This window comes from Rhododendron vialii, chromosome 2a (assembly GCF_030253575.1).
Source record: "Rhododendron vialii isolate Sample 1 chromosome 2a, ASM3025357v1".
Classification (NCBI taxonomy): Eukaryota; Viridiplantae; Streptophyta; class Magnoliopsida; order Ericales; family Ericaceae; genus Rhododendron; species Rhododendron vialii.
In genome coordinates this window covers 8,119,139-8,191,227 of record NC_080558.1, presented here as the reverse complement: position 1 = coordinate 8,191,227, position 72,089 = coordinate 8,119,139, and the positions used below count along the sequence as shown (strand labels likewise).

At 37.3% G+C, this 72,089-nt stretch overlaps 4 protein-coding genes and 1 long non-coding RNA gene across 5 annotated transcripts; 2 read left to right on the top strand and 3 right to left on the bottom strand.

Moving 5' to 3' along the window:
- The first annotated feature begins 25,228 nt into the window (after nt 1-25,228).
- On the top strand, nt 25,229-26,375 carry LOC131317060 (MDIS1-interacting receptor like kinase 2-like). The gene is made up of 4 exons (XM_058346640.1): nt 25,229-25,540; nt 25,599-25,673; nt 25,756-26,192; nt 26,309-26,375. The coding sequence occupies exons 1-4, from the start codon at nt 25,229-25,231 to the stop codon at nt 26,373-26,375; spliced, it is 891 nt and encodes a 296-aa protein (XP_058202623.1).
- A 3,005-nt stretch (nt 26,376-29,380) lies between these two features.
- Nucleotides 29,381-33,292, bottom strand: LOC131317059 (uncharacterized). The gene is made up of 4 exons (XM_058346639.1): nt 33,228-33,292; nt 31,087-31,218; nt 30,526-30,734; nt 29,381-29,737 (listed from the first exon to the last, which is right to left on the bottom strand). Exons 1-4 carry the CDS (start codon nt 33,290-33,292, stop codon nt 29,619-29,621), a joined length of 525 nt encoding a protein of 174 aa, XP_058202622.1. The 3' UTR covers nt 29,381-29,618.
- A 31,922-nt stretch (nt 33,293-65,214) lies between these two features.
- On the bottom strand, nt 65,215-65,784 carry LOC131318135 (uncharacterized). The gene is made up of 2 exons (XR_009197507.1): nt 65,688-65,784; nt 65,215-65,573 (listed from the first exon to the last, which is right to left on the bottom strand). It is a non-coding gene; the product is annotated as an uncharacterized LOC131318135 (long non-coding RNA).
- A 1,104-nt stretch (nt 65,785-66,888) lies between these two features.
- LOC131318104 (protein ALP1-like) lies at nt 66,889-68,912 on the top strand. Its single transcript, XM_058347918.1, has one exon. It carries the CDS (start codon nt 67,436-67,438, stop codon nt 68,732-68,734), a length of 1,299 nt encoding a protein of 432 aa, XP_058203901.1. The 5' UTR covers nt 66,889-67,435; the 3' UTR covers nt 68,735-68,912.
- Nucleotides 68,877-70,305, bottom strand: LOC131318107 (uncharacterized). The gene is made up of 2 exons (XM_058347924.1): nt 69,777-70,305; nt 68,877-69,659 (listed from the first exon to the last, which is right to left on the bottom strand). Exons 1-2 carry the CDS (start codon nt 70,152-70,154, stop codon nt 68,991-68,993), a joined length of 1,047 nt encoding a protein of 348 aa, XP_058203907.1. The 5' UTR covers nt 70,155-70,305; the 3' UTR covers nt 68,877-68,990.
- Nucleotides 70,306-72,089: the final 1,784 nt, after the last annotated feature.

Genomic DNA, 72,089 nt, shown 5'->3' with positions numbered 1-72,089 from the left:
TCACACATTTGAACCGCACCACTAAAGACGAGTCATTGGCGAACGGCGTTGAAAACAAATTTAAAGTACCTTAATTTGTTTGTTTTCTTTAATTCTCTATTTTCTATATGATGGCGGTTGTCTTACGCGTTGAAAACAAAAAGTAGTTACTCCATTTGTCCCATTTTTTACGTTCTTTTTCGGGGTCTCGACTTAATAACGAGACATAATTATTTCATATTTGAATTAAAAAGGTGTTGATTTCAATTTTACCCTTCAATCTTTTTGGGAGTAAAATTGATGCGGAATTATGCATTTTTGACATCAGTCAATCGGGGGTTGATAAAACAAGACAAATCATCTCGCTCTCAACCCTATATCTCTCTTCCTCTCTCTCAACCCTAGCCGCCACAACTTCTCGATCTTCTCCCTTCCCCTTCCCCCGTGGGTTCCATACCCATGTGTTGCGGCGGGAGGGGGAGGCCATGGTGCTACCGACTCCCTTTCTTTGTTTCTTTTTTTTTCCTTCTGTCTTTCCAGATATACGACTTGTCGTCTGATCTGTGAGAGTTTTGTCTCTCGTTCTACGAGAGTTATTAGTTTCGTCTTTGGACGAATTTTGTCTTCAAATCGGATTCTCTCAATCGAGGTTGTTTCACAATAATATCTGTCTTTCAGCGTTTTATCCCTACACGATATCTTTGGCGAGGCAATCCGTGGCAGCTTGGCAGATCTGTAGTTCTTGGGAGTTCATTGGTGTGTTCATACTTGGGTGGAGTGCATCTGATCGTCTGGGTATTTGGTGTCTTTTGTCCTTAACTTTGCACTTTTTCTCGTTTGAGACTCCTAATTAGATGTTAGACAGTTTAAAAATGTCACTATTGCGTCAGGCCATGTCTGGGTTAGAATGAAAGACCTCGATTGCGTTGTGATTTACTTGTTTTCTATTTGTTAGACGATTAGTTTGGGTTTGTCCAAATTCTTTGTAATGATCTCCGTTTTGTAAGTGCCGCTGATCGTTTATCAATACAATCTTCTCACTTTTGTTAGACGATTAGTTTGGCTTTGTATAATCGTTTAAAGCAAGGCAAAAGTTTTGGTACAGCAAAATATGGTACCTGAGAGTAGAAAATGGGGACGGAATGAGTTTCCCGTCCCGCTTTATTTTAAACCTTTTTTTTTCAAAAAAAAGATAATTTTAAACTTAAATATAATGAAAATAAAAATAAATTTTTTTTGTACTGTTTAAAAGATCTCAATAAGATCTATCAAAAAAGATCCATATTAGTAGGAAAATTATTTGTATAAACACATGATTTTTAAGCTTAAAATTACCTTCATTTTCTAAAATTTCCTTTTCTTCAAAACTGGAGCAGGCTAATCAAAGTATTGAAATCAACACCTCAAATCATTTGTTTTTCTCCATTTTTTCACAAGTACTCTTGGCTCTTGCCTCCAAATATTTTTAATATTAGTTTTATCAGTCATTTTATTTTCTGTTTTATCAGCCCCAGAGATCATTACACTACAAACTTGAGTAGAAAAATGATTGGGTGAATTAATGTGCATTCAATTATAATTGTGGTCATGTTATGAGTTCATGAGGTCTAATATATATCTGAGTAAACATTTACACCTATGGGCGTGCAGGACATGATCTATTTTTTATCTCTCTGTATTCGGCTCAATGAATCGAACCATTCGGAGGACCAACCTCGCTGTTTAATTGCTAGTTTAGGAGCTCAATTAAAATCGGAGCAAAACTTCGTATATTAATAGTAGGCAGATTGTCAAACATGGTTATTCACTTTTATAGGGCAGTTGGTCCAAGAATGTTACAAGTAATTACAACCCCATAAAGCTAGAAACAACAAACGACAAAAGTACAATTGAAGTTATTTATACAAGATTTCACTACAATTTTTTTTGGTAAGTAGGATTTCACTACAATTTCATTAGATAATTTAAATTTTTTCCAATTATTGCTTGAAAAATATAGAAAAGAAAAAATAGCAGCCCACAACTATATATAAGATTCAAACCCAAACATTAATACTCCTGATGAGGAGCCTCTTATTCCGGAAGAGATGAAATTAATTTTGTAACAAACCGAATTTATTACAAATTGTCGCACCTTTTATTACAAATTACTGTTCCGTTTATTACAGACGTAATTAAAATATTACGTTACTGAATAAAGTGGAAAAGTGCATTTTTTATTACAAAATTTCAAATATAAAGTGCTTGGCTGACTCGGCTCCGTGTTCAGCTGCTACAAAAATGTCTTCGGAATACTCCATATCCTCGCATGCACCTGGCATTGAATATAACACAATACCATGAGTTTGTGAAAACCCAGTAGAATAACACAAAACTACCCTCACCCCAATGTATGCATGATATCCATAACTATAGAAGCACACATAATTAGAAATAACAACGGAACAAGTAATTAAACACGTAGAGTCTTATTAACGTGATTGACTCTACGATGTTCCCGTACACCATGCTCCCGTTCACTGTGTTCCCGATCACCATGTTCCCGTACTCTATGCTCCCAACCTGTTTACATCCTAAAATATACCACATAATAAGAAAATTACACGTGGCACCAAACAGTGTATTATTCAATTAGGACATGTTTCAATTAGGCCTGAGGTGTAGAGGATCAGAAGGTTTAATGACGATGTTATACGATATCGTTTTGGTTAGAAACGGCCACATTTGGACGTCGAATAAAGGTAATTAAGATGATAATTGGGCTTAGCCATTGATTAATTCTTAAAACCATCAAACGGTATCATTAACTCCTCGTTTTATGAAGGAAATCAAATGTGGCTACAGTTAATCATCTGGATAGCCAATTTTGTAGCACTAAACCACGTTGCGTGAAAACAGGAACCCCATCACCCAGAAAACAACCATGAACAACATCAACAAACCAGGAACCCCATCACCCAGAAAACAACCATGAACAACATCAACAAACGTGGGAGAAGAAGAATTCTGAGGAGACCAATTCAAGTAACCATTTGAAGGTCCCTCTCAACCGTTTTTTGGAGGGAACAAGGAGCAGTTCGAACCAAGACGTGGGCATCAGTTGGGAACGTGGAGGATCAGGATCGAAGGCAGACTCGTTGTCTATAAATAGAAGAAGCAAGTGAAGAGAGAAGCCCCCGACGAAAAATTCATCATTTGACAACTCATACAAAATTATTGCTCCGAGATCTATCGTAGTTTAGGACTTAGATAAGATTAGTTTTTTTTTTTTTTTCGAAACACAGTCAATTCATGTCATAACAATGCCCGAAGGCAATATAGATTTCATCAAAAAATACAAGAATGAGTCAAAACTATCTAGACTTTGACACAGGCACCCCCTGCAAAGCAAGACCGGCGAACTCGCCAGATGAGAACCAATCAAGGCCTAGATTGTAGAGAATCCAAACGGACCGGACCCCAACTCAAACCCGATAAGCGCATATGAAATCTGGACGGCGAGAGCTGTTCACCGAAACAAAGGTCATAGCAGACCCCTCACCGACAACAACACCTGGACAAACCACAACACACCAACAACCCCAAACACGGATTTAGGGAACCCACCTCTTCCTCACCAGATTTAGGGAACCCAAACTGGTACCAAACCGGACTGATTTGGGGGAAACCCAAATCAGCCGGTAGAATCCGAGCCAAACGGCCAGAAAAAGAAAGACAAAGAAAGAAAAAAAAAACAAAATAACTAAACCTCAACGCCGCCCCCACCTCGCCGTTATTCGCAGCCCACCACCGACGCCCACTGAATCGTCAGACCCGCCACCAGATCTTGAGGTCGAGGAGGAGCCCGGACCAAACCAGACTCACAAGCCGCCGGCCGGAGTCAGGAATCGAACTCAGCAACACTCGAACCAAAACCAAAAACGGAGGAAATCTGAAAACAAACCCAGAGAAAGGAGTGGGGGAGAAAAGATGGAGAGGAGGGGAAGGGGGGAGGTGGAGCTCGGGGGGAGGGGAGAGAGGAAGCGGCGGCCCCCTCCCCCGGAAAGACCAGATCTAGAAAAAAGAGGGGGGTTTCTCTGGGAAAGGTAGAGAGAGATAATTAGGTAGGACGAGACGATTAGATTAGTTTAGTAATTTGTAAGTTGAAGGCTTATTTGCATGTAAGACTACTTTCGATTAAATTCAAGTTATCTTATTTCTTTTGGTCTTTTTTCTTACAAAAGAGTAGTCGATTATAGATTCACTTTTGATTAAATTCAGTGTGCTTATATTTCTATATTATTCTTGTCGAAATCTTAAAAGTATTTGTGTATAAACTTACCTTTGATTAAATTCAGGTTTGTTTATGTTCAATTATCTTTTTTAATTGAAGAACGTCAATCCATTTTGGTTGGTACCTTAAGGAAAAATCCTCGTAGTTAAGGAAAGCGAACGGATAACACAGTTGCTTGACTTAAATTAGTCGTTTTCAATCAATCTGAAAAGAATAATTTCTTTTCTGAAGTTAGTTCTTTTCTGGTAAGCCCGTACACAATTATTTGCCATTAAATTGAGTTAATTTAGTCCAAATACAACCACCACCTTCGGCATGGCTTAAGACATAACACGACTCAGGACAAGATTTGGTTCACGACACAGCACGGCTGACGACAAGGCCATCTCACGGCATCAACCCATCCCCGAGTTCTACCCGCTGCGGGTTAATCCATCAAATTACATCTCAACCATATTTCCAGATTTACCGCAGTACTCATAAGTCCATCTCCATACTTGATCTCAACATTTCTACTCATACTTTTAATATATTCTATTAAGGAATAACAACCACAATAATAGTTTTGCGCCAAACTTTTGTAGGTTATTGATTCGTCTCGATGAGAGGAATCGGAAAGTAATTTTTTTTTTACTTTTACCCAAATATTTTGAGAAATAACCATTTTTTAGCAATAAAATGTCATTTTTTTACTAAAAAGTTGTTATTGTTCAAAATACTTGGATAAAAGTAAAATATAATTACTTTTTTGATTCCTCTGATCAAGATGAATCAATGACCCACAAAAAATTGGACAAAACTAACAAACGCAAAAAAAATTCAAATAAAAACAAAACTCTCAAATTTAAGTTAAGTTCAAGAGAACGGGGCTAATATTTAGCTAAGCATGCCCATCCTAAAATTGCCAGGTTTCAAACATCTACGAGTCTAACGAAAAGACATGACAATTCTTATCCAGAACCTATATATAAGCTTTGACAGAGTGATAGCTTAGCTTGCTTAGGAACAACTTTTTATGTTTTAAGCCATGCCCGAATCTGACTCTAGACGAGGCAAACATGCTAAAGAAATCAAGAAGTGCAATCTGCCACAGTTCACTAAAACTAATATTCCCAATGATCCCAACGGTTGGAATTGAACCGTTCAAGTGTCCCGACGTAGCTAACTTGTTAACCTATTGTTCTGTCAAATTTAGGAGTGATCTAATGGTCCGATCGTTCTCTACGCGCTTCCATAGTTTCTGCCAGAGTGCAGCAAAAAGGTTTCACAGCTGTTATGTTTAGTTTGAGCAGTTTTGGTATTTCAGCTATAGCTTTTTATGTGAATCAGTTATGCAAAATCGAAGAGAATTCGAAGACCTACAACTTCGCTGAAGGACGTTTTTCCTAATTCGGCCTCGACTTGGTCCAAACCAAAATACTTTAACAGTGTCAGCCGCGAAGGACAGTGAGTTTTTGCTCGCTTTTGGTGCCGAGAGAAGCCTGTGGTTATCGTCATGTGCAGATATTTCCCTTATGGTTCAAAACTTGCCACATAACCTACCTGTGGTTTTAAAAATGTGCAGATAGACCTCTTGCCGTCATGTTTTCCATTCAAATTAATGGAGGTGTATCTCACACGCCTCTAGAATGTAATCTGAATCGTTCATAATGTATTAAATAAAGAATAGAGTATCTTTGTAAAAAATCTTCTCTATCAGACATCAATAACCCAGTGACCTAATTTTTAGCAACTTTAAATTTGAAATTTTAATTTCATAACAAAATCGATTCGACCATGAGCTTTTCATTTTTTGATTGACTTGAATTTTGGCATAGATGTAATACTCGTCAAGATTTATAATATCAACGGTTTAGATTCAATTTTTTGTATATAAGATGGTGTGGTTAGATTTAAAAAAGAAGAATAAGCAATGGACATAATGAGGGTATATCGGTCTTTTAATGTTGTGTCTGTTAATATGGATGAAAAATATGACGGCAGGGGGTCTATCTGTACATCTTCAAAACCACAGGTATGTTATGTGTTTAGTTTTAAAAATGAAATATCCGCACGTGACGATATCCACGGAAAGTAAAAGTGGATTTTGCCCTTCAATTTAGCCTTTTCATGATCAGTCCGTACACTAAACATATCAGGGCGTGGCGTCATCTACGACCCTTACTAGCGAAGTCATGCATCGGGCCAAGAATTTATAGAATCACACATACAAGATAGTTAGGCGTGTTTTTCCGAAGTTCAACCTTAGTTCACGCAGATTAAGCGCTAGGATGATTGATCCGAACTGTTGAGTACGACGGGAATTCGTCTGTTGCTCTAAGGTCAGAATTGCGTGAAATGGGTGCAAGCCTTCAGGGTTGATCCTCTTGATCGGAGAGAGCAAGAGAGTGCTTGAGAGGGAGAGCAGGAGAGAATTATTTTGTAAGATAGAGAGACGTGAGGGATAAATGAATCTAGTCGGGCATGTATAGAAAGTGAGAGAAAGACAAAGGAAACAAAAGAATTGAATAGCTGCTAAAGTGGTTGGCAGAAGTAGCCGGGAGAACTATGACCGACGATTAATTTTTCAGTGCAGGGTTGGTACTACGTCACCCGGTTGACGTGATGTTCAAGAGGGAACATCCGAGCAGTTTAAAAGTATATTGGATGACTCAGATTGATACACTTTTTCTCCTCTTTTTCTCTCTCTAAATTCAAGCCATCTAAAATCGAAATAGATGACCCAAATGCACCGAGCGGACATCTCTTGATACCCGCTCGGCACCGAAAAATTTCTGATGACCGATGGTGCAAAATCAGTCTTGTTTGGGTCGCGCTATCTGGATTTCATTCTTAGAAAAATACCCAAAATTCACCATATGCTCGAAATAATATATCGACCGCCATGGTGTAAAAATTATTATCAAATGATGTATTTTAAAAATAAACTAACGCAGATATATTTATGCATGAACATATTATAATTTTGCGGGTCCTTACAAAATTCATGGGTTATGGCCCCACGGATCATCGCGTCTGTGCAACCTCTCTATCGGTGACGTCTTTGTTGAACAAGACAATAATGGCATTTCTTTAGCAAATAAGTAAAAAAAAAAAACTTTTTCTATATATTGAACCATAAAATTCTTTTTTCAGAAACTACCAAATAAGAAAAAAAGACTAATAAAATTTGACATTGTGTTTCGTTTCCTTATCTTCAGTGACGTATATTTTTTTTAATCTTCAAAATATGGTCCATGTTTCGGTTATTATTTCAGTTTCTTTTTGGTAGAGATAAACCGAACAAGTACATAAAAAGCACAAAAAATGTCACATTCCAGAGGGGACAAAAATATCACTATTTTGGCTGAAATTACCGAGAATCGTTCTCAAAATTGCTACAATACAGATCTCTTATTTGGAAGTGTACGGTATGCAATTCTTGAATTGATTGCCTTACATTCATAATTAACCTTTGTATAAAAATACATAACATACGTAGGAAATTCATCATGTTTGTACAAAAGATTCACAACAGTTGTGAATCTTTTGTACAAACATGATGAATTTCCTATGTTCAATAAAATTTTCTTCGCCGTTCAAAAAAAGATTCACAACATCAAGACAAAATCTCATGCAAAAATTTATGAAGTCAAGGTCATTTTCTCGAATTTATACTCGATCGAATATTATGTTTTTGTAAACAAATAATTAGTTGCAAATTCAAGAATAAGGTTACGAATTTGTATAGAAGTATCATAAAATTCTATCCATTGAAGGGTGGATATCTTATACACTCATATAAACGTATAAAGAGTTGGTATTCTAGCATTTTCGGATCAAGTAAATAAACAGATATAAGAGGGGGAAACTCACGAGGGACAAGGGTTTCCAAAATCTGGAGCAATTCCCTGGCAGTCTCTTGAAAAGCCAAGAGGAGGGTACAGATCAAAAGGACTTTAACCACAAAAAGCATTTTTAAAGCCACTTTTCCTCCAGCATAAGGACAGGGGATATATAAGGCTCATGTCTTTTTGTAGCACCAATAATACTACGAAGACTTGGGCCACAAGAAAACTTCAAAGGCAGGGTCCTCTCCCCTTCTCTCTCTAAAAACTATTCCTCTCCCCTTATCTCTCTAACTTTCGAAATTTAGGGTTTCCTCTGGGCGGGGAGGCACCACCACCATGCCTCATCCTCCCCTCCCTCTTTCTTCCTTTATCAAAAATGATCGGCATGGTAACGAGATGGCTGGAGGCGGCGGTGCTGGGGTTATGGCTCTCGACATCTGGGGTTCCTCCGATCGTTTATGGGTGCTGATTTGGTGATAACTTGGCGGTCAATTTTGGGGATATGGGACGGCGACAAGGGCGATGTCGGTAAGGTTTTCTGCTTCCTTTGTCTCTTTCCGTCTCCCTCCTTTTTTTTCCGACCCCCTATCACACTGTACCTTGTTCCTTCTTTCCTCGCCTCCTTCTCCTCCATTCCTCCCCTTATCTCATTCTACCAATTCCTCCTTTTGTTTCCCCCTTCCGGTTTTCTGTTGGGTTTACAGGGCTTTTGCCTAACGGCTTGGAGGTCTACGGTGGTGTTTGGTTGGATGGCATGGCTCCCGCCATGATCGTTGTTGGGCAGTTGCAGTTTTTGCTTAACTGCTAAGGTGAGATTCTGAGACAATGGGTGGTGGCCGTCGTTTTGCTTCCTCCTGAGGGTATGTCTGTGGTGGCGTGGTGGTGCTTGGAGGCTGTGATCAAGATGTTGGTTCTGGCAGTTGCTGTCTGATCCTGGTGGTTGGGGTTGGCCGGCGGGATGGAATTGAAGGTGCTCTATTTCGGGGTGTTTAGGTTTAGAGTTTTTTTGGGGCTTGCCTTTTTGCTGGGCCTAGCTCACTTTTGTGGGTTAGATTTCTTTATGTGCTTAATTGTAAGATTTGGGCTTGTAGGCCATCTAATGTTTTGGGCTCTATTTGTATTATTTGGGCTTTGTAGGCCTTTAGGTGTTGAGGGTTTTGTCCATAAGGTGTGTTTGGGCTTTGTCCTATCAAGATCTATTTTTCAACCATTGCCTTAATAAATGTTACTTTTGCTGATAAAAAAAAAGAAAGAAAGAAAACTTCAAAGAATTTGGTGTCTAGGGCTACCACAAGTGGCCGGTCTTTTTAGGCAAGGGCCATAGTGGAAGTGGTCAAATGGTATAACAAGAGCAGACTGAATGGGAGATGTTAAAGAAGATACATCCCAGGCAGCAAATTAATGTTAAAGAAAACACATATTGGGCCACAAGAAGAATTTTACGTCCGTTCTTACATTGTATCTCACAAGTCATGGTGGGACCATCTAAATAGTTTTGTTGGCACCGCATTCACTTGTGAGAAATGATGTAAGAATCCTATATATGCATCGCAAATGCGAAATAACTTCATCGAACTGTTGAAAATCTCGTATAATTTTGGCTTTTCTTTACTTGGTGAAGCATTAATGAGAAGGATTTGGCTTCTTTGCAATTTGAGATTGGACTGAAAAGCATTTTTACCAGGTGAAAGTCTAATCTTGTCACTAAGAGTTTATTAATTTTTACCAAATTGTGCGTATATAACAAATTTGAATCCAACAAATTTGAATCCACGATCGTGAAAATGACGGTCAAGATGCGACTTCTCCCTGCAATCTTGGTTGGACTGCAGCGTGAAGGGAAGTTGGGTCAGAAACTTCATACTCCTATGTTATAGGAATACCTTTGAAATCAACGTACACTTCAAACATGTGTTTCTGTCCATTTTTGACAAGTGATCTTGCCTCAATAGTTTTGATATTTGTGCCTTAAAATAGAGTATTTTTTACAAGGCAATCACGCTAAGTTAAAGGACTTTGAATAATAACCACTGCACCAAGTGTTCATGGTTGAAAATTCTCTAGATTCATTGCAGAATAAAATGTATTTGTTTTTCAAGGACAAAGAAAAAGTAGTAGATTCGTTAAAGGACTGGAAAGAAAACAGGGTTTGGTTAAGTGGGCATGAAAAAAAAAATTCCAAAAAACCAAGAAGAGAAAGTGTGAGTTTGCCGGGCGATTTCCGTCAGTTCATCGGAGCTTTGGTCGCAGTGAATTTACAGTCTATGTTGACAATCTACCCAACAGCTACGGGACGCCATGGTTCAGGTTGGTCTTTTCTCAATACGTCTTCATTGATGAAACGTACTTACCAAACAGGAGGAGCAAGAGAATGGGGAACAGATTTGGCTTTGTAAGATATAGAAATCGGAGAGACGCTAAGTTGGCGGTCATGGCTAACGGGCTGCTGTTCGGTAGCCGAAGTATTGTTGTGGAAATGGCAAGATACGATAGTGGCTTCAAGCAGGGCGATACTACGCGATTTGGTCCAGGATCTCAGAACCATGAGATTTCTAGGGTTCCGAATGCTAAAATACCCCATATTCAGGATGATTTCAGAGCACCAAGAGGTAAGCCAAAGTCTATTCCAGTACCTCAATATCATTTTCACACTGAATCAAGCCAGATCCCCAATATGGGGAATCCTAAGGAGCTAGAGAGAAAGGTTACACTTAATTTTCAACCTACTGCTTCTGGTTGGTTGATGACAAGTGCAGTTGCCAAGCTAAAAGAAATTACTACTATGGAAATTGTACAACAAGCTCTTGAAGATCTCGATTTTCAAAATGTTTCAGCCAAATCGTTGGGAGGTATGGATTTAATTATTACTTTCCAATCCAAAGAAGATAGACAAGCTGCATTAAGAAATCCAAAGATCCAGGGATGGTTCAAATCTTTTAAACCATGGAATGGTGAACCAAGTACGAAATCTAGATTGGTGTGGCTTAAATGTAGGGGTATTCCACTTAACGTTTGGAGCTTGTCCAATTTTAAACGTATTGGGGAGATATGGGGTGATTTTATTACACTTGATCAGGAGACGTTGAAAGAGGAATCTTACAATGTGGGGAGAATGATGATCGCATCTGAGTGTTTAAATCGTATTGACGAATGGATTAATATTACAGTAAGAGGGAGGAATTATAGCGCAAGGATTTGGGAAGAGGATTGTGATGATCCTTTCAACGAAAAACACATTTGCGATTGGATCATTAACCACATCTCCATCCCGGTGACAAATCCTAAGTCCAGAGAGGATGTCACCGGTTGGGATGGTGATTTGGCAGAGAAAAGAGCTCTGGACAAACCAAGTCTTGCTGAGTTGGAAGCAAAGTCACCAGACAAAGCATTTACAGAAGGGAACTTGACAGCTACTTTGCTGCTAGAGGATGGAAACTCAAGAATAGTGCATGTTCCTAGGGAGGATGTTATTGTTGCAAATGCAACAGCTCAAGAAGAATAGTCTATAGTGGGGGAGTCTCTGGCTAATAACAATCAACCAATAGGAAATGAGGAACAACAAGCTGACCTGGAGGAGATCCCAGTGAAACAAACCGAAGTTATGCATAACCAATGTGTTATCTCAAACCCTGATGTCCAAATAGTGTTACAAAATGTCACCAATGAGGCGGCTGCTGGTGACAGACTATCTTCATCTTCGGGGGTTGAGAAATCAGCCATGGGAAGTGGAAAGGTCAGGGGAAGCGTGGGGGAAAGAAATGTAAATAATTTTTTTCAAAATATCAGTTTGGCCCTTCTAACTATTATTGAACTACATAGAAAATATGCAGTTTCCAAGGGCAAAGCTGAGTAATTTGGTAAATGATCAAGTTAGTTGGGTAGCTAACTCTGTCAGTGAAAAGCTAACATCAACTGAAACTTCACAGGAGGAATATGATGAGAATGAACCTCTCCTTGATCATAATGAAGACAATCACATTGAGGAGGAGCCTATTCTTGCTCCCATAAAAGCAGCCATAAACGGGGTTAAGGGAAAGAAGAAGAGGAAGACTATTGATGACATCCTTGGCTTCACAAAGGTCAACTCTGCTAACAACAAGGGAAGGAAAAATAAACAGAAGTGTGGGGTTTACAGATCAGCAGTTACAGCACTTGCATTATCTGCTTCTATTTCTTTTGGAGGATTTGTCAACAGAAATAGAATTTTATTGAATGAGGCACAAGCTGTTTGGGCATGCAACAAAATCATAGGCCTGGGATATGATGGAGATGAAGATGAAGTTGTAAGTAAAATTGCTGAGATGGAAGCCCAGGACTTGGACAGAGCTGACGGAACAAAAATCTGTATCTAAGGATTCAATACGGTGGAATGATATCTGTGAATTTTGGAAGTAGATGTTGTTGGAACCACTGGTGGCCTTATCTATATCTGGAAATCAAAACTTTTTTGCTTGGAGGAAACTGTGGGATCAAGATACTGCTTGGCCTTCTCTTGTTGCGGCAGTGGAGCTTGAGTGGATTTGGCTACTTCATTATCATGACTAGGTTTCATTGATGGATTGGATTCAGTACTTGGATGTTGCCTTAATCCCTTGTGCAACAATTTTTGTTATTTTTTTGGAGTAATACATCTTGCTGACTGCTGCTTATTGCTGTTTTTGGTACTGCTGCTCTTGCTTTTTGGATTGCTTCTTGCTGCATAACCTGTTGATGAACTTATGTTGATCTGAATTGGATGCTCAATTTACTGAATGGGGTGGAATATGCTGCTGAAATATCTGCTATTCTCTCTTGGAAGTTATTTTAGACCTTACCTTACAAAAGGTTTCAGCCTGTTGCCTTGTCAAGTGCATGGGATACAGATGAGGATTTAATGCGTATTGTTGTGCTACTATCAGAAAAGGACTTTTAGGGTGAAGCATTTGCTTGTAATCTGGGTCTATAAACCTTGAAATTTGGGTGTGTTGTTCGGGTTGATATCTTGTCAATCCTTGGAGCTAGAATAGCATATGGTTGTTGTGGTGCAGGGTGTCAATTTAGTGGGATGTTACTCTCATGACTTCTTTCATTATTAATATAATTCCTTTTTCGCCGTTCAAAAAAAAGTGGGCATGAAAAAATAATTTAAAGGCTTGCTCTTAAAAAGTCGTGAGTTCGAATCCTTCGAAGGTCAAATTAACATTCCAAACAACCAAAGCTTGGATTTCTCTTGTGGTGTCATTTGCCATGTCAAGGGTTCGAGCCGTGGTACACGCACTCACACCAAAAAAAAAAAACATTCCAAACATTGGGGTGAAAAATTGCCTAGCTATTAGTTTTAGGGCGGCTTTTTGACCTTTTTGGTCCCCAAAGTATTTCCGCTGTGCCACTTTGGTCCCCAATATTCCAATTGCTAACATTGCATCTCCAAAGTATCAATTTTGTATTTAAATGGTCCCTACGGCTCACGCCGTTCATTCCCTCCGTCAAAACCAAGGGCAAAGTTGGTATTTCACCTCAAAACGGTGTCGTTTGGTTGGAAACGGCTTTTTGACTTTTTTGGTCCCCAAAGTATTTCCGCCATGCCAATTTGGTCCCCAAAGTATTTCATTTTGGGCTGTCCCTTAATAAGTGTCCATTTTGTAAAGTTAGTGGGTAAAAGTTGGTGAATTTTCCATTTTGCCCCTAAAAGTAGATTCCATTTTGAAAAGTTAGTGAGTGAAAGTGTAATGATAATGGGTAAGTAGGGAAAATAGAGAAAAAAATTGATGTGAACAGTATAATAATGATATCTTTTTAATAAGTTGGAGTTACGAAGCAGGACACTTAAAAAGGGACGGAGGGAGTAATAAGTATGAGATGAGAAATTGATTAATTCCCCTATGTACTGATGTAATTTTTTTTTTGTCAGACGGAAATACATTTTGTATGGACAATAGAAAATGATGTGAAATTGTAATTTATTTCGTGGATTTTTTTGGAGCCATGGTTTTACTCCTATAGAAACATTTGTGTTTTTATCCTGACATCAACACTCAAGATGTTTTTCTCTTTTTCTTCTTCTTTTTCTACTTCATTCGCGAAAAACTTAAGAGGTTACTTTGCACTAAAGGAGAAGTACAAAAAGAGGATGGACAACTCGTTTATCTGCAGGGCACATATCCGGGCTGTCCATCTCAGCAATCAGTGGTCCGGATTGAAAACAAACTCCTTTACTCTTTTTAATCCGTACCGTTAAAAATATCTTGGACGACTTGGATGTACCCTGCAACCCTAGAAGACACCCCTACACTACAGGGGTACTTTCCAATTCTGTATATCTCCAGAGATCATTTTTATTTTTATCAGCCCCAGAGATCATTACACTACAAGTTTGTAGAAAAATGATTGGGTGAATAAATGTGCATTCAGTTATAATTTGCTCAAGTTATGAGTTTATGAGGTCTAGTTCTGAGTACGTAGCAACATTTACACTTATGGGCGCATGGAACATGATCTATTTTTGATCTCTCTGTATTCAGCTCAATGAATCAAACCATTTGGAGGATTAACCTCACTGTTTGCTAGTATGGGAGCTCAATTAAAATTTGAGCAAAGCTTCGTATGATCTTGCCCAACACGAGTATTAATAGCCCGTAGATTGTCAAATGTGGTTGTTCACTTTTAGAGGGGCAGTTGGTCCAAGAATATTTTTGTTAACTCATAACACGAAATACAGAGATAATAGGGCCTCAATATTTTGGATATTTGTGCCTTCAAATATATTTTTTCCTTGGCAAATTCACGCTAAGTTATTGGTAGGTAGATGGACTTTGAAAATTCTCTAGGTTAAAGTCAGAATGAAATATATTTGTTTTTCTTGGACAATGAAAGTAGTAGATTCGTTAAAGGACCACAAAGGGAACAATAACGCGAAAGAAACCGGGTTTGGCTAATTGGGCATGAAAAAACAAAAAAAAGATTTACCCTCAAGCAGTCGCAAGTTCAAATCCCACGAAGGTCAAACATTCCAAACATTGCGATCACTGGAAGATTGCCCAGCCTTTAGTTTTAGGGCCCCACGAATAGTTGAGCTTCGCACAAATCGGCCCGAATGTCCCGTTATAAAAAATATATATAAAGGACCAAAAATTTCAAAGTCTTCCATTTCTTAGTTGGAAGTCATTTTGGACAAGTGAGATCAGATATTTTATAGGACTTGGATACTCTTAGTCCCACAAATATTACCCCGTTCAGTTGCACGAAAAAAAATGAGAAAATCAACTTTCACATTGAAAAACATGCACTTTCCTCTGATATAGGTGTTGCCAAATGGAAGGATTTTTAGTTTTCATGCAAGGTTTCTTGTCAAAAGAACCCATGCAACCAAATAAATTTTATTTGTTTTTACTTTAACTCACTACAGCTTTCTTGGGAATTCCTACACAGTATTTCCGCAAATGAACGGAACCTCTGCATGGTTTTGCTCAGCCTATTGTGGATCTTTCTCGAGCTCACTTCGATGATTGAGATTGTACATTTCTTTAATTTAGTTGAGAAAATTACCTACCCTGAAGATAATGTGGACCGGATATTATTTTTTTTTTGAATGGCGAATTTTTTATATTAATCTCTGAACAAGGTATAAAGATTAACAAGATAAGGAGAATAGCACATATGCCAAGTTCGAGACCCAATCCCTTAATTAATTGGCAAGATGCCAACCAAAAAACAACCCAATGGGATAAGCCCAAACTCCTAAAAGGCCTAAAAGCCCAAATAAAATGGGACAAACTCAAACAATTAAGCCCAAATCAAACCCTAACAAAACCCTAGACTGCCGATAGCCGCCCCATCCGAACATTTACTTCTTTTTATTGATTGAGCCAGGAATCTAAGATTTCCACGAGTAAAGGATGGATTAGATTTCTACTCAATCTGGTAATATGATTTTTGGTCGGATGTGTCAGCAGGAATTGTAATCCTATTTATGCCTTTTCCAAACATGAGAATTCTGAAAGTATGACATCAAATTCTTGTAATTATAAACTACGCCAAATATCGCTTTTACCGACGGTATTATTACCGGCGGTAAAAAAACTGTCGTTAAAAGCTATTTTTACCGGCATTAGTAAAACCGCCGGGAATAACTACCTAAAACGGCGGTTTTTTTTTAAAATGCCGTTTTTACAAACTTTTACCGGCGGTTTTTTAAAATACCGCCGGAAATAATTGAATATACGGGTTTTTTAATACCGGCGGTTTATTACCGCCGTTTATAGTAATACCGACCCGTATAATATAAATATTATTATTTATCCTACATGACGCAATATGCGAGTCAGCCCAGTTGGTAGCACGCGCGCTATAGGATCCGGAGGTTCCGGGTTCGATTCCTGGGAAAGCAAAAAAAAATTAACCACCGATTTTATTGCCGGCGGTATTATTACCGGCGGTTCTTTATTGCCGTTTTTAGTATTACCGGCGGTTTTCTAATGCCGCTTTTGTTTTTCCGACAATTGTTTTCCCAACGGTTTATTTCCGGCGGTTTTTGAACTATTACCGACGGTTTTGAGTATTACCGGCGGTTTTCGAACTATTACCGGTAGTCTTCTCATGCCGCTAATACTAAAATTTGGCGTAGTCATGTTATTGTCCTTCCAAACTTCGGAATTATTGAAATATGACGTCACATTGTCATTCTTCCTCAAAATTTATGCCATCCAAATTGGGTAGAAATCACAATACGTTATTCTATATATATATGAGTCGCCATTACTTCTAAATATCAGTTCAAACAAAAATTACTTCTAAATAGATTAACACAGTGATGCATTTGCACTAAACAATTATGCTCCCCAACATATTTACAAACAAATTATTTTTCATTATTTAATTTTTTTTAAACAATAAAAGAGAAAACAGTACAGTAGCAGCTTGCAGTAGCAAAATTCAAACACGAACATCGGGGAAATCTTGTCCACCATGTCAACCTCCTTGGCCCAAATTAAGCTTTTAATTTGTGTGACAAAATCATCCATGTCGAGGGCTGTGGCCCCAAGGATCATCGGAGTTAACAAGTTCCCTCTCCATCTTATGATCATCTGTTTGAACAACAAAAATGCTTGTCAGTCACACAATATTATGGATTGTAATTTAATCAATGGACTGATTAATCATGAAGCGGTTGCCTTCTTTGGATCATGATGCATCATGAACGTGCCAATACGTGATTGGGGCGAAATATTCCGGACCTCTTTTGGATACACCTTTTGGGTAGAAATCACAATACCTTATTTATACGAGTCAACATTACTTCTAAATAGAGGTGGCAAATTGAACCCAAACCCATTAAGAAATCCAAACTCACCTATTAAAAAATATACCCAACCTAACTGATTTATTAATTGGGTTAGAATGGGTCCAAACCCATCTAACCCATTTATTATTGGGTCTTAATTGGATTTTAATTGGGTCAACTTAAATGCCTAATGGGTCATGAACATTACTCAACAAAAAAATAGAACTACCTCAGAAATGAAAGAAACAAAAGTATACATGTTACATGAAGCGAACCTTTTTCTTGGTCAAATCGGGAATTGGTAACTCGGTTTGAACAGTTTCATCTTACGAATTCCAGTTACAGTACAAGCCGAGTCGAGCCGAGTTCTATAGTGAACTCGTACATTAACCGAACCAAAAATTCGAACTCAAACTTCGTTTGTTTGTAAACGAGCCGAGTCTGGATTGAGCCGAGCTTATACAAAATGAGCCGAGGATTTAGAGTGTTGAACGCAACTCATTCGGTTTCAGTAACAATTCACCGAAAAAGCGGATGACCTCACCCCGATTAAGCATCAAACAACTGTAATCTACAAAGAGGAAATGAGGTGCGCAGATCAGCAAGTGGAAGGAAAAGTACGAACGTGTTTTTAATTTCTGTCTTGACTTTGAGGGAATCGTTGCAGTTAATTTGGGCTAGAGTACTAGTAGTTACTTCATGTTCTATTAAGGACTGCGCAAGTTGTATGGCGTAATTGGGGCTGCAAACGAATCAAACAACTCGCAACTCGGCTCGTTAGTGGCTTATTCAAGCTCGGTTCGGAAGTTAAATGAATGAGCTCAAGCCAATTTTTTCAGCTCGTTTTGTAAACGAGCTGAGCTCGAGCTATGATAAGCTCGGCTCGAGTCGGCTCGCGAGCCGAGGTATATATACTTAAGTTAAGGGTTTTATTGTTATTTCATAATTGTTCTTTCCGTTTTTACTTTCCAGTCAACCAAGGGAGGCGGTAGCACATGCACACCAGTACACCCCCGCTCCATAGGAAAATGAAAGATATATCTTCACAATAAAAATGGTTTTTGTTAATTTGGTCATTTTAGTATATTGGGGTATTATGGTAATTTTAGTATGCAAGGGTAATTTGGTCATTTTAGTGTATATGGTATTTTAGTCATTTTTAATTTTAATTGAGTTAATGTGCGGGTTGGGTTTGATTTTAAATAAATAGGTAGGGTTGGATACACTACAAGAAAAACGGGATTTGCCAATGGCCAAAAGCGTTGGCAAAGGTGTCGCAAAGCGCTGTTATAGACCTTTGTGCCCTATACCAGCGCTTGAGTAAAGCGCTGGTGCATGACCGCCACAATAGCACTGTACCAGCGCTTTTTGTGGGTGCTGGTATAGACTAATTTTTACCAGCGGTTTGTTTCCCAGTGGTCGCAAGCACTGGCATAGACCCCCTTTGCCAAAAACCAAAAATCTACATGAGGGAGGCAGGAGCACCTGTGCTGTTACCGGGTTTCAAACCGTGAACGTTGGACTCAACATCACCTGCGAATACCTTCTCCAACCATTGCACCAAACAACATTTCCGTTTCAAGTTTTGAAATATTACATATATAACATATGTTTAACATATTTTTTTTGGGGTTAACTATTGGGTAAATTATTATTATAAATGGGTGAATCACTCCTCCCATGAGAATTATTTTTTATGTTCTATGCTCTATTTTTGTTCCACTAACATTTAAAAAGCTTTATTTTAGTAGTTTTTATAGGGAATTGATTTTGTCACCCCCTTTTTGTTAATATCACTCATCTTCTCTCATAAAACAAATCATCTAATAAAAGACACAAAGGGGAGTGGCAAAATCTCTCCTCTTTTTATATTTGTATTTTACAAGATCTTCTCCAACCACTACCACCACGACCCCAAATAATCCATCTAATGGGAATATTTGCTTATTTCGATTGAGGCAAAATTTTAGGGGAATGATTTAATCAACAACGACAACAAAATGATTTGGATCATCGTGATTGTGTCACGGTCAAGGCATTATAAAGTATTAGATGCATTCCGACCCCCAACAAAGTCTTTATTTTTTTTATTTGAACCGCCTATTTTTACATATTACAGAGTTCATCATTCTTATCAAGAATAAAGTTAATCGGGTATCACTACACACTTGATCGGACAAAAAAATCCCATTTTGTTAATGAAATTGTGTCTCGATAAAGAAGCTTTCTAAACGCAATCGAGATATCTATTTTTACGAGAATGATAAAATCAACAAGAAAAACAAAATCAACGATCTAGATTATCGTAATTGTGTCGCGGTTGAATGGCTACCATACATTCAAGTACAGCACAAGACTTAGTTTATTAACAGTTGCATTGAATGCATAGAATTTAAATGTCGTTACCAAATCAATTTTTATAGTGGTCAATTTGAACCGTTAGGATTTCACGTATCATTTATTCCATCATTGTCACCAAAATTAGAGATCATTGGATATCGATGACCGCCTGATCGGACAACATTTGATGCATCCCTAGGCATTAAAGTATTAGATCGCAACCCGACCCCCACAAGAGTCTTTAATTTTCGATCCGAATTGTCTGTCTTTTACATATTACGTAATTCATCAATCGTACCAAGAATGAAGTTGATCGAGTATCGCTACACATTTGATCGAAGAGTATTAAAAAATGTATAACATAGAGTAATATTATTAGATTTTGGTCGATCAATTTATTTTTTCATTGGGTCTACTCCAGCGCTTTTTCCTAGGCCGCTGGAAAATGGGGAGTCTATTCCAGCGCTTTTTCTAGACGCTGGTAAATGAGGGGCCTTTTCTAGTGCTTTTGCTTGGGCGCTGGGAAATGGTCGGTCTATTCCAGCACTTTTGGTTTGAACACTGGGAAATCCCCTTTTTAGCAGCGGCTAAAAAAAGCGCTGGTATAGACCTCCAATTGTAGCGCTTTTTGCAAGCGCTGGTAAAAAAAGCGCTAGCGTTGATCAAATTTTTTGTAGTGATATGGGTAATTAGACTCCTAACTAATTGTGTCTAAATGGGTCAATGATCCATTAAAGACCCAACCCATCTATAACTTACCAAATTTGAACCAAACCCGCCCATTTGACACCTCTACTTCTAAATATCAGTTCAAATAAAAATTACTTCTAAATAGATAGATTAACACGGTGATGCATTTGGACGAAACAATGTTTTCCCAACAGATTTACAAACAACGTATTTCATTATTTTAATTTTTTTTTTACAACAAAAGAGAAAACAACATAGTACAGTACAGTAGCGGCTTGCAGTAGTGAGAGAAAACAGTACAGTACAGTAGCAAGATTCTCTCAACAGATTTACAAACAACTTTTTTTTTATTATTTTACTTTTTTTTTACAATAAAAAAAGAAAACAGTACAGTACAGTAGCGAGATTCGAACACGAACATCTGAAAATCTTGTCCACCATGCCAACCTCTTTTGCCCAAATTAAGCTTTTAATAATTTTGAGACAAAATCATCCATGGCGGGGGGGGTTGTACCTCCCAGGATCATCGAAACCAGGGTTCCTCTCCATCGTATGATCTGTTTGAACAACACAAATGCTTGTCAGTCACACAATATTATGGATTGTAATTTAGTAATTAATGGCCATGATTAATCATGACGTATTTCTTGGTCTCATGCCACGAATTTTTGGCAGAGAAGAACAGGATTTTAGTTTTTTACAAAACAAATATCAATTCAATTGAACGTACGAGAACATTAACCACCTATGTGATTGATTACTTCAGTGCAGTGAAACCAACTTAAAGAAATATACCCACTGAACGTACTAACTAGAGAGTAGGGTAACCTTCACTGATGAATTCCAAAGTAGATGAAGAAATATAGGAATCCATTTCTTTTCATATTTGTATGGAAAAACATTTATAAATTTACGATTCAAATACAGCCAATACCATTGAGGAGGTTTCAAACTGTTAACATAATATTAGGAAATATTATGTAGTCATATTTTCTAAGCTTTATTATTCTACTTCTAGTTTAGGAAGATTATTATTTATGTTTCCTAGTTAGCCTATATAAAGGCGTGCTAGGTTATGATTTGATGACAATCAATAATATATCATTTCTCTTTTCTTCACACAAACTATGAGAGAGCAAAATTCTAAGTTTTACTACCAGGACAGTTTCTCAACTACGTAAACTTTCATTAATTTTTTTTAATAATCAAATATTCAGACCAATTTACGCACACCTCAACTAATCTTCAAATACGTAAACTTACTAGGATTTAGAGTGCTAGAAGCCTCGATGTGTTCTCTAGCAGCCACCTGAAAAGCCAGGAGAATGATAGAGATCAAAATGACTTGCAAAACAACAAAAAGCTTACTTGAAGCCATTTTTCTCTCGGTATAAGGAAAGGGCGTTATGGTTCACCCTTTTTATAGCCAAAAAAGGGAAAGGATTGGCATTCATTTTCTACTACTAATTTAATGTCTTTGGCCCCAACAAGACTTGGACTTTTGGGTCTACGCCAGAGTTTAACTAGGGACATGACTCTTGAGGGATGTAACATTATTATTTTAAAAGGATTCTCTCAGGTCCTTATTTTGGAATGAAGGGTAATTCATTCGTGCCGCGTGGAGCTCATTCCAATCGTAGTTCAAAAATCTGATGTTAGGAAATGAAACTTAAGGTGTGTAAAGACAAACTAATTATGCGCTTCTCGATCGACTAATCATTGAACGAACAATTAAACAACCTATTTGCAGAGTCCGTTTGAAACTAGAATAAAGCTCCGTTTTAACTGGTCTCATACGAGTTGATAACACCTAAAAGGTTTTGACTAAAAACTCTAAGAGGGACTAGACTCTTAAGTCTCATTTACAACTATACCAACCCCTAGGGCTACTGGGTTCACAAGATGAACAATTCTCCGATTTAAAATAAGAGAAGTGGAAACAAAATTAAAAGACAAGTCCAAGTAGAGGGTCATTACCTGCAACAAGTGGCAGTTCTAAAACGGATGTGTATCGATTTGACTCATGAGTATGCAAAGTATGGCCCTGTTTTTTGTCATTTTCTATTTTTCGAGAATGATTCCACTAAGGGTTGTTTTGGAATTAACTCGATCGTCCAAATAATTGAGTGGCCTCTCAGTAATGCTACACACACAGCATTTGTGCACAGATTTGTTGTGGAGCCCCCTACGGGTCCCACACAAATAATCCCAGCCGTTCATTAAATGTAAAATATTTTTTCAAGGGCCTACGCGAAAAATCAGCTCAATCCGATACCTATAAGTGCTTGATTTAATCATCTAACTTTTCATTATCTTGAAATTCGAATGAAAAGTTAAATGATTGAATCGAACATCTGTAAGTATCGGATTGAGTTGATTTTTCATGGAGGCCCTTGAGAAAAAATATTTTACATTTAATGAACGACTCGGATTATTTGTGTGGAATCCGTAGTGGCCCCACGACAAATCTGTGTACAAAATCTGTGTGTGTAGCATTTCTGCGCACAAAATCTGTGTGTAGCATTTCTGCGGTCCGGTGTCTCAATACCTCAACCACCGTACGGCCAATTTGATGAGCTCACCTTGACAACCAATGGCTTTAGAACCTTTCATATCGGGGTTCATCTCTCACCGCATGCTATCAATTCGTGCGTGTGGTCAGTATACATGGGCCTTTGCTTGGTCTACACGGTGTAAAAATTTTATATCAATCTCAAAATCAATTGGCAATAAATAGAGAGATCCCAAATGTTATTAAGTGATCATCCATTCCACTTCCAAGCAATGTGGGATTCTATTTCCTTAACATCCCCCCTCACGTGCAATCGCGTTTGAGGTTTGTCACGTGTGGCCACTTTTGGGTCCAATCATTGTGCAACTTTTTTGCTGGTTTGTCATTGTGGGATGTGAATTGTGAATTTTTAAAATGTGGGGAGGAATGGGCCCCACTCTGATACCATATAGAAACTTTATATCCATCTTAAAACTAATTGACAATGAGTGAAGAGGTTCCGAATGTTATTAAGTGATCATCTATTCAGTCAGATTTGTTAAAGAAAGGGTTAATTGGTTAAGTCGGTTTAGGTAGTGTTTGCTCTTGTATTAGTTTTACCAGCTCGCATTGTAACAGAATGGGATCATCGTGCAAAAGATGTGGGGCTTCTGACATGGTTAAGCAAAAGCCTCAAATAATATCTTTCTCCTTCTGGAGGATTAGCTCCATTGATACGTCCATTTACACCTCTTATTTTTCTTTCTTCCCAACACTTGCCTCCTTATTCCATACAAAATAGTGAAATTCTCTGGGAACTCCCTGTAAAGACATTTCCTTGATAAAACTTGTAAGTGCTCTGTATTTTTTTAATAATGAGTTTTCTATCATTATTGTTATATGTCCTATGCATTTATAAATTGTACGTGGCTGTTCATCACAATGGCGTTCAGAATTTTATCATAATTCATTTGTGCTATATTAGTTCCCTTTTTTTCCAAGCTGGATATCCGCTCTGTATGTTCCCAATTTCAAACATCCACTTAGAATATTTCATGAACTTTTCTCACAAATATCGGCAGGTGGAATAAATGGAAGGGCAACAGGAGCAATTCATCAAACAATTTATGTGCAATGAGTATTCATCAAACTTTTGAGCATGATATTTAACATAAAAGCAAGAAAAGCTTCAAAGTAGATTCACCATGAGAGAGAGAGAGAGAGAGAGAGAGAGAGAGAGAGAGAGAGCAATACACATTTTTTAAAAAACTTACCAGTGTATCCTACCGACGCCAACTTTTAATTTCAAATGGATGACTTTGGTAATTTCTTTCCCATAATTCAGTCTTGAATTTAGAACAGACGAGAATCTAGAGGCTAATTCAATGGAACTCTTGACTATCGAAGGGTATTCAGTCTTGAATTTAGAATGGAGGATAATCAAGAGAGGCTAATTCAAGGGAACTCTTGACTATCGGAGAGTTGGGAGGGAGAAGGACATTCGAGGGGCTCTTCAAATGGTCTAGGAGAGTTGTGAGGGATGCAACAGTTGTCTTATGCTTGAAGAGAACACAGTTCATAGAGGATTGTGGTTTTGGAGAGACACAACAGTTCGGATTGTGGTATTGTTTCCAATTGGGCTGGGTCTGTTATTTAGGGTTTGTTTGAGGGGTATTTTTGGAAGTGGAAAGTGTGGGAAACACTTTTGAGGTTTCATGTTTTTATAAGTAGAGTAGATAAATGTATAATGGAGATGATAAGTATGTGGAGATTTTTTATTTTTTATTTTTATCCGCATATGTATGGGGAGATTAGTCAAGATAAAATCCTAGACACCTTTGTTAGGAAAAGTATATAAAAAAAAGACCCTGGAACAGCTACATTAATCCACCCACAAATTAGATGTACTATTTAAGTTAATCACATACAAGAAATGGAGATTACATAACGATGCTATCCACACATATAAATAGGTACATACTTTACACAGTTGGAAAATTATCGAAACTATCATCGTTAAACTTGAGTGACAACAGAATTTCTGGACAAATACCGTTCGAGATCGGGGGACTGTCCAATTTGGCTTCTCTTGATCTCTCCATGAACATGCTAAGCGGACCGACTCTGGGTCAAATCGGAGAAATCTCAAGTTTGCTGTTTCTATGCCTGAGCAAAAACCAACTGAATGGGAGCATTCCATATCAGATTGGTAATCTTGGAACTTTACAAAGCCTGCTGGATCTTAGTGACAACTCACTCAACGGAGAGATTTCGCCTCAGCTCGGGAAGCTGATCGATGAGCCTAGAAGCTTTAAACCTCTCCCACAACTCTCTCTCCGGTTCTATACCGGATTCGTTTATCGGAAATGCTCAGCCTGTCAACGATCGATTTGTCGTTCAATGAACTGGAGGGTCCTCTGCCTGACTCCAAGGTTTTTAATTCGTCTCCGCCCGAAGCGTCTTCTCATAACAAGAATCTATGTGGTGATTCAATCCAAGGTTTGACACCATGCAACAACTCAGTGTCTGGAGGTGGTGGTAAGGAAAACAAAGGAAACTCACGGTTGATCATTATCGCAGTTTCTACCTCGTTAGGCTCGTTGTTTCTCTTGCTTTTGCTTGTTGGGGCTGTCGCGCTTCACCGAAAAAGTAACCGGAGAAGCCAGAAAGAAGATGGTGTAAAGGGAGAAAACATCTTTTTGATCCAGAATTTCTGTGGAAGAATTGTGTTTGAAGAATTTCGACGATGCATACTGCATTGGACAGGGAGGATCGGCCAGAGTCTACAAAGTTGACTTACCAAATGGGCAGGTACTTTTTGAAGTTTCTCAATAAATTTTCTCCATCTATCCTTTCGATTTGCTATCTTATATTTTGTGTGAATCCTCAACAGGTAGTAGCAGTTAAAAAGCTATTTATGAATGAAGGTTCAGAGATTGGGGAGATCAAGAGTTTTGCAAATGAGGTAGCAACGCTGACGGAAATAAGGCACCAGAACATCGTGAAACTCTACGGCTTCTGTTACCACGAAAAGCACACTTTTCTGGTTTGCGAGTACATGGAGAGAGGAAGCTTGGCAGACATTTTGAAGAGAGAGAAAGACGCCTGGGAGTTGGACTGGAGCAAGAGAGTGAACGTAGTGAAAGGGGTGGCTCATGCTTTATCTTACCTTTATCACAACTGCATGCCTCACATAATTCATCGGGATATATTGAGCAAGAATGTTTTGTTGGACTCGGAAATGGAGGCTCATGTCTCAGATTTTGGCACAGCAAGGGTTTTGAAGCCCGATTCTTCAAATTCTAGGCACATTCGGATACATTGCTCCAGGTAACTTTAAATAGTGCTCGAAAGGCCTTCCTTTATTTGGTTGGCTAGTTTGATTCACAAGTGAGAACTAACATGTGACATTGTTGGTGTGTTGTTTTTTTCCTTGGCATGGCCAGAATTATCGTACACAATGGCAGTGACAGAGAAATGCGACGTGTACAGCTTTGGAGTTTTGACACTTGAGATATTGACAAGATCGCATCCGTAGGAGCTCAGTTCAAACCGATACTCATCCGTTGACATCGAACGCATAGTCGCATACAATTAGCAGATGCCTTGGATCCTCGTCTTCTGCCTCCTAAGAGTCAAAAGCTAAGAGACGAATTGGATTCCATTTTGAATCTAGTAGGCTGGTGCTTGCGCGCCGATCCACATTCTAGACCTACCATGTACAATGCATCTTAGGTGCTTGAGATGAACGCCGGAGTTGGCAGAGAGAGTCCAGGGTTGGTTAAGTATGTTAGAGAGGGTGTTGATGAGCTGCCCATGCTTAGTTAGTTAGTTGGATATTTCTCTCCCTCGTTCTCTCTTTCTGTCAGCGTAATCAGGGTTAGAGTCAGGATTTTGGGACAATGGTGTCAAGTACCAAAAGCCATGTTAATGAGCAGAGGACTTCGCGATGAAAGGAAAATGATGTTATTTTAGTTCTCTAGGGTTATTTTCCTACTATTAGTGGTGTCAAATATGTATAATACAATCGAAATCCTTAGTCATCTCCGGTATTGTCTCGCCTTATCAAAGCTCACCGGTGTATCCTTTGGCTCGTTGGTGTATCCATTAGGACTTCATCATGTATCATAGCCAATGGTACGGTGACTTGCAGAACTATATACATTGTCGATGATTGTTAGAAAGAGGGGTGATATACAAATTCCAGTCTCGCATTTTTCTAGTGTACTTTGAAGATTGGTTTCAGCTTCTACTTTGAAGATTGGTTTCAATTTGGAAATCGAGTCATGATAGCCTGTGGAGGTGATTTCACTCGAGGATGTATCCGTTTTTACCTGATTCTAGTTTTTAGCCGAATTGTGATCTTGAAAATATCGACTTGAGATCCTCAATCCTTCAGAAATTCTGTACCTTAGTAACAAATTCATCATTCATGGTTGCATTTGTTAGCAAAATATTCTGAATAGTCATCATTTAGTGTGATTTTGCATCCGCTTCTTCTGCAAAGTATGCCACAAATTCAAACCACCCTTTTTTCTATGCATTAAAACGCTCCGGTCCAGGTTTTTTTTTGCCAAAGTTTAAGAGTGATTTTATTGATAACAGAATGTCATACAAAATACATCAGAAGGGCTATTAACCTCCTAGAGGGAATTAACAAGCTGGGGGATAAAACTCCCACGATCTAATCCCGCTCCCTCTCATTGCATTCTTGGCCACATCATGAGCCAAATAATTGCCAATCCTCCTAACAAAACTCACTCTCACATCAATAAAGTATCTCATCAACCGTTTCACATCTGCTATAAGAACCGAGGAGAAAGAGTCCTCACTGTCATTAATCATATTGACCACCTGAAAAAAAATCACCTTCAATGTGTACCCAATCTAACTCGATTTCCTTAGTGAAAACCAAGCACTCCCTTGCCGCCACTGCCTCAAGAGCCAGAGGGCTCATGATCACATACCCAAGATGAACAGCCCTTGCCGCTCTAAACCTTCCATCATGCTCCCTTTCCAGCCACAATTGCCAATCCAGAGACGGACCGAGGCGGGGGCGCGCGGGGACACGTGCCTCTACTCAAACGCGTGCCCCCACTCGAAATTAAAATATTTTTATTCTTTTCTAATTATGAGACGAGTGATTATTTTTTAAAACTTACGCCGAAAAACTAAAAAAAAATAGAAATATCAAAAAAAAAAAAAAAAGGAAAAAAATACTATAGACAAAAATTAACGTTAGGATTGAAGAATTACATCGACCAATGCTATTTAGATTACCATAAATTTTCAAACTTCCATTTCACGACAAAGAAGTGGGTAAACCATATATACTTCCCGACAATTCACAACAATTTACAAACAACCTTATTCATACCATTTTTTTGGGTGCCCTTGGGTTGATCTCTTATCAACTCTGGCTGAGCTGCAGATGATTGTCGCGGGGTAGAGTGCCAACATAATTGGGATGTTAACTTTGCGTTGCGATGCTTTCCACTATTGCCTTTTGTAACCCCTTTTTTCATATTAATAATAAAAATTTTCCTTCGCCGTTCAGGAAAAATAAATAAATACAAGATGGGGAGGTTCATATAATATATAGCCCTTATCTTTCTCACTCCTCAAATTCACCTAAACTTTATCTCTCTTTTTATTAATTGTCATGTTTATGCTTTTGTATGATCTTATATTTTATCACTAGATGAGGCGCAACGTGCAGAGCACGTCTGTCATGTCCGTTGAGAAGAGCATGTTGAATATTTGTGGAATTGTAAGCTGCACAAACAATCAACCCAGCAACATTTCAAAATTATCAATGTTCTTTGCGGTTACAGATCTGCTAGTTTGGTCTTTCTCATGCCAAAATTACAAGGAAATCAATCCATAAAAGTATGAACTTACAATTCCTAGTTATTTCCAGTTATTTATAACACATGTATAGAAATAAAAACCAATACACGATTCGAAAACAATCATCTGCATGAAGATATAACTTGGCTTGTGTTACACTTGCATGGAAGAAGATAAAATGCTTCCGAAACACTAAATTTCCATCACAACTTTGGTTTCACGGGCTCATTTCCAAAACAACAGAACAAGTTATGAACATCAGCACACTAATCCAAATACAAATACATGTAGCAGAAGGTAGATGACTAATGAACTATGATGACCCTTGGTGTTGTACGTGAAATTTTCATGTTGAAAAAATATAATGAAGCCATCTTTTAGGGACCTTAAGAGAAATGATACCTTAAAGGTTCCTAATGAAATCAGATACAGAATGAGAGTTTTGTCTGGACATCCCCTAGCTCAATCTCATGGCAGGTGCATGGTAAGTCTAACTCTGTCAAAGTGGCTTCTAGGACCTCTTTTTTCTTTGCTACCACATGGTCCATTTGGAAGGCAAGAAATGACATTACATTCAATGGAAAATACATCCCAGACACTTCCATTGTGGTAATGTGAGATAAATTGGTAACAAAGTGGCCACGTAAGTGTTTCTTTTCAGAAGTCTATTTGATAGAAGAAACAACTTGAAAAACTAATATTAATACTTGAGAAAGTGTATGAGACATTGCCCGAAGTAGCTACCACTCATAAATAAGCTATTGATAAAAAAAACAAAAAAACTTTCCATGCTTAACCAGCAATAAACATAAACCTCATCATAGTTCTCCTTAGGGACAATTTCCAGATGCTCATTACCTTCCTAACAAATCTCACAAGGAAAAATTTGTATCTAGTAATCAATTTTTAGTGAGAACAGATGAAGAAATACCAACTGGATGGCATAACCAAGAGCTGCATAGAGTTATTGAGGTGGAGAGAGAGGCTTGAGATCCAACATTCTTGCAATTGCCGAAATCTTAAACCTACAAAATGAATTGACGCACTCAAAGACCAACAAATGGACTGCATGAACACATGTTTTTAGGGCGAATAGAGAGTAATTTTCACACTCTTCATTCTTATGCATGTCATCCTTGTTCTTTGACAATCCCAAGCATATATGGTCTGAAAATTATGTGCGGAAAAATACACAAACTCGGGTTTTAGCAGAATGCAATGTGTATAGAAAATGATAAAATTGCTTGAAATGAAAGAAGATATGAAAATATACCATATCAAAAAACATAACCACAAAACACACATTCTTTAATTTCCCTGTCCTTCTCATTCTCCAAGAGCACTATTAAGTATTAAGGTCCTCACCTAAAACACTATTACGCTTGTGAACTTAGTCACCTATTGCAAATAGGTTTTCAATCAAACATGAATTGCAGAGAGTATGCTCATAAACGGAATTTGAGATGAACCATACCTCAGAACTGAATCCTGTGGCACGAGAATGCTCATAAAGGGAATTTAGCTCATTGCCAGCAACTTGGTTCCCATACGTGGATGGATGATAGGAAAATAGAGGTAAGGAAACCTTATTACTAATTCAAGTTTACAAGTTTTCTCCCACAATGTGTTTTTAGTCTTAAATTTCAACCATTCAACTGTATAACATTCTCCTGGCATTGAGTTTAAGCTTTACAGAAGTTCACAATCATGGCAGAGACAATAATGGACAAAACAATACATTTTATCCTTATAAATTTTATTTGGAACAAATTAAATACATATGCACATCATCGAATCATCAAAATAACCATACCTTCAATAATATAATGAACAAATGAGTGATAGACAACTGAGTCCAGCCACAAAGTTGCTAAATGGTTTGTAGAAGAGGTGTCCAGTGGCTCTATGAGTTGACACAAGCAGCAACAGTTGTCGATCCACCAGCGGTTTCGACTCGGTAAAAAACTACATTCGGGGCCAAATGGCCTCGACGTTTCACACAGATCCACCGCACAAAAGAGACTTGAACTACCATTGCCATGAAACAACAAACAAAGTCAATACCAAGAGTTTAAGCCACACACAAACAACGAAACTTCAATATTTAACAATTTCCCCCAAAAGAGTTCTTTGTATTGATTTAGTACACAGCAAAAATTTAACGTTAAGTCTCTGCGTGGTCGTGCATGCAAAATCATCATTTTAAAAAATGATACTGAGAACCCCAAACACGAAAAATCCAAAACGAAAAATTAAATTTCCCGTCCATACCCTAAGACTGGATTGTTGTTTCACATGGAACATTGAAACCCCAAAATTAAAGCATATGAACAATCCAAACAGAGAGAGAAAAATGATAATTGCAACAACATACCAGTACTGAGCAAACGTAGAGGAGCAATTACTTCTCGACGGGAAGCACAAACACAGAGGAACAGAAGCAGCCGAAACAGGAAAACAGGGGGTAGATGAAATGACGAAGGTCCCAAAAGTCCCAGAAGTTGTACTTCTCAGAGTTGAGGAACCCCAAATGGGAGGAGTACCGAACGAGGGCGGTGCGGGTCGCCCCAAAAACTCCTCTCTCTCTCTCTCTCTCTCTCTAACCAGAGGAAGAGAAGGAGAGGGAGAGACGTGGCCTGATATTTCACCCATCCTGCCACGTGGCCCACTATGCACAATAGGTAAAATGACAAATTTGGACAATCAAGAAAGAACAACACCCTAACAATCAAGGGGCAAATTCGTCAAAATTGGCTAGCGACATTTCCCCCAAACTGATTCTTATTACAGAGGGGAAGTAAAAATATTTTTTTCGAGTTAATTACTTGTTGCCCCCTTTATTTATACACATTTTCACTTTACCCTCTCCTACTATAGAACGTTACAACCTACCCCTTTATCTTCCAATTCCTAACACATAAGGCCTGCCGTTAGTCTGGGATCCAAAAAATCGTCAAAGGGGCATGTGCATGTCACATGATCTATAAAAAGAAAAAATTAAGTGCTCTAATTTTCAATCCATTTGAAGCAGTGCGAAGATTTTATTTCTCGGATCATTTTGTTCAAAAGGATCATAATTAATTTTTGGCTCTAGGACTCTCGTTAGTTAACCCTAAGAGATATTTGGTTCTACTATTTTTTAGGACTAATTAACGAGAGTTCTAGAGTCAAAAATTAATTATGACCCTTTAAGATAAAATGATCATCGAAATAAAATCTTCGCACCGGTTCAAACGGATTAAAAATTGGAGCATTTAATTTTTTAACCATATTTTTTAATATATAAACTACCTATGAAAAATTACGTACTCCAATTTTCAACCCGTTTGAACCGGTACAAAGATTTTATTTTTATAATCATTTTATTCCAAAGAGTCATATTTAATTTTTGACTCTAGAGCTCTCGATAATTAGTCCTAAGAAAATAGTAGAACCAAATATCTCTTAGGGCTAACTAACAAGAGCACTAGTGCCAAAAATTAATTATGATCCTTTAGGATAAAAAGATCAGAGAAATAAGATTTTTGCACCGATTCAGACGGATTGAAAATTAGAGCACTTAATTTTTTTCTTTTTTACAGATCATGTGACATGCACATGCCCCTTTGACGATTTTTTGGATCCCAGACTAACGGCAGGCCTTATGTGTTAGGAATTGGAAGATAAAGGTGGTAGATTGTAGCGTTCTATAGTAGGAGGGGGAAAAGTGAAAAACGTGTATAGATAAAGGGGGCAACAAGTAATTAATCCTTTTTTTCCTTCTTGTTCAGACAGAGATGAAGGATAGGGAGCTTGTTGTTGCCCTTGATAATCCTTGGGCCCCACAATCAACCATGATCTATATCTCACTAATTACTCAACAAATATTACGGTTGATATATTTGAGATCAAGAGTTGGAATGTCCGATTCTTAGACAACGGGAATTTCATCGCAGAAGCTAAAATCCAGCTGAAAGAGTACATTGCAACATTTACACTTATGGGCGGGGCATGAATATGTATTATTGATCTTTCTGTATTCGGCTCAATGAATCGAACCATTTGGAGACTCAACCTCTGTCAGTGGCGGCTCCAAGATTTTGTAATAGGGTGTTCAAAAATTACCTTGACTCTAATAACTTTAGTAACAAATAACACCTTCACCAAATCTCATACTTTAGTACGGCTCCAGGATTTTGTAATAAGGTGTTCAAAAATTACCTTGACTCTAGTAACTTTAGTAACAAATAACATCTTCACCAAATCTCATACTTTAGTACGAATAGTGCGATAAAAAATCATAAGGTATACTTGCAATTTTACAATTGTTCTTGACACTTTTCATATTTTGAGGCAAATAGAAGGCATCGATGCACAAATATCATTTCGAGAGAAATTATGGTGTGAATAAATTGAGAAAGGCCTGTTTGGAGATATGCTCTCTTATGAGAATCGAATCCAAACATTACAGTCCTGATCACGGGGAGCCTCTTATTACGAAAGAGATGAAATTAATTTCATGGATTATGGCCCCACGGATTATCGCGCCTGCGCAACTTCATCATTGGTGACATCTCTGTTGAACAAGGCAACAATGGCATTTCTTTAGCAAATAAAAAAAAAAAAAATCTTTTTCTATATATTGAACCATAAAATTCTTTTTTCAGAAACTACCCTATTTAAAAAGTCACTAAAGAAATAAGAAAAAAAGACTAATCAAATTTCACATTGTCTTTTTTTTATAGGCAAATTTGACATTGTTTGTGTTTCATTTTCTTATAAACTCAGTGACGGTTTTTTTTTTTTTTTTTTTTATATCTTCAAAATATGGTCCAACCTGATTTGGTAGAACCCGTGGGCTGTTCTGATTCTTGGGTGGGTGATTCTTTGGGTTTAGATTTGCAGAGTAGTACCAATCTCATCCCTGCTCAACTTCAGATTGTGTCAAATATTTCTGAGTCCCCTTCTCGAGATTTAGAATTTCAAGATGAGAATTATGGTTTGAGCTTAATCTTCCCGCAGGAGGTGGAAGACCATGCTCAAATTGAGGGAATTCAGTTGCTTGTGGACCTCAATTCAGGTGATAATGTTAAGGAGAGAAAAGATGGGAGCAGATTTTTGAGAGATCGATCTTCTCTTGATGCTATACATAAAATGGAAAGGTGAATTAGAAGGTCGAGAAAGAAGATTAAAAGAAGAAATCTCTTCTGGAGATTGGGGTTAAGGCCGACAAATTGAATCATAAAAATAGGAAGGTCCCAACTTAAATCTTCCTTATCTTCTGATGACATCCGGAATAGAAGCTTCATTCTTTTTAAGGAAGCCCGTAAGATGCTGGATCTTGCTCCCACGTTGGGTATTGAAGTTAGAGGAGGGAGAAATTAGATTTTAAAAAAATTTGTTGAAATGTAAAAGGAAGAATTTAAGAAAATGATTCATGCTCTAGATGACTTGAACGAAGAGTTTGTTTCAGAAGAAGAAGTTGAATTCGAGGATGGTGCCTCTCTTTCTATGGTTTTTTAATATCTAGGTTTGGCAGTTTCGGGTTGTATTCTTGATTTCAGTTTGCTCCCTTGAATTTCGGGTTTTTTCATTTGGTCTTAGGTGTTCTGGCTGTTTGGGTTTTTTCAGCGGTTGTTTCGGATTTATTTTTGGAAAAATAATAGCTCGGGACGTATTTTGATAATTAATACCCGCCAAGGATATATATTTTGAGAACATTTTTTAATGTTCAAAATATCCTTGGCGGGTATTAATTATCAAAACACGTCCTGGGCCATCTTTTTCCCTTTAATTTTTGTGGGGGTTTTGGTTGGCTAGCTCATTGCCTTTCTTTGGGTTTGGTTCTCCGGTGGCATCTTGCCGGTGTGCCATTGATCAAATAAATCTTTGTAATCCTTTTCAAAGATTTATTAAAAAAAAGTTGCTGATAAAAAAAAATATATGGTCCATGTTTCGTTTATTATTCCGATTTCTTTTTGGTCGAGATAAACTGGACAAGTACATAAAAAGCATCAAAAAATGTCGCATTCCAGAGCGGACAAAAATATCACCAATTTGGCTGAAATTACTGAGAATTATTCTCGAAATTGCTACAATACAGATCCCTAATTCGGAGGTGTACGATATGCAATTCTTGATTTGACCGCCTTCAATTCACAGTCAACCTTTGTATAAAAACACAAAACATATGCAGGAAGCTGATCACGTTTGGACAAAAAATTCACAACATCAAGACAAAATCTCGTAAAATAGAAATTTATGAAGTCAAATATAGAGTTGATAGTTCGTATATTTGATATATATATTCTAGTATTAATTTTCTATTATTTTGGATCAAGTGAAGTCAAATGTAGAGTTGATATTTCGTATAATTTATATTTATATATGTATTCTAGCATTAATTTTCTATTATTTTGGATCAAGTAAATAAACAGATAAGACAGGAAAACTCACCGGGGACTAGGGAATCCGAAATAATTACTCAAGAATGGATGTATAATTGAAAATTATACATCCATTCTTGAGTAATTATTCAATAGTTCCGGACTACCATGTGGCATGTCCACGTGGTACTCCCAACTAAATGCGGAGCGGAAAAATTTACGGGTGGCACATAATTATCCTCTCTTGTTGGATAGTTGGGGGACAAGAGTTGACCAACTTAACTAGTGTGGGTAACGATAATTTATTGGCTGGGGGCACCATATGTAGGACATGCCACGTGATACTCCGAGACTATTGAATAATTTTACATGCATTCTTACATCATATCTCACAAGTCATGGCAGGACCCTCTAAATAGTTCTGTTGACACCACATGCATTTGTGAGAAATGATATAAGAATAGATGTGTAAACCTGAATGCGCACCTACCCCTCGTTCCTGGATGGTTTTCTATGTTGGACGTGTCCTATGTATGCATCGCAAATGCGAAATAACTTAATCGAAGCGTTGAAATCTCGTATAATTTTGTGTAAGAAATAAGATATTAATTAGAGTGCTTAACAAACTCCACTATTAAACGTTTTCACGGAAAAGCACAGTTTTTTTTTTGATCGGCAAGAAATTTATTATTATATTATAATCTTGATAAGGTACATCAAGAGAAAAGGAAATTAAGAACCTACACCATGATATTGATACATGGATTAGGAAGAAAAAACCTCCAACAAAGCATTGGACTTTTTTGTCCTTTTTGTCACGTCCTCGATTTTAAATATAATTATAAATGATTTACATAATAAAAATACTCACAAATATCCGTACGGTATCCAAAAGATCACTGTGTTCTCATTCCTTTAGTTACACTTCCAAGTCCGAAAGATTTCCAAATATTACAATGTCAGCTCGACGGCCCCAAATTATCGTAAGTATCGAATTTCAAAGAGATTAAGGGTTACAATATTCCAAGTCAAAAGAATTACAATTTAAGTTACAAATACATCTTTCAAAATAAATTTACAAAGATGAGTAAGTAACTCCTTCGGTTAGCTTTCAAAAATAATGTCCACACTCCAAGCAATGCAAGCTATGGTTCCGGGTTAGCACCTGAAAATAATATAAGGCTTGAGCCACACTAGCCAAGTAGAAAAGTCTACGCAAACTCTATATGCAAATGAGCGAGACGAATGAACGAATGATGGGAAATCAAATGACAACGAAGGAAGCGTAACTACGATAATCAAGTGTTCCAATATCTCCAAACCGTCATCTCGACATACTCTTATATCCTGTTCGATCCATTTGTGTCTCAATAACTCGAATCATCAATGTGTCTGAGCCGAAGCTCCTGCCGGGTTAATTTTGGGACTCCGATATCCCTTGCCAAGCACCCACCTTGAAGGTTGGGCCTTGAGTGATTATTTTGAGCATTAGCTCCTACCAGGCTAATTATGGGACCCTGATATCCTCTGCCAGACACCCACCCATCGATGGGCCCCGAATGTTCGCGCGTCGTTCACAAGTTCAAGTGTATCGTTCGTACAATTATCTTGCATGATGCTCATATTTATCCTCCCATAATTCCACCATTTTAAACAATTTCCATTCATGTATGTATATCATATGGCACATGAAGACAAACAAGACTACTTGGTTCCTTATTATATGTATAAATAAATATGTAAACCCATGGAAGGGACTTAAGGCATTGGAAAAGTCAAAGCAACGACACTGGATCAATTTACTTTTTACTGGTGGTCTACCGGTAGGGAACATAGAGCTACCGGTAGGAATTGTAAACAGTGGGTACAAAGTTTCAGCTGGTAAGAGTTCTACCGGTAGAAAGAAAAATACTACCGGTAGGTGAGAAAAAAATTAATAATCCTACCGGTAGGGAATAAGTCCTGCCGGTACAAATTCAAAACAGTGGGTACAAATTTTCGAGATGACAAAGTTTTACCAGTAGAGGAAAACGTCCTACCGGTAGGAATCCAAAATTTTGGCGATTTTTCATCAGATGACTTATTTTGATCCAAACCAAATGACAACCACTACAAGCTCAAATAAGGCATAAAAACACTCAAATAACATATAAAGAGAGATAGAATTTCCTACCTCGAGTATCCGAACCAAAATCGAAGAGATGGAGCAAGCCCTAACTTCCGGAATCCCAAACCAAGCAAAATACACCAAACCGGGCTCGATTCAACACAATACGAGCTCGAATATGCAAGTAGGCGATGGAGTTGAGGTAAATTGTTGTGGGTTTGAGTGATTGAGTGAGTTTTCGGGTGAGAGAGTGAGAGAGACCGAGAGAGGAGAGAGTGTTGAGAGAAATGAGATGAAAAAGTGAAAAGGGAAAAAAAGAAAATTTCCCCAGGTAATACACGGCACACACACATGCACCAAATACACTAACACCCATAATTTTCAATTCCTTACACTTTGACCCCCAACTCTAATTTTTATGCCATTTTCACCTCTTTTCCTTTTCTTTTATTAACATTAAAAATAAATAAGAAAATTTACGGGTCTCTACATTTTTAGTTTTGTCTTTTTTGTTCGTCTTTTTCAGAATTTTTGTGAGATTCATGTTATAATTATAAGATTGATTATTTGTTTCGACAAGAGAAAAGTCTAAAAAGTAAAGAATTTATAATCAAAATTAAAAAAAAAACACTAAAGACAAAAAATACTTAACAACTGGTATTTTTGTGGAAACTGTCGTTTTACATAAACAAAATTCAACTTTGGTCCATATTTTTCTAATTATTAGACAAATGATTCATTTAAAAGTTACAACAAAAAGTTAAACAAAAAATTAAAATATATATTTTTAAAATAGGAAAACAAATACTAGACAAAATATAAATTAACATTAGGAAGAATTCCAGCGACCAATGCTATCTATATATATTACATCAATTTCCGAACTTCCATTTTGACGGCAAAGAAGATAAAGATATGTAATTCCCGACCTAAATAGAGTAACATCGCTATCATATCAAACCCAATGGTGCAAATATTAATGGACTAAGCCATACTTAATTTTCGACGATTCATACCAATTTTTTTTTTTTTTACAATCAATATAGTTTCCAGTAATGAGATACAAATTTGAAAATCGGGATCATCTTATACAGCATGCACGCCAACCTCGATCTACGTCTTGAATGAAGCTAGCAGCTTGTATTAAATCACTGAATTTAAGGGTTGTGGGGCCATGGATAATCCGAATTAACGAGCTCCCTCTCCATCTTGTGATCATCTGTTTGAACAAAAACAATTAACATGTTTAGTTCAAGTACATAAACAAAAGCTCGGTTCCTTTGTCGTCCCTAGCTAGGCACACGTAAAATGATCCGAACAATTGTCGTAAAACACTAAAGTAAATAAACATGGTAAACTTACAAGGATTTAGAGGGCTCGGATGTTGGACCAGTTTCCTAGCCGCCACCTGAAAAGTCAAGAGAATGATGGAGATGATCAAAAGGACTAGCATACCAACAAAAAGCTTTCTTAGACCCCCTTTTTTTCTTTTCCTACGGAAAACAGAAGTGCTAGTCTACCAATTTGAATGGTACTACAAGGGAGGTTCTCCTTTTATAGGCCAAAAACAGGCTAGGGCTTAATTGGATCCATTTTATAGCAATACTTGGACTTTTGGATGGTAAACGCCCACTGCAGGGTGCAACTGGTGATACGGATATCCAGTCCTAAAATTTGGGGAAATAATTTGGTGATCATCATGGGCCTATTCCCTCCACAGTCATCTCATGTATGGTTATCTTTAGGCTATGTTTGGATGACCGAAATCTTGGCTATGTTCGAATGACTGGAATCCTAAGTAGGAATAGAAATATGATTACTAAGAATCAAATTTTTGCCGTGAAAAAAAAAAAAAAAAAAAAAGAGAATCAAATTTTTAGATTTTTTCTTGAGCAAGAATGAGAGTAGGAATTAAATTAATAAAATAAAATACCAGAAGTAATTTCGTTCCGGTGTTTGGGTTAATTCAATAATTTTACCCAAGAACAAATTACTTTAGAATTTTATCATAGACAACATTTCCTTTTTTGCTTGATTAAGCCAGGAATCTAAGATTCCCATAAAATGGATGGATCAAATTTCTGAAAGTATGACATCAAATTTCTGTGTTGTCCTTCTAAACGTCAGAATTATTGAAGTATGACGTCTTTCAGTAATTGTATTTTTTGTAATTTTTTATTTTGTTTTTTATCTTAATTTTTTATGGTTAATCATTCGTCTCAACGAGAAGAATTTGTAAAGTATCAAAATGTGTTGATGAAAATTTATATAAAATGACACCATAGAAAAAAAAAAAAAAAAGAAAAAGAAAGAAGAAGACGACTATTTCGTATTTTTTTCGTCTTTAGTGAACTTTTTACTTTTGATCATAATTTTTTACTTTTTAAACTTTTTTTGTCGAGATGGATGATTAGTCTAAAAAATATACTGCAAATCTAGCAAAAATTCAAAAAAATGAACAAAACACAAAAAAAAAGGAAAAAAAAAAGTTTAGCCGGTAAAAATAATTTTTGACAAATTTAAAAAATCAATAAATAAAATATATGTTACTGACTAATTCGTTTGCTCATTTTGTTTTCCTTCTTAATCATAAGATTCTCATAAAATTTTGGCTCGATCGGGCCAAAGGAGCCCCTTTATCGGCACATAAATTCTTAAATGTAAAGAATTTTGTTCTCCGATTATGTGTCTGCCCATATGCAGTTACCTTCATTCTTGGTACAATGTTCAAATTCGTATTATGTCAAAGATAGATGATTTCGATCGCGAAAAAATAGCTCAGGCGGGGCTCGGTTAGTTCATTGTAACACTTAAATGTCTCCAAATGCATTAAATATCTTTCGATAATGTGGTCGCCAATACCAAATGATCTCCGATTTTAGTGACGATGCTATAATAAGTAAGACGTGAAATCCTAACTGTTCAGATTGATCATTATAAAAAATGATTCAACAGTTACCTTAACTATATATATGTTTGATGTATTTGATAGTTAAATTCTTATGTTGTACTTGTTATTATAGTAGCCACAAGATCGCGAGACAATCTTGACGATCAAGATCGTTGATTTTCTTGCATTTGTTGAATTATTCATTCAAGTAAATTTGCGGCTCAATCAGGTTTAGAATCCTTTTATCGAGACGTGAATTCATTAGAAAAATGGTATTTTTTGTTCGATCAATTGTGTAACGGAAAAAGATCAACTGTAATATTAGTAAGAATGATCTAACTGATAGTATTAGAGAAGATAAATGGTTCTGATCGAACAAAAAAAATCTCAAGTGGGGCTCGGGTGGTGTGTTATAAGATTTTAATATTTTTGGACGCAATAAAAGTCATTTTGACTCAAAGAATTATTCTCTACTAAATATTTAGTCGGCCAAGACAAAAAAAAATCACAGACTAATTAAATTTTGGTCGGGAATGATACAATTTTTTGCGCCAATTTGAATTTTTCATGGAAAAAAATGATGGGATTTAGGTAATTTCTGACTAACTATTTAAGCGGTAAATCTTTTATAATATGAAACGGCGCCGTTAAACCTTATCGAAACCCATCCAGTTATACCCTTGCCCCATCTCCCTCACGCATCGTCAATCAATCCATCCCCCTTACAATCGAACCTCTGACCCTTGCTCCAGCCGTGGTCGCTCAACCCTTCTCTCTAGGCGCGGTCTCCACCGTTTAGCACCGCCGCCGCCGCCACACCCTTGACGAAAATACCTCACTCCTCCGACTGTGATCCTCCTTCTCCTCTCAATCAAACCCCCCGACGAAATTCCCTCTCCTCCGACTTTGCATCTCCAGTCGTGGTCGAGCCGCTATGTCTCTCTCTCTCGATCGCTCCTGTTAGGTACTCATTCTCTCTCTCTCTCCCTCTCTCTCTCTCTCTCTCCCCCACCCTCGCGCACGAGCGCTCACTACAATCTGGGTTTTCAGTGCTCCAAATGAACAAATCGATTTAGGTTTTTAGTGCTCCAAACAAAAAAATCGATTTGGGTTTACTCGGTTTTTCGATTTGGCGGCTGGGACTCAACCGTAGCTTTCATATAGTTGTTGGCGTGAATGAATATTGTAGGAGAATGGGCGCATAATCTGGAGTTTTGTCTCTCTCTCTCTCTCCAACGCCCAACAAAACTTTCTGTCTCCCCAACGCCATCCTTGTTTTAGTCGTGTTCTCTCCTCGAACTACAACAGAAATCGGAGCCCAGTCTTCTTTTTTCAAGTCTGAGGTTGCTCTGCTTCTCCTCAATAGGTACAATCCAAGCTTAGTCTTTGTTTTTCATGTGTTGAATATATTGATTATCGGTTGATTTGGTTGATTTCTCTCATAATTTGGGTTTTGCATGTGACTGTTATATGGTGAAAAATGTACCACATTGAACCCCCAAATTTACTTTCACATTAATTACTGATTTGGTTTATTGCTCTCTTAATTTGGGTTTTCTTCCATTTTCCTTATATACTAGTTGTCTCTGTCTTTATGGAATAGAAGTATATGACTCCTGGAACTGCCTTCTTACCTCTCTCCCAGTGCATTCCATTACATAGATGAACTGATGAAGAATATTATGAACTTAGAGTGCGTTTGGTACCTGATATGCTATATATCATCAACAAATTTCACCTTTTTGTTATTAGAACTCGGAGGATGACTTATAAGACATATCTCTTCTTGAATTGAATTATGTGATAACAAGTTTTTCTCCTTTTATAGTTGGGATAAGTTTTTTACCTTGCTGTCAGTACGTTCCATTTGTAGTTTATTGAAAAACTGGGCATAAGTTCTTTTATAGAATCAATGCATTGGCCTTTCTGCATTGCCGCATGGAGAAGCTTTTGGGACTTGGGGCGTTGAGATGATATTCCAATGCATCACAACCTATGACGCATGGGTACTTCTAAAACCATGCCATACTAGTACCCATAATGTACCAGGTGTTTACGTGAAATACTTACCGAAGTTATTTTCTATTGTTTTTGCCGTACCTCAAACTTTTTCCAATATATACCTAAGTCGTACCACATCCCAAATAGTATTTTGTTTTACGTAAAAATGAAGCTAACTTCACAAGACTTTTTCCTATGCACAGCACGCTCGTAGAATTAAGATTTTGGTCTATTATTTGGTTGGTATAACGACATTTGAATCTTATTTGTACCTTAAGTTTGGCATTGAAAAGCGGGAAAAATTTTTCGGCCGTATCCCAGTCGTACATGCTTGACGATTTCATAATCCTAAATTAATGGGTTGCCCCAAGCGTTGGGCGGAGAGCGACGTAGCACAATATCCGGTAAGACCGGAGTCGAATCCACAAAGACGGTGATGTGTGCTGACTAAAAACTCGAGTTGTTATAATTTAAATGGGCTCTTAGGTTGCCACCCCTAATCTTTGGTTGATTGATTAACTAATGCTACTGATAAATTGCTTGAAAGATTAAAAAGAGAGGCGCGGTCGTAGGGAATCCGGCGCTTGCTACCCAATCAGAATCCGCTCGCTTTTCATAGTTCTAAAAAAAAGATTAAATTTAGGGAGAATTGGAAACCCCGAAGAATGCGAATCCTAAGGTTGCCAGTCCCGTACACAGCGGCGAACAGGTTTTGGTCCCCCGTTCCCACTCACATGAGCCCTGACAATGCCTCGGATCGTCCAACGGACGTAGTTTTCACCAACTAAATTTAACCTCAGAAAAACTACTCACTCATTATTGCGCAAGAAACGAAGGAAACCCTAATTTGAATCATGCTTCTAAATACGAAATAAACAAAAGATACGAATTAAACAAGTATCAAAGAACAACTTTAATGAAGAACTAAAATTAAAACGAATTACTAGAATGCGAATAATTAAACAAAACATCAAATAACTTGAAAGAAATAAAACTCCAAAGAAAAACTGAACGAACGAAAGTCTCGGCAGCCCGTTCCTTTCTGCATCCGAATACGTTACTCGGCAGCAGCAGCAGCCTTTTTTTGCGTTTTTTACCAGGGAGCCGTCCTTCTGAAGTCAGTACCACTGACTTATATAGGAGTACGTTTTTTTAATTCCCTAATAACATAAAAGGCCCTTGGACTTCACATAATAAAACATTAGCCATTCAACTTCGAAGGACTTTGCATTTTGATCCAAAACTTCTGTAAAATCTTCTTTTTACCCAAATTATTGGAAACCGAGCTCGAGCAACCTATAAACATTAAAAAGCAAATAATAAAAATCAGTTAACAGAAATAAAAGACTAATAAATATAGATTGGAGGGCCAAAATATACATATTTTGGCACTTATCACACCCCCCAACTTACATTTTGCTAGTCCTCGAGCAAAGAGAATAAAATAAAAAATAAAATAAATTCTAACTATGTCACTTTCGTAGGACTCACGATTGCACTTAGCATGTGCAACAAGCCTTTTAAACCCATAGGCGATCCCCAGAGGATGAGTGGAGTCTCGTGAGGGTTTACAGCAATGAACACCCACAAACATTGTGAATACTTTTCACATGAACCCCAAAAACATGTAAGACAGCTTAATGATATTTCAAGCAAAGAATATGATGCCATCGCAATGAGATAATGGGCATAAATAGTTCTAGATACTATCAAGTCAGAAAAATAAGTCATGGCACCTATACTCAGTGTGTGTGAACAAGGGCTTCGGTCACTAGTGAAAAATAATCAAAAATTCTCTCCGGACCGAGTCTCAACTTCAAATCTCACCGTGTCATGCACTAAACAATGAAATCACTTGAAACAATGTGCATAATACTTTCAATATGTGCGGGTAGACGTTATGTAAATGAAAGCAAAATACTTCCGCACATAATGACACGAAAAAAATGCTTTATACAATGGACACACGATCTCATGAACGGAATGTCAAGTATTAGAAACTCTCTCTATCCACCAATCCACAACCCATTGCCCTAAAGATCAAATAGGACTTTCATTTCGGTTACAACGTTAGGTAAGGGAAAGTATTTCAAGATTAGGGTAAAACATTCAAGTGTTCGAGAATAGGCCAACAATAAATCATATAGGCAAATATAACAATGCGTGCCCATTTTTTCCACTCTTTTCAACTCCACCTTATCTCTCCTTCTAACCTTTTAACATTTTTCAACAATAAAGCACGATTTCTCCTTTTCATCTATATCGGCACCCCTTTTATTTTTCTCTTTCTTTTGTTTTTTTGTCTATTTTGTTTTCTTTTTTTTAAGGGGCACCACCAATTCAAGCACAAAAGTTCACAATCTATCCAAAAATTACACCTTTATGCTTTTGCCTTTCTCCAAACAAAATATGAAAAGTGGAGCTAACCAAGAAAAAGTTAAATATATAAGGCTCAAAGTGGCTTGCAAGGGATAAATGTGAAAACAAAGGAACGAACTGGCCCAAATATCAAGAAAATGCCTATAATCCTCTCCAAGGGGTGTAACATCCATGTGACGAACCAAAACCCAAGGGATATTGTTATGCATTCAAGTTCCAATACTCAACAATCAAGAATAATGAGACCACAGCAAATAGATTATTTCCATGACAAACTAAGAGTTAAAGTGACACCACTCCAATAAAAGATAGGCCCAAAAGCTCACTAGGGCATAAGTCTCCACTAATCCAGCCATCAAAATTGGTCAAGTCACGGCTCACAAGTGGTCAAGGCTCAAATAAAAGTGATGTACAATAGTGCTATACAAGAGTGCCATGATCAACTTCTTAAGACAAGCTAGCAAGTAGAACTATCAAGCCAAAAACAGATATCACTATGGTAGGCAACACACCTCAACTCAATTATTCAACAAATAATCACAACAAATGCTAAATTGCATGCGAAATGAAAAATTTTCATTATTATTATTATTATTATTTTAGATTTTAAGACTCTAAGTGTGAAAAACTTACCAAAGTAATCCCTCCCCCCAACTTAAACCATTCGATGTCCTCATTGAATACAAAAGAATAAAAATATAGGACATAAAAGAAAAATAAGGGAAAGGTATCACCTCGGAACGAAGAACTACGCAAGAAATAACATAATGGGAAGAAGACCCCCCAACTTGAATGAAGCATCCTACAATGTTAGTCCTCACAAAAAAAAAGATAAAATAAAATAAAAGTAACTAATCTAAGAAAGAGAAAAGGAAAAAAAATTATACAAAAAAGTTAATGACATTCACTCCCATCACGTGAAATCCAACCATTCATCACACTACGAAGAGCAATCAAAATCAACATCTCAACCCACTTCAAGCACTCCGTTAAAAATTGTATGCGACCATGCCACAATACCAAATACTTAGAATATCTTAATGGCCTTAGTCGCGTTTGAAATTTAAATTCCACCAATTGCATATTTCGAACCAAATTAACTTTCAAGTTGTTGATGAGTGTCAGAAAAAATGAATGGTAAACCATATTAAAATTATCAACACCAAGAAAGTCAATTTGTTCTAACGTGATAATCTCTTGCAATGGTGGATGCTCAATAGGAGTGATGACGTCAATATCTATGGCTGGGGGTATTTGATCATCAAGAACAAGTGGACTTTGCACAATTATTGGCAATGACTCCTCAGGAATCGCGTCATGAAAATCCATCTCAAGTGTACTAGAATGCTGTTGCACTTCAGGTGAATTAACTATTTCGTTAGTTACAAGTGACTCTATTGTTTCATCTTCCAATACACAAGAATTAATCACTTGAAAATTTTCAATTTGATTGCAAGAAAGAGAATCAGCTAATTGATCAAAATAAGGTGGCTCTATTTCCTCTTTTTCCCTCCCATCAGAACTGGTATCCTCAGAACTTTCAGTCAACTCACAAAATTGGAGCTTTTGGGTTAATTCATCTAAGAAATCCCAAGCGTCTTCAGGGGTTTTATCCAGGAATTCGTCAGTGGACCTAAAATCCACCTCGCGTGGCTTAAGGTTTAAACCATGGCAAAAGATAACCAGAAGACTGCCAAGCTCACAATTAAAACTCGACCAAGAGAATACAACAAATTTAAATCGCTCCCAACACTGTGACAAAGACTCATCATCATGTTGAGAGAAATCTGATAGTTCTTGTAAAAGCATATGAGTCTCATATGAGGGATTGAAACGATTGAAAAATTGTATTACAATCTCACCCCATGTCAATCTTGGACTTAATAAATTAAACCAATCTAGAGCACTATCACGCAAAGATGCTGGGAATACATGTAAAAGAGCCACTTCATCGTTAGCAAAAACCTCCTCAAGTTTATGAACATGTGAAAAATGATTTTCTGATGCAAAACCATAAAATATAGGAAGCGACACTGAACAATCAAATTGTTTTGCATAACCTCCATACCTCCTTGCAAAATGGGTCATTTTTTTTTCTTTTCAACGATTAAAAAAAAAAACTAAAAAGAAAACAAATAAAAAATAACTACCCGAATTCTTAACACACGTTACCGTCCCCGGCAACGGCGCCAAAAATGCTTGACGATTTCCTAATCCTAAATTAATTGGTTGCCCCAAGCGTAGGGCGGAGACCGACGTAGCACAATATCCGGTAAGACCGGAGTCGAATCCACAAAGACGGTGATGTGTGCTGACTAAAAACTCGAGTTGTTATAATTTAAATGGGCTCTTAGGTAGCCACCCCTTGTAGTTTGATGCTGAGATTAACTAAAATCTAGAAATTGATTGTATTTTTCAAATAATTAAAAGAGGTACGGTCGTAGGGTTCATAGCACTTATAATTAGTCCGGATTAACCTGCTCTGTTTGGAGTTCTTAAAAACGTTTAATTTTAGATTGAATAGATACCCCGCAAGATGCGAGACCCTACGGTCGCCGTATACCCATGCTCAGCGAAGAATGAGTTTTGGACCCCCATTCTCCCGTTCACATGGACTCCGACGATGCCCAAGTTCGTCCGCGGGAAGTATTTTCCAATCTAAAATCGTTTTTTTCATTGTTTGATAAAAGAAGCAGTGCCCGAACTAGCCACGATATGCTAATCACCCCGCGACCCTACCTGTACGACTACTCACTCATTATTAAACAAGAAGCAAGAAGCAAAAAAAACCCTAAATTGAAACATACTTCTATTGCTCGGAATACAAAATAAACACAGGATCTAAGTTAAATAAGAACTAACGAACAACTTTGATAAAAAGCGAAAATTAATACGAGTTACCGGAGTGCAAACAATTGAACAAAACTTTAAATAACTTGAAAGGGAAAAACAAAGCTCCGAAGAAATTAATCTAAAACTGTAAAATAAAATTCGGAATGTCTGTCGTACCGCTGCCGCACTATGCGCAGCTTTTCTTTTTCACGCCTCTGTTTCTTTTCTTTCTTTTCCACGGCAGCCCCCTTTCACCAGTAGGTTAGATGGTTTATATAGGTATTGAAGACTTATATCATACAAAGGCCCTTTGACTTTGTCTAAAATTAAATTAACCATCAAAAATTTTAATGCACTTTTCACTTCGATCCCAAACTTCTTTAAAATCTTCTTTTTATCCAAAGTTTTGGACAACGGGCTCGAGCAACCTATAAAATCAAAAACACATAATAAAAATCAGTTAACAAAAATAAAGGACTAATAAATGTTAATAAATGTAGATTGGAGAGCCAAAATATGCATATTTTGGCACTTATCAGTACATGAACTCGATCTATCTTTTAGCTTTTACTATATCGACCTACCTGTAGTCTCATACAGTAGATCACAACACATTTCAGCATGCTAACAAATAGTTATGGGAAGATATGTAATGAGCGATGCTTTATTTCCCCCTCACCTCAGGAGGCGAAAATAAAGAATGAAATTATACTGAAGGTCATGTTGAGAAACATTTTGCCGCTGTGTGTTTCTGAACGTGTACATGGATCTCAACTTATAAGTGGATCTGCACTTCTGATGTTGTTAGGTTATCATTGTGGTTGAGTAATATTTTCGATTAGCCAGTAAAATATGTTAGCTTGTAAGTTTTTGTTTACTTTGCTGTGTTTGATTAATTTTTGTTCTTGGCTTCTGGTACTTCTGATGACATGGGCATCATACTGATTTTTCTTTATTCTAAGGCACACCTTTATTGACCCCCAACCTTGTAAGGTCCTGGATATTGCTTTAGCCACTATGCTAGTTGTTGGCATAATATTTTTTGAAACTTGAGTCCTGGTACATGGCTGTTTTTTTGGCATTTCAAGTGTCGTACCTTGCTATTTTTTTATATTCCTTTAGTTTTTGTTCGGTCAAAGTCAAAATACCATAAATAAGGGTATCAAACAACATATGAAATCTTCAAATTTGGAGATTGCGAAAACTTTCTCGGGCTTAGGAGCAGCTCTAACACTGCCATCATGTGCTTAGAGTGGATAAAGACAAAGTAACCAATGGAGTGCTAGATCACTCCAACGACCGGCCAATTTGAATGAGAAATCTGTGTTGCCATTTGGAATATGAATTCTGCTGTCTAATTTGGCAGTTCAAAAATTGGTATACCAGATGATAAAGTTCAACATTATTTTGTTTGGCCATTCCGAAGTTAAACCTTGAAGTTATTTGGGGGATTGTTGGAAGTGGGGGTTAAAAGCATGTGGTAATATAAGGAATTTGGCACTTCATTTATTGTCTATTTTGCAAAGCTTGTTCTTCATTGTGTTAGGCAATGCAGGTTACAATGCTTAACAAAAGCAAATACTTTAAAACTCTATGAAGTCCATTTTGCTGAACGCCAAAAGTTATTTTAGCGTGAGGATGCAATGTTGGTTGTCAAAATCAATGTACGTTCTAGTTCCTCCCTTCATCTTTCAATTTTATGAATCATGTCTGTTATTCTTCCAGTATTTTACCAGCTTTCCATGTATTTATCAGCTTCTTGTTACAATTTGTTGTCTTTGGTTGGCCATTTTTATGGACTAGAGCAGGCAAATAAATTGCAATGGACACTTGCATTTGTTCCACTAATTAAAGCTCTGCAACTCACTCTATCATTACTTTATGTTCATACTTTGTGCAATGGGATACATGAGTTCATAAATACTAAGGATAGATTGTTCTTTTTTTTGGTTTTTTATAGGGACGGCGTTTCAATGGAGTATCGCACAAGATGTTGTTTATTGACTATGAAGATCGAAGTTGGATTTTGGTTGTGGACGTGCTTGGATTTTTTTTGGTTATCCGTTTGTTGAAGTTGAACTATTTAGTATTTTGCGGTCCACGGGGTTCGTTGAAGTTGAACTAAGCTTGGATTTTTTTTATTTTCCAGCCGTGGTGGACGTGTTGTTATTTTGCACTCTACGAATTTGGATACAAGTTGTTTTTTAACTATTTGGTGGCTCTCTATTTATGAAAGTTTGTATTTATTTCTTGGAATTTTTATTTTGTATTAATTGCATTAGGTTGGCAATTTTGTGGATGTAATATTGTTGAAGAAATTTACAGGGAATAATAATGTGAAAAAATTTGTAGAAATTCTGGAATGACAAATTGGTATAGAATATTTCCCGACTAAAGTTTAGTCACCATAGGTCACAAATTAGTTGATTTGAAAAGGCATTCTCTGACTAAACAATTAGTCGGCCAGTAGGTAACGCCTTCCCGGACTAAACAATTAGTCGACCAATAGGTAACACTTTCCCCGACTAAATAATTAGTCGGCTAATAAGCAAAACATTTCCCGACCAAATAATTACTCGGCCAATACGAAACACATTCCCCGACTAATCCATTAGTTGGCAAATAGGTTACAAATCCCCGACTGAACAAATAGTCGGCCAATAATAGCACATTCGCTGACTAAAGTATTAGTCGGCCAATAGTCCAATCTTTACCAACTAAATACAAGTGGCGACTAAGTATTGGCCGGAATATGTTAGTCGGTAAACGTATATACTTTAGCCAACTAAACATTTTTTAGTCGGCAACAACCTTTGCCGACCTTATTCCACCGACGAATGTGCCGACCAAAATTTTTAGTCGGGGAAGGCTTTTGCCGACTAAAATGCCTACAATTGCCAACTAAACTGTTAGTCGGGAATGATGTTTTTTCTTGTAGTGACAACATTTCCTTTTTTGCTTGATTGAGCCTGGAATCTAAGATTCCCATAAAATGGATGGATCAAATTTCTACTCAATCTGATAATGTGATTCCTGGTCGAATGTGTCAGCAGAAATCACAATTGTATTCATGTCTCTTCCAAACAGGGAATCCTGAAAGTATGACATCATGATCTGTTGTTGCCCTTCTAAATGTCAAAATTATTGAAGTATGACGTCACACTGTCATTCTTTGGATCATGATTGTTGTGATTTATTTTACTGTACTTGCAAGTGCACGAATCGTACAAAAGTATAGTTTAGCAAGTGCGAGGTCGAACCCACAGATACTATTATGGATAGAACGCAGTTGAATAACTCTAAGAATCTCAAATTAAATTTTCTAATCTAGTTCAACAATATTTTGTTTGGGTTGAGAAAAAAAATAAACTTACTAGAATTAAAAGTACTAAAAGTGATGATAAAAATACTAGGGCATTGGAATCCATTACATGCATCATATCTATAATATTATGTTTCTCAATTCTTCAATTTCTCTCCACAATAAGTTGGCGGCAAAGCTCTTTTACTATGGAAAATATACAAGACAACCCTTTTTCTTAGCTTTTACTATTTTAGTTCTTCTTTTGCCAAACAGATATATAAAATCAAAATATTCATTGAATCCATCAAAACACAATTTATATCCGTTCTTCACAAATCATAAATTGAATCCGACAAAACACAATGAAATTCCAATTTTAATGATTTGATGAAAAATAGGCAAGTGAACAAGAAGAACTCTTAACAATTTAAACCATACTTTTGTTTGGAGAAATTAAGTCACATAAATAAAAATAGATATTTAAGCATGTAATTTCATCCTAGCCTTGGCAACTAATTTAGCTACTCATAATTGAAATGAAAGACAATAATTGAAAATAACTTTATTAAATTGCATTAAGAAGATAGACTTACAAGTAATGAAAATATCCTTGATGCTTGGTTTTCCACAGAGTAAAAAGAAGAACACTTTTAGAAACAAGGCCCCAAAGGTGGAAATCTTCTCTTGGATGGCCGTTCAAGGAAGAATTGCAACAAGGTCAGTGCTATTTCATAGGAACTTGATTATTGAAATCCAACAGGCATTGTGTCCCCTCTGTTCCGATGTTGTTGAGACCCCCCTTCATTTACTCCTGCATTGTCGAATTTCGTGGGAAGTTTGGTCTAGTATTCTGGAATGGTGGAAAATACAGTGGGTTTGCCCATCCTCTCTAGCTGAACTTGCATCGTGGTGGTTTGAGAACGGGTTTCGGAACTTGGAAAAAAGTATTTGGGAGGTATGTTTTTTTGCAATTCTCTGGTCTATCTGGATTGTGAGGAATGGATATGTTTTCAACAATGTTTTAACTCAAGCATGGGAAGTAGTGGATCTAATCAAAACTAGAGTGGCCATGTGGATAAAGGCCAAGTTTGACATTAAGGTTTATACAGTGGAGGATTTCAAAGGATATCTGGAAGGGATTCGGAAAGTGAAGTTGTAGCGTAATCTTTAGGCGTATTGTCTATCCAACCTTGGTTGGATAGTTTGTTGCACCTTTCATCTAATTTTCTTCCCCTCGATGTATCCTTTTCGAGTTCAATAAAATGATTCGTTTGCCGAGCAAAAAAAAAAAAAACACTTTTAGAAACAAGCAAAATAGTTTTTCCGGAAAACCAGCACACCTATTCTCTCCTTCTCTCTTTTATTTATACATGAAGGGAAAATGGTAAGAGAATTGGCTGGGAAAAGTAATGAGGGAGATGGTCGAGTAAATGAAAGGATAGACGTAAATGGGTGAAGAAATTTGGAAGAGAAAAAGTATGGGAGAGGCAAGGGGCTTCAGGATAGGAGAATCACAATACGTTATGATGTGATATACACTAAAATGTGTATATCAATGATGCAACATATATGAACGTGCCCATACGTGATCGACCTCTTTTGGATGCACCTTTTGTGTAGAAATCACAATACATTATTTATACGAGTCAACATTACTTGTAAATATGAGTTCAAACAAAAATTACTTCTAAATAGATAGACTAACACAGTGATGCATTTGGACTAAACAATGTTTTCCCAACAGATTTACAAACAACTTATTTTCATTATTTCACTTTTTCAGATTTACAAATTTGAACGTGAACATCGGGAAATCTTATCCACCGTGCCAACCTCTTTGGCCCAAATTAAGCTTTTAATAATTTTGAGACAAAATCATCCATGCCAAGGGTGGTGGCCCCAAGAATCATCCAAGTTAACAAGTGCCCTCTCCATCTTATGATCTATTTGAACGACACAAATGCTTGTCAGTCGTACAATAGGAGTATTATGCTTTGTAATTTAATTAATGGACTGATTAATCATGACGTATCTCTTGGCCTCGTGCCATGAAATTTTGGCAGAGAAGAACAGATTTTTATTTTTTAGAAAAAATATACTCTCGATCTCCATATGCATTTTTAAGAGTTCCACTTCGTAAATCAAATTTTTTGTGGAGGCATCATCATTACAAAGGAGATGAAGAAATAGGGTAACCTTCATTGAATTCCAATGGAGATGAAGAAATATAGGAATCGAATTTAATTTTGTTTACCCACCTTAAAAGAGGGTGAACATTTCATATTGTACGGGGAAGCATCTATAAATTTATGATTCAAATACAGCAAAAGGAAGACTTCTGTTTTTTTTTTTTTTTTTTTGAACGCCAAAAGAAAGACTGTTGTGACTCTTTCCATTTGTGTCGATGAATAAAATTCAGGTTTGAGTCTCTCTATGTAACCATTAAAAACGAAAATGAACCATAATTTTATTTTGTTGACAGACAAAAAATTAATAAGCTATAAGTGAGCTGGGTAGTAGTATGAAATAAGAACAAGACGAATTAATGTAAAAGAACACACGATATATGTGACCCAGCAATATGCCTTTGTGAAAGATCATGAAAAGGCAAGACATAGCATTAGACAACTAAACTGTGTAGGCTTGTTCTTCTTCTTCTTCTTTTTTTTAAGAATGACCTAGGGCGTCAAAAGTAGCTTGCGAACACCTTGATTAATTTCTAAGGGACAAATCCAACTGTTCACTAGCATAGGGTCATTACCTGCAAGTTCTTGACTTAGGGCGTCTAAACTAGCTAGCTTGCGGCATATGCCTTATTAAAGCTCGGACAAGTTCTTTAGTGGACTAACTCCACAAGAATTGATATCATTGCAGAGGTTTCAAACTAAGAGAACAAAATTCTAAGTTTTACTGCATGGACAATTTCTCAACTATGTAAACTCTCTTTAATTTTTTTAATAATCAAATGTTCGGATCAGTTTACGCGCACCTCAATTAATCCTTAACTACATAAACTTACAAGAGTTCAAAGTGATGGAAGTCTTGACCAGTTCTCTAGCAGCCACCTGAAAAGCCACAAAAACGATAGAGATCAAAAGGACTTGCAAAACAACAAAAAGCTTACTTGAAGCCATTTTTCGCTCAGTATAAGGTGTAGTGGTCCGAATATTCTGGTTCGGCCACAGTCGCTACGTTCGGCGGAAGGCCACGATGCTACCCTCTGCGGTTCAGCCTAAAGCTAGGCCATGATGCTCCCTCGAGGCTCGGCTTGGCTCGGAGCTAGGCAACTGGGTCCAGCTATGTCTCCCATGACAGCTTACACTGACCGCCTAATCCGCTACGTCACGGGCGACGTCAACCGACGTGTGTCAGACGCATAGACGAACTTGGAGAGCAAACCAAGGACCCTCTATAAATATCAAGGGATAGCAGCCCTAAAAGGCAGATGATCTCCTACTCTTAAAACCCTAGTTCCTTTCGCTTGCTCTCCACTTTTCTCATCCTCACGCCGGGGGGCCATTCTGGGGCTTCTTCGGTGTCTTTCTTTAATCGTGCTTATTTGTGTGCAAGTTAGGCGAAGGCTAAGCGATTCACTCAATCCTAACTAGAGGTTCAGAGGTAGAGGACCAGATTCTTTGGAGCACCACAATTGGTGAATCTGACGTGAAACTTCTTCATGGATCTGTGGTGGCTTCGCCTCCCTCTCTCTTCTCAACTTCCCCTCCCTTTGAATCAAACCATAGTTTCTCAGCCAAAATGGGTGGAAGACAATTAAACACACTCCCTCCCGGAGGACACCACCATCACTCCTCCTCCGATCGGCGACTATATCTGTCTCTATGCCCCATATCGCGGGGCACTCTCCCGCCTCAAGACGCAATAATAGCTTACGTTCAGTCGCTGGAGAAGCAATTGGACGGACGCGACATGAAGAAGGCCCCCTAAAGGTGGGGTTGGCAAGGTTCAGCGACACGAAGAAGACACTCTGACGGATCTCCTAGTTAGGATACCGTCCAATAAAACGACTATAAAGACCATGAAGTGGTTGATACACAACCGAGTCACATAAAGCTCAAAGTCGGCAGGAGGGGGATGAAGCTATCATTACAAAAAGTCCAAGGACAAAGTCCAATCGACTGTTCGGCGGTTGCGCCATCAATAGCCTTCGGCCAACCCTCAACTGTCGGGGCTTTTTAAAGTCCAATCGACTGTTCGGCGCTTGCGCCATTAACGGCCTTCGGCCAACCCTCAACCGTCGGGGCTTTTTAGAGTCCAATCGACAGTTCGGCTTACGCCATCAACAGCCTTTGACCAACCCTCAACCTTTGGGGCTTTTTAGAGTCCAATCGACTATTTGGCGCTTGCGCCATCAACGGCCTTCGGCCAACCTCAACTGTCGGGGCTTTTTAGAGTCCAATCGACTATTCAGCGCTCGCACCATCAACGACTTTTGGCCAAACCTCAACTGTCGGGCCTTTTTAGTGGCTTATGCCATCAACGACCTTCATATCAAGTCGGCCAACTCTAAAAACCGTTGGGGCCTTTTAGAGTCCACACAACGTTCGGCGCGCCATTAAAGACCTTCATATTGGTCGACCAACTTTTTCATGCCGGGGGGCTTTCTAGAATCCGCATGACATTCGGCCCTTGCACCATCAAAGTCTCTCGTTACAATTCGGCCACTGATATTCGGCCAGACTCATTGTCAACTTCTCTTGTGTTCTATTTGTACCAGAAGAAGTTAAGGGACTATTGTAGTGGTCCGAATATTTTGGTTCGGCTATAGTCGCTACATTCGGCGGAAGGCCATGATGCTACCCTCTGAGGGTTCAGCCCGAAGCTAGGCCACAATGCTCCCTCGAGCCTCGACTCGGCCTAGAGCTAGGCAACTAGGCTCGACCATGTCTCCCATGATAGCTCACACTAACTGCCTTATCCGCTACGTCACAGGTGACGTCAGCCAACGCTTGTCAGATGCATATACGAACTTGGAGAGCAAGCCAAGGACCCTCTATAAATACTAAGGGATAGCACCCCTAAAAGGTAGATGATCTCCTACTGTAAAAACCCTAGTTCCTTTCGCTTGCTTTGCACTTTTCTCATCCTCTCGCTAAAGGGCCATTCCAGGGCTTCTCCGATGTGGTTCTTTAGTCGTCCTTACTTGTGTGCAGGTTAGGCGAAGGCTAGGCGATTTACTCAATCCTAGCCAAAGGTTCAGAGGCAGAGGACCAGGTTCTTTGGAGCCCCACATAAGGAAAGGGCGTTATGGTTCACCCTTTTATAGCCACAAAATTGGGAAAGGATTGGCATTCATTTTCTACTTCTAATTTAATGTCTTCGGCCCCAACAAGACTTGGACTTTTGGGTCAACGCCAGAGTTTAACAAGGGACATGACTCTTGAGGGATATAACATTATTATTTTAAAAGGATTCTCTCATGTCCTTAATTTGAAATGAAGGGTAGTTCATTCATGCCGCGTGGAGCTCATCCCGATCATATTTCGAAAATCTAATGCTAGAAATTGAAACTTAAGGTGTGTAAAGATCAATGTTATTAGATCACAGACGTACGATTTTCAAGTCAATCTAATTAGGTTTTCAAAGTGTATCTATAGTGGGTTTACGGGATTATTTTTTTTATTCGTATATCTCAGTGTCTAGACAAATTAATTATGCGCTTCTCGATCGACTAATCATTAAACGAACAATTAAACTACCTATTTGCAGGGTCTATTTGAAACTAGAATAAAGCTCCGTTTTAACTGGTCTCATACGAATTGATAACACCTAGAAGGTTTCGAATCAAAAACTCTAAGAGGGACTAACCCCTAGGGCTACTGCGTTCACAAGATGAACAGTTCTCCGATTTAAAATAAGAGAAGTGGAAACCAAATTAAAAGAGAGGTCCAAGCAGAGGGTCATTACCTGCAACAAGTGGCAGTTCTAGAATGGATTTGGATCGATTTGACTCATGAGTATGCAAAGTATGGCCCTGTTTTTTTGTCATTTTCTATTTTCCGATACTGATTCCGCTAAGGGTTTTTGGTGTTTTTTCTTTTTTTGTCATTATTCAATTTTTTTTTTTTTTTTTGCACCTAAATTTTGTGGATTAATAATTCGTCTTGTCAAGACGAATCGGAAAAGGAAAAAAGCATGACTTTTAGTCAAATATTTTTTAGAAATATCCAATATAAAACCCCCCAAAAACCCCAAAGCGGATTTTGTTCGACTTTATCATACCATTTCCTGTCTTTTTTGGGCACCCTATGCATAAGATACACCAAACCAAAGAAAAACGCATGATTGAAATTTGACACTGGATAAAACGTATGGGGGTTTCAATTCCTTGTGGTTTGAAATCAACTCGATCATCCAAATTGAGTGGTCCAGTGTCTCAATACCTCAACCACCGTACGAGTATATATATACGGGGCTAATTGATGAGCTGACCTTGACAACCAATGGCTTTAGAACCTTTCATTTCAGGGTTTGTCTCTCACCGCATGCTATCAATACGTGTGTGTGGTCAGTCTACACAGGCCTTTGCTCGGTTTACACGATGTAGAAACTTTATATCCATCTCAAAATCAATTGACAATGAATGGAGAGATCTCAAATGTTATTAAATGGTCACTTATCCCACTCCCAAACAATGTGGAATTCTATTTCCTTAACATCTCCCCTCATGTGCAACCGTGTTTGAGGTCTGTCACGTGTGGCTACTTTTGGGTCCTATCATCGTGCAGCCTTTTTGCTGATCTGTCATCTGGGGTGTGGATTGTGAATTTTTAAAATGTGGGGTCCCCTTTCTGATGACATGTAGAAACTTTATATCCATCTCAAAACCAATTGGCAATAAGTGGAGATGTCTCAAATATTATTAAGTAATCATCCATTCCGTTAGGTTTGTTAGAAAAAGTGTTAGTTGGTTATGTCAGTTTACGTAGTGTTAGCTCTTGTATTAGTTTTGCCAGCTCACATTATAACAGAATGGGATCATCGTGCAATCCTAGAGCACCATATATGCTCAGTTCCCTGTAATTGAGAGATCATGGAAAATAGAATACAAAGAAAGATTTCCCCTTTCCTTCTTTCTCTCTCTAGTTCTTGAGTTCTTCTCTCTACTTCTTGTTACTTTCTACACACGGGCCTTTGCTCGGTTTTAGTTGGTGATAAGCACCCAATAATGCATATTCTTGGTGCTTAAGTCCTCTAGTATGTTGTGTTTGTACATATATATTGTCGTTTTTATGCGATATTGCACATAAGGTACCTTTTTGTGTATTTCAGGTAAAACGTGCTAATAAGGCGGTTTTGATCGCCAATAAACGTTCCGGGATGAACCAAGTGTCCAACTGCCCGCCGGTACTCATTTTATTGTCACCGAAGCCTAACGGTGCCACAAGAAGCCTCGAAGATTGGCCGGAGGTCAAGGTTGGCAAGGAACGTGCCAAAGTGGTTCAAGCAAGGCATATGCATCGAGGATGGCCCTCGAGGGTATCCAAGAGTCCAAGGCCACTAGGCATACCTCCGCCAAGTCCCGTTGATCATGTAATGAAGCATTGGAAGGCCGTCGGGGCACGACAAGGCATGATGGCCCAAGCTGACCCTGTTCTGCAATTTTCACACAGAGGTACCAATACCTCATTTTTTAGGTATTGGTACCATCATGCCGAATTAGAAGACAGTTGGATTGGTACCAATACCTCATTTTTTTGGTATTGGTACCAATGCCCTTCGGCCAGCACCTTTTTTGCTGAATATTTCAATCTTCCATAAATGGAAAGTTTCTACTTCTAGTATGTTTTTGGGATATTTTGGGGGCCTTTTTGTCCATTGTAAGGCTGATTTTGTAAGGCCTATAAATAGTCTTGTATGCCATTTATGGAAGAGGGAGGCCATTAGTTAGTTTTTAGGCCTAAAGTCTTTTTCTTGCTTTCTAGGATTTTCATGTTGTGTTCATAGCTTTTCAAGCTTTCAATCTTCAAGAACTCAAGTAAGTTTAAGTGTTTTGATGTTTTCTCATGTATTAATGTTGTAGCTACTTGTTGGATCTACTTATAAATCAAGTTTATTTCCGTTTTTATCGGTTAATCATGTTTACCTTTCTTAGCATGCTTTCTAGTCTTTTTATTATGAGTGAGTAGATAATCGGTTCGGTCATGGGGTGAGGTTCACCCTATGGATTAGTCCATTAAATGGTTTCTCTTAACTTTAGCTTAATCTCAAGGTTTTGAATGAATTAAACCCATGATTTCTAGTTTTGATCATGGGGTTGGTGGCTTCTTTGATCAATGAAGTTTATCGCCTTGTGCTACGAGCTTGATAATCCTACGCGTGCGAATGATCTTTTTTCATCTCTCACTTGCGTTAAATGAGTTCAATTTGAATTAGAGCTTTGAATTAAGTTATAAGCAGTCTTCAGCTTTTAATTCTTCTAGTGGAATCCGGACGGTTTCGGTTCACTCATGAGTTAGATGAAGGAACCGTTTGATGGCTAAGTCGTGGGTAAATCAATCCCTTTGACTCGACCATTTCTAATCTAGTTTAATTTCAAGTTTAAATTTCGTCAATCAAATCAAAACTCCAAAGTTGGCCACTTGAACGCCGCAATCTTTACGCAACATCTAATCCAAATTTGCTAAAGAAGATTTCTCTGTGGGAACGATTCCGGTCTTACCGGTTATTATGCTTTCAACGACCTAGCCCTACGCTTGGGGTGCAAACCTATTTCTGAGAGGTTAGGTTGCGACGAAGCAGTTGGAATCCCTGCTAGTGAACTATTTTCAAAATTAGTTGATCTATTAGGTCGGGTTAGAAATGGCAATCTCAACTCATATTTTTGAACTTGTCTAAATCCGCTCATTTATAACCCAACCCAATCCAACCCTTCTATATTATATAATGGGTTGAACCTATATCAACTCATATTTACATGGGTTTAGGTGGGTTAAAAATGGGTTCAATTTGAATTAGAATTAAAAGACCCAAACCCATCCCTGCACAAAAATGAACCAAAGCCCGATATACCTGGGGTTCAACTCACTTCAACTTAAAAAACCACTTTGCCTCTGCTACTTAAAATACGACAGAGCTAGTATGTCATATCCAACTATTGATAACACCAACAAAGCAACTCAAATTTTCAGTCAATGTTATTAGAGCGAGAGAAACATATCCGCGCAATCTCACCTGTCCGTTTTGGCAATCAATGATTGAGATACGTTTTTAAACTATTACCAGTAATAACTATTTTTTACCGTTAACAATTTATCTTTAATCTGGATCGTCCAAAACACCTAAGTTCTAGACAAATAAGCCAATTGGCTTATTTTTTTTGACTTTGTACAAAAAAATTCGCAATTGTTAGTTTCGTATCAATTTTTTGTGAATTATTGGTTTAACTCGATAAAAGGAATCAAAAAGAAAAAAAAATTATGATCTAAACCTAATTTTTTTTAATAAAGACGAAAAAATTGACTTCTTAACTTATTTTTGCTTTTATTCAAAAGAATTAGGTTTCGATTGTAAATTAGCTTAACTAAGTTAGATATCAATGCAAAACTCACATGTCTCAATTTATTGAATGACACTTAGAGGAGGAGTTTCATTTCTTTGTGTGGCATTCTAAAGTTCTCTTGTAACGGGGCCACCATTGAATTACAACATACGGAGTAATTTGTTGTAAAAGTACATCAACAGCTTTTCGCATGCACCAGTTATATATATATGTCTAGTACGTTATCACAACCTTCGAGTCTCCTTATTGAATTACAACATAATTTATTGTAAGTGCTCTGTATTTTTAAACATTGAGCATTTAGGCAATGAGTTTGTGATAGGGGTGAGCATGGACCGGATTGGTTCGGTTTCATAGTAAACCAAGAATTAAATCACTATCTACAGATTATAAATTTGGAAAACCAAACCAACCCACAAAAAGTATATGACCAAACCAATACAAACCATTAGACTACAGTTTGGTTTCGGTTTCAAACCACGGTTTATTAGAAATTGAGATATCATATTCGTAAACTATTTAAAGTACTCAATTGTGGAGATATCTAAGAATTGGTTTTCATTTATAAAAATTTAGGAAAATTTATGAATTAATTGAACCATAAAATCACTATTCACTGAATGAAGCATTATATATTATATACCATGTGCTTTTGGTGTAGCACAATTATAGGAATTAGTTGTGATATATAGAAGTTTATACTAAATAATTTTGGCAATAAATGAATATTGAATAGGATAGTGGATTGAATAAATTACTAATTTAGGAAATTAGTTTACTATATATAACTCTCATATATACTTGGTGTATCCAAATTAAATGAGTTATATAAATATACGGTTTGGATTGGTTTGGAACCGAAACCGTTAACATAAATTCACAGACCAAACCATTTAACGCAATTTCTAATTTTTTTAAAACCGAAACCAAATCACACTACTAAAAAACCAAACCAAATCATTCGATTTGAATTGGTTTGGATTGGATTCGCGGTGCGATGACGACAGCCACGCCGGTGCCCATAGTTTACCGTTTCTGTTTTGTAGGTCGTTGGTCGAGCACACCGACCGGAAGTCGCTTCATCCGCTAGAGGACTAGATGGACGGTTGAGGAACCCCTCCTCCGGAGGTGACCAAAAACTGCTTCATCATTGAGCTTCCAAAATTGATCTTCTGCTAGCATGCCGTCACTACTACAATAAACCATAAAGATCACAGTTATTGGCCATGATTGTAAGTTTTTTATCACGCTCCTGCTACCGTGATAGATCTGGGTGTGATTGTAAGTCACTCACTTTTATCACGGTTATAAACCGTGATCGTTTCTCTTTTATCATGATTATAAGTTGTGATTGTTTCTCTTTTTTGAAAGCGATTGTATGTCACTTTAGATCACGGTCTGTAACCGTGATTGAAAGTTCAAAATAATCACACCATAAACTGAGATGAAAAATTATTGCGCGTGATCTTTTCTTTGAATCTATTAGACCATCTTTTCTTGTCATTGCAAATTTCAAACCCACGCACTCTTGGTTGATTTCTCAAGTCCTTACTACCAAGCTAGCCAAGAACTTCTGTTACATTAGGAAAACAAAAATATTTATATTTACTTCCTAAAGTGAAAAAACTTTTTTTTCTTTAAAATTTGCTGAGTTTTTTGAAATGCAATTAACATGATATTAAAATATATATAAAAATACATACGCTGAAACTTCCCATTTGGTCTAATCCAGAGGTTTACGTACGCCATCAATATAGTCATGTGCTTAGCACTGAATTGATTTCCAATTAGAGAAAGTGAGTGACACTACAAGAAATTACACCATTCCCGACTAACAGTTTTGTCGGCAAAAGGTAGTATTTTAGTCGGCAATGGGATTTCCCGACTAAAACATTTGGTCGGCAATTTAGTCGGGGAATTGCGGTCGGCAAAGGTAATTGCCGACTAAAAAAAATTTAGTCGGCATATGTTGGTTTTCCCCGACTAATTATTTAGTCGGCTAATTTTAATTATTTTCGACAAAATATTTAGTCGGCAAAATTATTTAGTCGGCAAATATTTAATAAATTACCGACTAATAATTTAGTCGGAAAATATTTTATAAATTACCGGCTAATTATTTAGTCGGGAAATATTTGACAAATTACCGAAATATTTGATAAATTACCGACTAATTATTTAGTCGGGAAATATTTTATAAATTACCAACTAATTATTTAGTCGGGAAATATTTGACAAATTACCGAAATATTTGATAAATTACCAACTAATTATTTAGTCGGGAAATATTTTATAAATTACTGACTAATTATTTAGTCGAGAAATATTTGATAAATTACCGAAATATTTGATAAATTACCGACTAATTATTTAGTCGGGAAATATTTGATAAATTACCGAAATACATAAATTACCGACTAATTATTTAGTCAAGAAATATTTTATAAATTACCGAAATATTTGATAAAATTACCGACTAATTATTTAGTCGGGAAATGTGAAAAAAATTAGCTACTAAATAGTTGGCATCTTTTACCAACTAAATATCACTACAAGAAAAATCATATTGGGTTACGAATGAAAATTGTCACAAATTGCTTGTTTTTCGTCACAAATAATATAAGTGACGAAAAAAAATTTGTCGACTAAAGGTTGTCGAGGATTCCTACCTGGTGACGAAATCTATTTTTTGTCACCTAAAGTGTCTTTTGATGACAAAATACTTCGTCATCAAAAAGTGAATAATTGGTGACGGAATTTTTTTCCTCGCTTATTGTGCTTTTTGATGACAAAATTTTTTGTCATAAATTATTCCTTTTGGCGACGAAAAAATTCATCACTGATGAGTCTCATCGGTGACGAAAATTTTTGTTGCAAAAGACGTTTTCATATGGGAAAAAAATCCTTCTTTCTTGCTCCTGTTAGGTTTCGAACCCGAGTCTCTTGAGTTTTTCGCGCAAACTCTAACCAACTGCACCACACACACTTTTCAGTAAATATTTGAAATATCTAATATATAACATATATGTTTAACATTAAAATATATTTTGAATGCAATTTTGAACCTTTGAACATTAAAATTAGTAATTTTGATAAACATGAAAGTTGTAGGCAATTGAGTTATTGTTCAAACACAATTTGAATTATCTCAATCGGAGTTTTTAGTAAAGAGTTATGTCTGAAATACATTTAGTGACAAAGCGCAATTAATAAATTTCGTCACAAAAAGTACCCATTTGATGACGAAATATATTTTTCGTCCTTGAAAGCGTTAAAATGGTGACGAAATTATTTTTCGTCACCAAAGTTAAGCATTTGGTGACGAAAAAAATATTTCGTTACTAAATTGGTCTCATTTAGCGACGAAATATATTTTTTGTCACCAAATGATTATCTTTGGCAACAAAAAATAATTTCGTCGCCTTTTTTAAGCTTTTGGTGACGAAAAATGTATTTCGTCGCCAAATGGGTACTTTTTGTGACGAAAATATTTTTTTCGTCGCTAAACAGATATAATTGGTGACAAAATTATTTCGTCACGGAAGTTGTCAAAACGGTGACGAATTTATTTTTTCATCGCCAAATATACTCATTTAGTGACAAAATTAAATTTCGTCGCCACTTTTTCGTCACCAATTTTCATTTTTCTTGTAGTGTATTTATTCGGCAAATATAATATTACAAATTTTAAAACTAATTTTAAAATCTGGTTAGAATTTTTTTTTTTTGGTGATTCACAGTAAATTAAATTGAGCAACATTTATTCACCAATCTACTGTAATCAAGTATTGAAATTCAAGAACAATTTATTCATAACTTCCATAAATAAAGAGTGTTCACCTAATACTTAGCAAACAATATCCGAATTCGCAGAGTACAAAATAACAAAAAATCATACCACGAAAAGTGTACGTAGCATCAAACATATCATAACCAAGCTCTAGAGTGCAAAATAATAGGAAAGTTCAACAGCGAGAAAACTAGATTACGGAAGAATCCACGGCAAAAATCCAACTTCTTCATATATAGTCCTTAACAAGATGTCAGATACTCCAATATCTGTGGAAAGAATAAAACACAATAATAAGACCCATGATATTGACACAAACTTACATCAAGGGAAGAAAAGAAACCTAACACCATGATATTGATACATGCACATACAACAACATTTCTCAAGTATAGGTATAAGAATGAAGAGAGCCATCTAAGCAAATCTAAGCATCTAGAATGTGAGTATAGATTTCGGATATCACTCTCTATCAATGCCTTTTAATTGGTACCACCATTAAATTACTTGGGCTTCCACATAAACAACTTAATCCTATACTTGTTTGGTAGTAAAACATATTCACACCACGTTTTCGATACCACGAAACCTAAAAACTATAACCACTCAACATGAATTTTCTGTGTGGAATTTCTAGAAAGATAAAATACATGTCAAAATAGCCTTTGATTTGATTTTTGCCAAGCTTTCCTCCACAACCAATGGTACCAACAGTTTGGGGATTTTCTCCATTATGACTCTGTGGTATCAACAGATTGAGAATTTTCCACTCTTAAGATAATAACTAATTACAAGCCAAAATTTAAAATTATCTTGACATTTTGTGCCTCTTAATGCATAAAAAGCTAATTGAGTCCATCTCATGGGCATGGACTCAATTATGAAAGAAATAACTCTAACGTTAGAGCCACGCAATCTACAACATGGTTTTAGCCTATAACACGAATAATGCAGCTAGAAAACAGCTCTACTAGAATTTCCTTAACTGGATCACACATGAATGGCACTTCTCAGAAAGAACTAAATTTATGGGCAAAAAATAAAGTTGAACTTCTAATTTCCAACCTATGAGCACTGAGCAATTGGGGCTGAGAATATACATGGGACACGCACAAACACATATCAGGTAAGAAAAAAATGCAACTCTCGGGAGACCAACCGGTGTATTGGTCATTGCCTAAGGTTAAGAAACAAACACATAAAAAGCATTTTTTTTGATGGACTCAATTAAGAAAGAAATAACTCTTAAGGTTTAAAGTTTGAAATACAAATTGTTGATAACTAATTCCATGAGAAGGTTTAAAGTTTCCGGTGTTTTATGCAGAGAAAAAAAAGTCCAGATGCATAAGTTGTACAGGAAAGTTTAGTTTCTTGCACTCGCTCTCAATCTCTTCCTAATTCAAACACATCAGAAGTAGATATATTTATCTCTTTCCATCCCATTCTCTCATTCTCTTGCTAATCAAATGGACCATAAGGCATCAAGAAATAAGTCGAAGAAGAAAAACAACAAAGAAAAAACTCAACAGAGTAGGAACATAACAAAAGGGAGATGGACATACAGAAAAGTCTGATATATCAATCACACCATCCCCATCTGTATCTATCTGTTCCCATAATTCTTTTATGTCTTTGGTACCTATACAATCTTCAGAGTGACCGCTTAAGCCCAACTGACCATTAAAAAAAACAGAAAACAACTATAAATCAAAAGCATATGACAAACAACTAACAACTCGGATCAAAAAAAAAAATTGAAAACATTCTCAAACATGAACAGGGAATACCTGAGCTAGAGCTTGCAAGAACTGAGAATAGTTTATGTGACTGCCATCAGCTTCAAGAAGGTGTAATGGGCCGATGGCACCGCACATATTGCTTATGGGGTTACGATGGCTAATCAACTGCAAAACAATCTATATCTTCAGCATACTTCATACAGTATGCACAACACGAACACCAAACCACCTTAGAGAAATCTTCGCTGCCATTGGTGCATGGATGAGCAATATCATAGTCAGATAAGACATTATTTCCTCATTTGAGAAGGAGACGAGAGCATTATTATTTTATCTCAATTCTGAGGTGGCTTAGATCTTACCCGCATAAAATGACTGGAAGAGGTGGGAGTTGGTTTTCTTGACAGTATTGATCTATGTACTGTAAAATCTTGTATACCTTAACAAGAAAAAGGAAAGCAAAGCAAACCAAGGTCACAAAGGTTCAGAATTTGCAGATAGATTTAGTAATTTTAACATACCATAGTAGGATCAGAACATAGCAAGTGAAAACCACCACCTGTTGCAACCTAACAAAGCAATGACTCGAAATTCTTGGTGATTCACAACATGGAATTGGGTCCGGAACACTGCTGTAAGCAGACCCGTCACCAAGAGAATCAATAGATGCCAAATTGTATGGAAAATTAGTTCCAAATCTTAGCTCAAACTTGATGATGGAAAGATCTAAGAGAACTATAAGGTCAGATCATCAAGCAGAGTGTTCTCTATGTTTAAGTATACACGATCACATGAAACAGACATCCTATGAGAACCACTTGGTACTCAGCTGAAAAAGTGCATGCGCAAAATCCAAGCCCAACGATATATCTTAAATACTATATTAGCATATCTTTAATTCTGCTTGTACAAAGGTGCTTATTTCATTTTTTGCTACCAGTAATACCTTGTTTCCCCAAGAATACTCCTTGAAATTTATTCTGCCGTCCTCGGACATCCTAATTGAGACGCCTCGTCTCGCATGGCCACCATCCTCTCCTTTTGTTACAAAAACAAGAAAAGAAACAACGAAAATATAAGGAATAGACAAATTGAAAAAGATAAAACAAAAAGAAAAGGAACATAAGTTGGCAAATGTTAGATGCATACATATAGCTCCTCAGAGCATCCCCAATGGGGATGTAAAATAGAAGAGGTTGTATAGTTATTTTAGATGAAAAAAGTGGTTAAAAGTTGGTTAGATGTAAAATAGAACCTATGCCTATCCAATGGTGAGATGTAAAAAAAAGATGGATAATTAACAAACTTTCAATCCTTCTTAATTTTCCTCAACTTTCTTAATTCTAATTTAAGTACTACTTCCGTTGAAAAATAATTTTGGTATCCGGTAATCGAGAACTTAAAAAAAAAAATATTTCCGAAAAAAAAAAAATACTTCCGTCCCATATTTTTGTTTTTACTTCTCATCCACTTCAGTTTCACAATTTACTTCGTCCATTTACTCCCATCAATTCTCAACCACGTCATTTAATTGATCCATTTACTCCCCACTCTCAACTATACCATTTACTATAGTCATTTACTCATATCTACTCTCAACTACATCATTTACTGTCATCTACTCTCACCTACATCATTTACTCTCATCTACTCTCACCTACATCATTTACTTCAGTCATTTATTCTTATCTACTCTCAACTACACCATTTACTTACCTTCTATATATACTATCCTCCCCATTATTCATTCTCACACTCAAATCTATATACAGTCTTCTCTTTCCAAAAAAATCATCATGAGCAATTTAACCCACAGAATATTACTGGGAGAATTTGACGGATCTTCCTCCGATGATGATGAGATTGCAATGGCGCAATTGATCATGGCCAGGCAATACCAAAAATTTCAAAGAAGACGCCAACAAAGAGGTCATGTTGGTTCTACAAGCGGTCGAGCCTGGATCCCCCGTGACAGAGTTGCTGCTGACCAACGACTCAATGATGATTACTTTTGTGAGTATCCGCTCTACGACGAAAAGTTGTTTCAGCAACGTTTTCGAATGAGTCGACCCTTATTTCACAAGATCTTGGGCAAACTCCAACAACATGACGTGACGTTCGTCCAAAGGAATGATGCAACGGGAGCTGCAGGTCTTTCTGGTATCCAAAAGATGACAGCAGCTCTGAGGATGATGGCATATGGGACGCCTGCTGATAGTCTTGATGAGTATCTCAAGATTGGAGAAAGTACAGCAGTTGACTCTCTTCAAAACTTCTGTAGAGGCGTTATCTCTATTTTTGAAGCAGAATACCTGAGAAAACCAAATGAAGCAGATACTGCAAGGCTCTTACATGTGGGCAATCAGCGTGGTTTTCCTGGAATGCTAGGCAGCTTAGATTGTATGCATTGGCAGTGGGACAAATGTCCAACTGCTTACCACGGCTTCTTCAGTGGCCGCAGCGGAAAACCCACTATCGTACTTGAAGCAGTTGCATCGTATGATTTGTGGATTTGGCATGCTTTCTTTGGCATGCCTGGGTCATTCAACGATATCAACGTTCTTGATCAATCTCATCTCTTTGATGATCTCAGTGCCGGTCGTGCCCCTCCAGCCCATTTTGTTGTTAACGGGAGTCAGTATGACATGGGGTACTACCTTGCTGATGGTATCTATCCAAAATGGGCGACTCTCGTCCAAACCATTTCTCAACCACAAGGAAGAAAGAAGCAACACTTTGCGAGGATGCAGGAGGCATGTCGCAAAGATGTTGAAAGGGCATTTGGCGTACTCCAAGCGCGCTGGGCAATTGTGAGAGGACCGGCGCGATTCTGGAATGAGGAGGATCTAGGCTGCATCATGAAAACATGTGTCATTTTGCATAACATGATAATTGAAGACCAACGTGATCACGATGCTAGTGATGAAATTACTGAACTTCTTTCTTCCAATCCAATTCAAGTATCGAGAGATATCACTCCTGCATTGGTTGATTTCTTTAAAAATAACCGCAGGATTCGATCAAATGAGGCACATCATTCGCTCCGCAATGATCTTATTGAACACCTATGGGCCCGTAATGGAGATGAAGAATGAGGTTCCCGTGTCTTGTATTTCATTATCGAGTCTTGTATGTCATTTTCTAGTCTTATATTTCATTATCGAGTCTTGTATTTCATTTTCGAGTCTTGTTTTTTATTATCGAGTCTTGTATTTCATTATCGAGTCTTGTACTTCATTAGCTAAATAAAATGCATTTTATTATCGAATAGTACTCAACGATTACATCAAAGTCAAGATTATTACATAATTGCTAAAGACTATTACATATGACAATAAAAAATTATTACAATCAATAATCAGGAAAATCAGGAAAATAACCGTTCGAACTTGAGCTAGCCGTCCATTTAGCCAAGATTTCACCCTTGCGATACTGGTAATAAGCCTTCATTTGGGGGTCTTGAACCAAATCCAAGTCCATTTGCATAATCCTATCTTCCATCTCTTTTTCCTTTATTGCTGCCTTTCTCTCCTCAAGCGCCACCCTTCTCTCATCATTTGTTGTAGACCTTTCCAAAGCCGCGACTCTTCTTGCTTCCATTTCAGCTCTCCTACTTTCCTTGTCAGATGTAGTTTGGTTGAATTTTTCCATCAAGTTTATCCATTCACGTTCTTCATTTCCTGATTTTTTGGTCTTCAATAATTTTGCCTTCGATGCTTTACATCCGGGAGGCCTCTTTCTTGGAGACTGAACACTACCTCCACTCGTAGGATTGCTATCTTCTAATGTAGTCGCTGTGTTTGGAACTTGAGAGAAATCAGGAGAGTCTAAATTTGGATTTTGAGAGAAATCAGGAGATAGCGGGACCGAACTTGTATCCATTTGTGAAGATCTTGGGTCGGACCTGGGTGGGGTTAAATCCGCCCACTTCATACTGTGTTCTAAGATTGCCCAGCAACAATCCAAATTGGCGAAAGGTTTAGTCTCAGTATCTTTGTAATGTCTCTTCGCTAGATCAATCTATACAAATAATAACAAAATAATTTAATTAATTATCAAAATAATAATATTAACAAATTCTTATGAAAACAAAATAATATTATTAACAAAATAATATTATTAACAAAATAATAATACCTCATTTTGTTCTGTCATTCCACTTTGATGTTGCCTTTGAATTTGCCTTAAATATCCACGATATTTGTTGCAAGCCTGCTGGATGACTTGCCATCGAGACTTGATAGAAGCATCCGATCGTACATCGCCTCCTGTGAATTCAGTGTATTTTTTTGCAATCCGATCCCATAATTTAGATCTTGGTTGGTTGGTACCAATAATCGGGTCTTGACTAATGCACAAGTAAGCATTACAAATTGCTTCATCTTGATCGGAGTTGAACGATTTTCCTCTCGCACTACGACTTCCTTCTGCCATAATTAATACACTATTTTTTTTGGAGAGTGTTTGTGGAGAATGAATAAAAATTTTGTTGTCTAAAATTCTATTAAGACACATTTATAGGCAGGGGAAAAAAATGGACCGTTACAAATTTTTTTCAACACCCAAACAGCCGTTGGGTCACCAACGGTCGGATTTTAATAAAAAAAAAAAAAAAAAAAAAGACCAACGGTCGGATTCCAACCGGTGTCCAACTTTACTCTTTCTCTTCTTTTAATCTTTTATCATCTGTTCTCTCTCTCTCTCTCTCTCTCTCTCTCTCTACGAAGACAGACTCCACCCCTCCTCTCTCCTCTCAAACCAGACGGCTCCTCTCTCTCTCTCTCTCTCTCTCTCTCTCTCTTTCTCTGTAGCAGACTCCCCTCTCTCTCTCTCTCTGGCGTCCAACCCAGCCCTCCTCTCCCTTTCTCTGAACCGAAGGGAGAAATCCTAGACAGAAAGGCACAGCCGGCCAGAGTTTCAGAAGGGTACAGCCGGCGAACAGCCGGCGGCATGCGCCGTCCATGGATCGTCAAGAATCGGGGTACGAGACGGTCATCTCCGGATTCCGGCGTGTTCTACCGGATTCCGGCGTGTTCTTCCAATTTCCGATGCCTTTCCGACGAAATCAGGTAACCTCCGGCTGTCCAAAATTCTGGTATTTCAGTTGGATTGGATGATTTTGGTGACCTGTAATTTATAGCTGCAGCCAAAAGGAGATGTAAATATACATCTCCCTTTCCATTTGTGCTATTTTCCATCTCCAAAATTGCTATTTTACATCCCCATTGGAGCAGTTTTTTTTACATCTGGGTTGTATTATAAGTATAGCACCTGGTTTTACATCCCCATTGGGGATGCTCTCACATTGAGGATTGATCCATCCACCATCTTTCAATGCATGTGATGCATTGTATATATCACAAAAATCTAGCACCTTTCCATTAGGCTTGTCGGCCTAACATATTCAAATAACCATTAGTTTTAAAGGACATAAAGCAATTAAGTGAAGAATACATCATGATGTTGATGGAACCAATTAAAATGAGAAACTCACTCTGTAGACTGACTCTACAAACTAACTTAAACTTGTTCAAACAACAATCCATTATACCAAAATTACATTCTTCCATTCCAGCCCATATAAGCACGTGTTCGTGTTGGATCGTATTTAAAAAATCTTAACAATGCACAAAAAATCTCACCTCAATTATTTGAATTTCAACCATAAAAGCCTAAACGGAGTCACTATTATTTTTTTTGGCAAGTATAAACAGAGTCATTTCCTCCAATGAAATAGGAAAAAGTCATACATCTTCCTAAAATCATATAATAGAATTCTCTTCATTTTTCTTTTCAAGAGTCACATTATTAACTCTTAACCCTATGAAGTACTTTTTCTCTGAGAGAAATTGATAATGCCTAGTTTATCACTCCACTTAGCGTAATTATGATAGTTTTCCCTTTAAAGATAATACACCAGAACATCACATAGATTTCCCAAATAGAAACAAACATTGTTCAGATATGCATACTAGGTCACATAATCCTTCCGAACTCTTACACTCCTGCTCTCAATTCTCGCTCTAATAAATTTTAGTAGTATGTAATGTTTACGAAAGGCACTTTCTCGCTCTCACTCCCGCACCTGCATTATGTGACTTAGCCTTACCTACATGACCACATCAGTTATGTTGATAGCACAAATGTCTAATACAAATAGAAAATTATAGCTGAGATTTTAAACTAACCCAGAGGAAGCCCTAAAATGCCACGTCCTACAGCTACTGTCGCATTGCACAAACCGTTTTTTTCTTTTTAAAGACACTGCCATACTAATTGTGGTACTGTAAATGTAGAATTTGAAGTCTTTTGATCCCAAAGTACATGTTCACTCACAGCTTCCCTTCTACATACTTCAAGTTTGCAATTCTCACATTAATTCAGAATCAAATCTGTCAAAAAGCCTTAATTCTAAGCTTTGGGATAAAGCAAGGCATCAATGTTCATAGC

What these genes read in the sequence shown, in the direction of transcription:
- LOC131317060 (XM_058346640.1), top strand. Translation starts at nt 25,229, where the DNA reads ATGCTCAGCCTGTCAACGATCGATTTGTCGTTCAATGAACTGGAGGGT. An exon ending in GAAGCCAGAAAGAAGATGGT is followed by an intron (nt 25,541 to 25,598) that starts GTAAAGGGAGAA and finishes TTGTGTTTGAAG; the next exon opens with AATTTCGACGATGCATACTG. An exon ending in TTGACTTACCAAATGGGCAG is followed by an intron (nt 25,674 to 25,755) that starts GTACTTTTTGAA and finishes AATCCTCAACAG; the next exon opens with GTAGTAGCAGTTAAAAAGCT.
- LOC131317059 (XM_058346639.1), bottom strand. Translation starts at nt 33,292, where the DNA reads ATGCCATTGTTGCCTTGTTCAACAGAGATGTCACCAATGATGAAGTTG. An exon ending in TTGCGCAGGCGCGATAATCC is followed by an intron (nt 31,219 to 33,227) that starts GTGGGGCCATAA and finishes AACTCTGAGAAG; the next exon opens with TACAACTTCTGGGACTTTTG. An exon ending in TGTTCATTATATTATTGAAG is followed by an intron (nt 29,738 to 30,525) that starts GTATGGTTATTT and finishes TTCATTTTGTAG; the next exon opens with GTTTAAGATTTCGGCAATTG.
- LOC131318104 (XM_058347918.1), top strand. Translation starts at nt 67,436, where the DNA reads ATGAGCAATTTAACCCACAGAATATTACTGGGAGAATTTGACGGATCT.
- LOC131318107 (XM_058347924.1), bottom strand. Translation starts at nt 70,154, where the DNA reads ATGTGTCTTAATAGAATTTTAGACAACAAAATTTTTATTCATTCTCCA. An exon ending in GAATGACAGAACAAAATGAG is followed by an intron (nt 69,660 to 69,776) that starts GTATTATTATTT and finishes TTATTTGTATAG; the next exon opens with ATTGATCTAGCGAAGAGACA.